Here is a 72,089-nt window from a genome sequence, read left to right as displayed (position 1 = left end):
TAAAACGATAGTTATTCCCAAACAATCTAAAGTTATCTAGGCCTTTATTTAACTCTAAACCCATGTTAGGGTCATAGAAGAAAGAACTTAGAAATTCGAGGATTAGCCTACGATAGGTGTTATATCTTCTTCTCACAGCAAAATTTTCGCAATGAATCTAGTTAAGCATATACATGACACCGTCTCTAATCCCTAAAGTGGTCATGGTAGGTCCATCAGGGTATATGGATAATGCCATCTCTCTCTGAGCAAGAACCTCAAAATGCCGCCTCTGGGCTTCGTTTTTGAAAGTAATCTCCAAGTTATCTACTGGTTGCATCTCTAAAGTTAGTATGAAATGTTAGTCTATATGAAGTAGCCTGATAGTAGACATGAATCAAGTTAGTAGTGATAAAAATAATTGAATATACCACAAATAATATTTGGTGGAAAAAAATAAAAACTAAAACCTAAAAAACTGTGGGTTGCCTCCCACGTGGCGCTTCGTTTAATGTCGGTAGCTCGACACTTTGCAATAAAATTATGCTTGTGAAAGAGCAGGAAACTCTTCTAATTTGTAATAGGTGTAGTGATCTCTGTTTTCTACATAGTGATAATGCTTAAGTCGCTGCCTGTTCACAACGAATGTCTTTTTTATTTACCTTTTATTTCAACAGCTCCACTTTGGAATACTTTTGTAAATTCAAAAGGTCCAGACCATCTAGAACAAAGTTTTCCTGCAAATAGTTTTAGTCGAGACTTGAAGAGAAGTACTACATCACCTTCATTAAACTTTCTTCTTGCTATACGTTTATCATGCCACTGTTTAGTTCTTTCCTGATCAATACAGGCATTTTCATAGGCATCTAACCTAAGTTCTTCTAATTTATGGATGTCAAGAATTCATTTTTATCTTGCGGCCATATAATTCATATTTAGGGTCTTAATGGCCTAATGGACTTTATGTTCTAATTCAACAAGCAGGTGACAGGATTTACCATAAACTAGTTTAAATGGAGTGATTCCTATTGGTGTTTTATAGGCTGTTTTGTAGTCCCACAAAGCCTCATGAAGTTTGGAAGATCAATCCTTCCTAGATATTGCTACAACTTTCTCTAATATTTTCTTAACTTCCCTATTGGAAATTTCAACCTGCCCACTCGTTTGAGGGTTGTAGGTTGTTGCTACTCGGTGTCGGACTCCGTACTTGAGCAATAGTCTTTCAATGATATTTGAAATAAAGTGAGATCCACCGTAAATAATGGTGAGTCTCAGCACACCGAATCTAGGAAAAATAGTATTCTTAAAGAGTTTAACCACGACTCGTGCATCATTTATAGAAGAGGCTACAACCTCGATCCATTTTGATACATAATCAACCGCAACGAGTATGTATTTGTTACCAAAGGAAGATGGAAAAGGGCCCATAAATTCAATACCCCATACGTCAAAAACTTCTACTTCTAAGATTCCTTTCAGTGGAACCTCGTCGCGTCTAGAGATATTTCCAGTGCGTTGGCACCGGTCGCAATTTATAACCGCGGTGTGGACATCTTTCCATAAGTTAGGCCAAAAGATGCCTGATTGTAAGATCTTTGCACAAGTTCTTTATGTGCTTGCATACCCTCCATAGGGGACACAATGACTAAAATTACCATCGGCGTCTCTCTTGAAAAGATGGGGCTCATCCCAGTTTTAATGTTTCAAATCATGGAAAAACTTCTTTTTTTGTTGGTAAGTTAATTTTGGTGGAAGCACTCCGACGACTAGGTAGTTAACAAAGTCAACATACCATGGAACGGTAGGTTTAGCAAAGACTTCTTCCACGACTTTATTTTTAATTTCAGGATTATTTTGAGAGCATTAAGTTATTTAATTTGGTTTACTTCCTAACTGGGCCACAAGTCGGTCATACGGGAAATCATCGTTGATGGGCACTTGTTCGTTTTTTATATTCTCAAGTCTAGATAGATGATCGGCTATGACATTTTCAATTCCCTTTTTATCTTTGACCTCTAGATTGAATTCTTGAAATAGTAATATCCATCTCAAGAGTCTTGGCTTGGCATCATTTTTACTTAAAATGTACCTAATAGTGGTGTGGTCAGTGTAGACAACTATCTTTGCTCCTACCAAGTAAGAATGGAATTTATCTAGCGCGAACACGACATCTATGAGTTCCTTTTCTGTCGTGGCGTAGTTCATTTGTGCTTCATCTAAGGTTCTGCTTCCATATTAAATCACATGAAGCTTCTTATCTTTTCGTTGTCCTAGAACTGCTCCTATGGCATAGTCGCTAGCGTCACACATTATTTCAAAGGGTCTAGCCCAATCAGGCGGTTACATAATAGGTGTCGTAATTAGGGCTTCTTTTAGTAACTCGAACGCCTCTAAGCATTTTTTGTCAAAGATGAATTCAACATCTTTCATCGACAGGCCATTTAGTGGTTTGGTTATCTTAGATAAATCTTTAATGAATCATCGGTAAAAACCAGCGTGTCCTAAGAAACTACGTATTTCTCTAACGATCTTCGGAGGTTGAAAGTTTTCTATAACTTATATCTTAGGTTTATCGACTTCAATCCCTTTTATCAGACACTATGTGTCCAAGCATGACTCCTTGTCTGACCATGAGATGAACTTTTTTCCAATTTAGTACAAGATTGACCTTTACACATCTCTCAAGTACCAGTTTTAGGTTCGATATACATCCTTTAAAACTCTGCCCACAAACGGAAAAGTCGTATGTAAATACTTCCATGATGTTGTCCAGAAAGTCTGCAAAGATTGCCATCATGGATATTTGAAATGTTGCCCGAGCGTTATATAATCCAAATGACATTCGTCGGTAGGCGTATGTACCATAAGGACATGTGAAAATGGTCTTTTCTTGGTCATCATGATGAATTAGAATTTGGAAGAATCCTGAATATCCATCTAAGTAACAAAAATGAGAGTGTTTATCCAATCGTTCGAGCACGTGATCAATAAAAGGTAGAGGAAAGTGATCTTTACGAGTGGCTTTATTTAATTTTCTGTAGTCAATGCATATTCTCCATCCATTTTCAACATGTTTTGTTACAACTTCCCCTTTCTCATTTTTGACAACTATAACCCCTCCTTTCTTGGCTACGACATGTACTGGGTTGACCAATTTACTGTCGGATATCAGGTATATAATTCCTGCTTATAACAACTATTATATCTCTCTCTTGACTACATAACTCAGAATTGGGTTAACTTTCCTCTGGTGTTCTCTAGAGGTTCGACAGTCCTCCTCTAGCATAATGCGATGTTGCATACAAAGTGGCTAATTCCTTTTAGGTCTGAGATGTTATAGCCTAAAGTTGCAGGGTACTTCCTTAAGACACATAATAATTTCTCAGTTTCTATCTATCCTAAGTCTACGTTGACTATTACTGGGCGTTCAAGTTCTGTGTCTAGGAATTCATACCTTAGATTTTTGGGTAATATCTTAAGTTCTATAGAGGGTTTCTTTGGTCAAGGCATATGATCTAGAGTAAGTGTAAGCCATTCACTTAGACTCTCATCTACATGTGGCTTTCGCCATTCATCATCTTCAAATATAGGAGGCGCTAGAATCTTTAGTATTTCAATATACTTAGGTGGTTTCATATACATTTCTCTTACGCATTCATCGATGATGTCTAAGAAACAACAAGAGTCATCTATAACTGGTGCCTTCAGGAATTATGAAAGAATAAATCCAATTTTCTCTTCACCAACCTCAAAGGTTAGCTTTCCTTTCTTCACGTCTATTATGGCACCAGTTGTGACTAAAAAGGGTCTTCCTAAAATGATTGGAATGTTTGAATCCTCCTTTATGTCCATAATTATAAAGTCGGTAGGGATGTAGAATTGACATATTCGAACGGGAATGTTTTCTAACATACATACGAGAACTTAACAGAACGGTCAACTAGTTGGCGAGGCATTCTCGTGAGTCTTACTTCTCCTAATTTGAGTTTTTCACATATGGAAAGGGGCATTAAACTAACACTGGCTCCTAAATTGCAAAGTGCTTTATCTATGACAAATTTTCCTATTACGCAAAGTATGGAAAAGCTACCTGGATCTTTTAACTTTGAAGGCATGTTGTTTTGAATTATAGCGCTACACTCAGCGGTGAGCGTCACAGTTTCATTATCTTTGAGCTTTTTCTTGTTAGAAAGAATTTCTTTAAGGAACTTAGCATACGAAGGCATTTTTGTGGTGGCTTCTGTGAAAGGGATTGTGATATTCAACCATTTTAGAAGATCTACAAATTTCTTAAATTGCCCTTCATTTTTAAACTTAACAAGTCTTCGAGGATAAGGGATAGGTAGTTTATATGGTGGTGGAGGCACATATGGTTTTTCTTCATCTATGACCTCTTTGTTTTTGTCTCTCTTCCCATTGTAAGTTGATTCATCTTGTTGATCATTGTTTGTTACTTTTTCCATTTCTTTTCCAGAATCATGATACATGGGTGGATTTTGAAGTCTTGGATCTACTGGTCCATCTAATTCTGTCCCACTTCATAGTGTGATAGCATTAGCATGACCTTTCAGGTTAGGTTGTGGTTGGCCAGGAAATACTCTAACTAGGGCTGCTGTTGCTGCTTGTTGTTGGGCTGCTTGAGAAATTTGGGTTTCTAACATTTTATTATGGGTAGCCATAACATCAAGCTTACTCGATATTTGTTTCATCAACTCATTCGTGTGAACATGTTGGTTAGCAAACTCTTTATTCTGTTGGGTTTGGGCTGTAATAAAGTTCTCCAACAGTAGTTCGACACTTAACTTTCTAGGTGCTTGGGGAGCAGCGGGGGCTCCTTTTTGATAACCCGGAGGAACTGCAGGTGTTAGGTTTGGAGCAAACTAAGCATTGTTTCTTTTGTAGGAAAAATTAGGATGGTTTCTCCAGCCAGGGTTATAGGTGTTTGAGTATGGGTTCCCTTGGGCATAGTTTACTTGGTTGGTTGGAATACCAGCCAATAAATGACATTCGGTGGTGTTGTGCACAGGTGTTCCACATATTCGCAGTTGGGTGTCACAGCTGCTACGGTAGCTATTGGAGTTACAGTCAAACTTTCAATCTTTTGGGGAAGTGCATTCATTTTAGCATTGACACGGTCTATGGCATTAACTTCGTACATTCCGCTCTTTATTGGTGGTTTCTCTGTAGGTGTTTGCTCACCTCCCCATTGGAAGTGATTTTGTGCCATGTTTTCAATGAATTGATAGGCTTCTTCGTAAGGTTTATCCATTAGAGCACCGCCGGCGGAAACGTCTAAACTTAGCTTAGTGTTGTACAAGAGACCATTGTAGAAAGTATGGATAATCATCCACTGCTCAAGTTCATGATGGTGATAAAGCCTCAGCATATCCTTGTATCTCTCCCACGCTTCAAAAAGAGATTCATTTTCTTTCTGCCTAAATCCATTAATTTGGGCTTTTAGCATAGCAGTTTTGCTAGGTGGGAAATATCGTGCTAAGAAGACTTTCTTCAACTCGTCCTACATAGTGATAGAGTTGGATGGTAGAGACTGGACCCAAGCTCTCGCTCTATCTCTTAAAGAAAAAGGAAAGAAACATAGTCTTATGGCTTCGGGATTAACACCAGTTGCTTTCACTGTGTCTCTATATTGTACAAACACTAATAAATGAAGGTTTAGATCGTCCGTAGGGCTACTGAAAAATTGGTTTTGTTCTACGGCTTGTAACAACGAAGGTTTCAACTAGAAATCGTTTCGGACGATGGTAGGGGCAGTGGCGGAACTGAGGGGGGACGTGGGAAGGCCACGGCCACCCCTCAATTTTTTTTTAAATTCATATATATTAAATTACTAAAATATCCTTATTTTAAATTAAAATTAATTTTTATTTTTTCTTTTTCATTCAAAGTTAGGTTAAAATACAGATAAGGTAAAAAGCTCATACCTTTTCTTTCTTTCTCATATGGGTTTGCTACCGGCACCGGAATCGGAACCGATTAAAGTGATCGGCATCTAACTGGTAAAATTTTTTATTCATTCTTCTTTTATAAAAAGTAACAAATTAAAGTGATTGCTTGATTTGTGTTTTTGAGATTTTTAGGGTTCTTCTTTCTTGATGTGTTAAAATAATCTATATGTGGTTTATTAAGCCAATTCATAACACTGTAATTTACAAATATAGTTATACACTGTAATAAGGTTTATTTAATCATTATTGCTGCTAATTTCTAATAGTGAAGTTACCGGTATTTGAAAACGGATTAAAGTTGATTAATTAAGTTTATTAATTTTTTTCTCGTTTAATTTTTATGTTCTCTAAATTGATTTTTGGATCTGATATGATATTATAGGAAGAGTAAAGATGAATAATAGGAAAATTGATTCTTTTTTCAAAAGGAAAGCATGTGAAATTGAAAGAGAAGAGAGAGATGAAGAAATTATAATCCCGACATCCGAATCTGAAACAGTTCTTGAGAATCCAACAATTGAAGAGCATCATGGTTTTGAAAATTCTTTGGAACGCGATCCTGGAAAGCGTCCTCCGATTTGGCAATATCCACCAAATCAAGTGGATGCAATACGAAAAGCTTATCTAAAATGGGGTCCATATCAAATTCATTTAGAAAACTATCATTTGTCCGGTAACGAGGATCATCCGAGAAGGTTTCAACATACTTGGTTTAGCATATTTCGATCATGGTTAGAATATTCACCATCTGAAGATGCCGCATATTGCTTACCATGTTACCTTTTTAGCAAAAAACTAAGTGGACGTCCCGAATCACTTGTCTTTATTTCTATGGGTTTTAGAAATTGGAAGAAAGTTAGGAATGGAAAACATTGTCCCTTTCTTAAACACATAGGGAAGGATCCTTGCTCACCACACAACAATGCAATGAAAGCTTGTCAAGACTTGTTGAATCAAGATGGTCATATTAGAAATGTTATTCAAGTGCAAAGTTCAAGTCAAAGAATGAATAATCGGTTACGACTCAAGACTTCAATTGACACTGTTCGTTGGTTAACACTACAAGCTTGTGTTTTTAGGGGTCACGACGAAAGTAGCAAATCAAGAAATCAAGGTAACTTTCTTGAGTTATTGAAACTTTTAGCATCCTACAATGATGAAATTGCAAAAGTTGTGTTGGAAAATGCTCCACAAAATTGCAAGTATACTTCACATCAAATTCAAAAAGAGCTCTTGCAAATTCTTTCTAGTAGGGTGAAAAAGAGAATTCGTGAGGAAATTGGTGATTCCAAATTTTGTATCGTTGTTGATGAAGCTCCGCCAAATTTTACGTTAGCGGCCATCCCAAATTTTTTTATCTGACTCCGCCACTGGGTAGGGGCAGCAATTTTGTTGTGTGGCTCTTCTTGCGATGGAGCAGCATAGTCCCGAAATGGACATTTCGGGTTTTCGGCCATAACCGATTCTGGAATATCCGAGTCAGGGATGTTGTATTTCAAACGAAACTCTTTGATTCAACGTCTTAGATTATATAATGTTATACTTTGTCAGTCGGTTGTTCCAAATCTTCGCCTTGTGAGCGAGTGTTTGGCATACAACTGATGAATAAACGGTTGCCTTAGTCTATACGGTGCAACAACAAAGTCACACTATTTGCTAAATTAGTCCCCGACAACGGTGCAAAATACTCATCGCGACTTTATGAGTCTATCAGATTATCTAACTACATGTATATAGTTTATCGCGTAGTTTTAAAAGATATCGAACCCACATGGCCTAATAATTAATCTAGTGTTATCAATTGATGCAATGTAAAGTTAAAGCTATTGATTACTTAATTCAAACGTAATTAAAAACTAGAATTAGAATAGGATTTAAGAAAATATTAAGAAAGGGAGGCCAGAATATGGATTCTGTGCACCTCAAAGACTATATAATTCATTGGCGTTTGTTTTATGTTAAGCTGCTTCCAGTAGGAAATATAGTTTAAAAACCCTATCTGACACTCTCGCGCTATTGATTAAAGCTACACCCCATAACCATGAGATTTTTCCCTCGCTCGCTCATTTCAATTAAGAGGCATTTTTTGAAAACTAAATAAGTCATAATTGAATCCTAAAGCGCTCTTGTTGTATTTAGGATCAATGTCCAATTTCCACTATCCGAATCAACTTTCACACTCTCGCGCTATCGACTCAAACCTTAATTGTTTTTCACTCTCATGCAAAAACTTTTGAATTAGACTCGAAAACTAAAGCCAGAAAAATAGTTTAAGAAAAGTTTATGCCAAATTCATTACCGAGTCCTGTCGGAAGGACAGTCCTCACATACCGGACTCAAAGACGTTTAGCTAGACATGTAATTAAACTTAAACAAACTAAACATGGTAATTGAAATTAAAGATAGCATGGTAATCGAATTAAAGTGCGATAAACGGAAATATAAAGCAATAACGTAAAAACCTGAAAACTTGAATTAAATTGCGAGAAACTTCAAATAACATGAATGGAAATAAATGACTTCGACTATGCTGGCAGGCTTGTGATCCAAGAGTATAGAAAATTAAACTAAAGTTGTGATAACCTCTTGATGTGAGCGGTTATCACTTTGAATGTAATATCTACCTAAAACTAAAAACAACATAGCTTTCACGCAATCCTTGGATGTCTAAAACTCCTGAAATCGATGTCTTATATAGAGTCCCAATGTTGCAGAACCCTTTCCAAACGTGTAGTATTTCGTTGAGAGAATGTAGCAAGGTGGGAAAGAATGAGTCAAGTTGGTTTTTCCATTTTCTGTTACTGCGCACGTATGGCGACTGCCATTAGGCTCGTGGCGAACGCCATGAGCTTAAGTTGGATGATGATGTGGCTGGGTGCATGGCGAACACCATTAAGTGATTACAAACGCCATGCACCAGAAACTTTCTTTTTCTGTATTTTTCTCCCTTTTCTTGCTCCTTTTCCGGTTTTTACGCGTGGACACTCTATAATTGACAAGTACTTGAAATGAACACAAAACATGACATAAAAGTAACAAAACATGATAAAACGACACTAAATAACATGTGAATCGGGTCAAAATATACGATACATTTTTGCATTAATAAGAGGTATGGCTTTAATACCATTTGTAACGCCCAAACTACTTTCAGGATTACCGACTGACCCCTCAAGCCAACACACCTCTTTTCAACATGTTTTGTCTTCACTCACACACTTTCTGTGAAACTTCCCATAAGGTCACCATCTAAATACTACTCTAAGTTAAGCACACTAAACTATGGAGTTCTTATTTGTCAGGCTACCGAAAAGAAGATGCATCTTGTTGGTATAGGTAGTACCGATAAATCCTTATAAGCCTTCCTTCAACCATGCAGTCTCAACCCTACACAACCTCAGGATCCCTCTCATTCTAATTTAAATTCAGAGACCACTCTCTAACCTCGAGTGTTAAATCCACTCTTCAGCCTCGGGTGTTACAACTTCCACCAGCGAAACCTCTTACTATGGTGTTTGTATTGGAGCATAAAGTTTTGTTGGCCATTTTCGGATGGAAGACGGGAGGAGTGAGAATGAAAGAGGTGTGTACCATGTTAGATTTACCGGATCCCCATGGTAGGCGCCACTATACTAGTAAAAAGTATAGGTGTACAGGTGTTTGCTGTTGATTTTGGCGAACAACCTCTGGTTTTCCAAAACTTATTGAATTGGGTTACTTGCAGGATCAACCATACAAATCCTGGGACATGTGCAAATTTAAATAACTTTGTAACTCTTTATAACAACCTTTGTATCCTTTATTTGGTTTACTAAGTCTTTCATGTACGAAAGATATTGACTAAAAGTGCTTAAGTAAAAGTAAACTTAACAAGACTAAGATAAATGGTGAAAAATAAATGGCGAAGAATAAATTGCATAAAGTAAATGCAAAGGATAAATGATTGGTAAATGTAAAGGAAAATTGGTAAAGAACTTTGAAATTTATAAGATAAAACTTTAAAGAAATGGTGTTTGTTCACACATACATTTTCCAAATAAGACTCTTTTCTCTCACACGGGTACTTTGAGTATTTTGCAGGAATTTTGTACAAGTTTTCACACACCCATTCTGATAACAACTATCCTATTTATATACAAACAAAATAACTGTCACTAACGAATAAATCTTAAAACTATGACACTTGGCTCTCTGCATGACTTCCTTTCTCCAGGTGCTTCCACGCGTCTTCTGCCAAACGTTATAACTTTTTGAATTTGAATTTCCGCTTTACGTCGAAACGACACGTCTCCTCAGACTTGTCGAATTTTCGAAATATCATAACATCATCCATACTTGTCAAAGACATCTTTTCATCTGCAGACATCTTCTTCTGTCGAAATATCGAACCACCAATCTGTCGAAGTGTCGAAAACACTTATCAACTAAAATGTTGAAAATGCTCTTCAAGTATATATTTCCAGTTTTTTTTTCTTTTTTGCAAGCATCTCCATTTGTCGAAAACACTATTCTGCTTATTAATTTCATGGCGTCAAAAATACATGTATACAAATTGCCCCCCAGCAAAGATGTTTCGACTACTCTGGAGAAACAATCATTTGTTGTCAACCAATATTTCGATGCCATGTCATTTAATTCCACTATTTCCAAGCTTTTATAATCTCAAGTTCCCAAACAGATTCATCATTACACTTTTTTCAAAAAACGTCATGTCTAGCCCACGTTTAGACCTTACCCCCATCATTTCCTAAACCTAACATCATGGCCTTTTTCAATTTCCACATCTTCATCATGACCGTTGTGTACCACAAAACCTTAGAAATCACCCGCCTGCACACCAAAAGCACATTTAAGGGGATTCATTTTTAAACCAAACTTCCTCATCCTTTCAAAGGATTGTCGAAGATGGTCTATATGACTTTCCCCTGAAACAGACTTGATCATAATATCATCAATGTACACTTGCATGAAAGTTTCAATAAAGTCATGAAAAATGGAATTCATAGCCCGTTGGTAAGTTGCTCCAGCATTTTTTAAACCAAATTGCATTACTACCCATTCGTACGTTCCTATTGCTCCAGGACAACGGAAAGCTGTTTTAGGAACATCTTCTTCAGCAATAAAAATTTGATTATAGCCAGAGCATCCATCTAGCATACTTAAATACTCGTGGCCTGCTGCAGAATCTATAAGCATTTCTGCCACTGGCATAGGATATTCATCCTTTGGGGTAGCTGAATTTAAGTCTCGAAAATCAATGCATACCCAAAGTTTGCCATTTTTCTTAATTACAGGAACTATATTTGCAATCCATTTGACATACCTGGTTGTGCGGATGAACTTGCATTTTAGAAGTCTTTCGACCTCTTCTTTTATTTTCGACAGAATCTCTGGTGCGAAGCGCCTTGGAGTCTGATTTACTGGCTTCTTTCCTTCCATTATTGGCAGCTGCAATTCGACCAAACTTCTATCTAAACCAGGCATCTCTTCGTAATCCCATGCGAAGCAGTCTTTGAACTCTTTCAGCAACTGAACTATTTCGACTTTGAACTGGGGGTCCATCTTTGCGCTTATGTAGGTTGGTCTACTTTCTGCCCCCAGACCTAAATTTATTTCTTCTAATGGATCCTGCGCCACCATCTTCACGTTAGTTGACACTGGATCTTTTTCGAACCCCAGAGGTTCGTCATCATAAATGGCGTCAAGCTTTTGGTGTTGCCATTCGCCCATCTGGTTGTTATCATAATCTTCTGCAACGTCTCTTTGGGGACATTGTTCGTTGGAATTTTCTTTGTTGGCTTCGACAGCCATATATTTTACTTCGGCCTCAAGGGCCTCTTTGAGTTTGTTTTCGGTTATGTAAGCCGTAATTCTTTCGAGCGCTGATTCTTTACTCATCATCATCAAATTCGCTTCCCCATCCTGTTGGCGCTATATGAGTAGTTCCCCACATGTAGTTTGATTCGCCAATTACTTCTTTGTCCCACTAAAAACCATGTGTAGGATGAAGGTACATGGAGCAGTAGGCGTTGTCTGTTGCTTTTAGGTCGAACTCGGCTGGGCTGCACGGAGGTATGTGAGCCAGGTTCTTGTCGAAACTTCGACTGTTGACATTGTTCACTTCTGTCATGAAATAACTTTGATCAGCTTCAATGTTTTCGACAATCCCGTCTGGTCTCCAGATGGCTATTCGCTGATGCATTGAAGAAGGTATGACTCCTACACCATGAATCCACTCCCTTCCAAGTAGTAAGTTGTAATTCGCCCTTGAAGCAATGACCACGAACATTCTTGGCCTTGTTATGGTTCCAACAGTCAAATCCACCTGGATAACGCCCATAGTGGTTCCTACTTTTCCTTCATAGTTCGACAACACCATGTTGTGAGGTTTTGCGTCTGAATCATCCTTCCCAATCTTCTTTAGCATGAAATGAGGCATCAAATTTACTGCTGCTCCGCCATCCACCAGTATCTTGTTTACACCAACATTCTCAACCTTTCCTTTTATGAACAAAGGCTTTAAATGTGCCTTCATGGAATCATCTGGCCTTTCGAAGAAAGCATTCTGTTCTTCGACGCAACCATTGTTCATGACGTAGTAGCAAACAGGCCTATGTACCATTGCTTCCTCTTCCATCTCATCTTCCTCGTCTTCGACCTCCATGATTCTATCATAATCTTTAGGGAGGACAGAAACCACATTGCAGATCATATTAAAGGACGCTTCTGAGTCAGATTCGAAGTTGTCAGTTATTTCATCGTCTTCTTGCATCTTCTCTTTGGACACCACTGGTGCGACCACGCTGTCAGGATTGATCTGGTGGGAGGGCTCCTCTCTGTTTACTATCTGAGCATTGTCACTGGATTCTGCTTTATCTTTGCTGTCAGCATCTTTTCCAATCACGCTTTTTTCTGCAGCTTCTTTTTCTGCCCTCTTCTGCCTCTGGAATCTTTTCCATTGGGATCTTGACATAGAGTTTTTTCCTTTGTAGTTTTCTGAAGGATATGGTCTCGGCTTGTGCTTCTCTACCTCCTTCTTACCTTCCATCGAAGTGCCTCTCTGAACTTCAAAATTTCTCCATTTTTCTGTCCTTGAGCGTCTCTAATGGGTTGAACCCATTTGTCATCCGTTGCTTTGTTGGATGGTTTGTAAGTGCTATGGTGTCTTTCTCCACGCCTCCATTGGTGATGATAACTTTTTCTTGGGTCATATCCTGTTGTCCCCCAATTTCCTTTTCTCCTGGCTTTATCCACTGCTTCCAGATCGGTTGCTGCCTTCCTGTCGAAGATTTCACTGCAACGTGGACATAACATCACTTCAGTCCTCATCTTTTGGCACCTCTTGATGAATTCCACTAGATTTTCCTCTTCTTTAGGATATGCCAGCCTTTGGTACTCCTCTCGACGGCGATCTTCATCCACTTCTGCCTGTTTTCTCTGAGACACTTCCACCATATTCACCCCAACATTCCGTCCGTCAGCAATGCTTAATTTGTTCATTTTTTTAATAAGTCTTTCTTCTTCGACTTCACCATTTCTTTTTATCTGGTCAAACTCCTTTTCTGGGCAGCAACACCAAGATATGTTCCTGGGACCATGTTTGCAGCAACATTTGTTCGAATTTCTTTTGGGGTTCTCCATTACCCTACGTAGGATTCCACCGGTCACAGGCTTCATAGGACCATCCATAGCTTCTGCTTTGATTCCTGTGACCTCTTTATTGAAAGGTCCCATAATGTTGATGCAGTTTGCGACATCACCTATCCTCATTTGGTCAGGATCAAGGCCTTCAGTAGCCTTGTTTTCAATAGTGAGGTCTTCAGTAACCTTCTTTTTGATGATAGGGAGATTGTCAGTTGTCTCAGTTGTTTTTTCGCTGTTGCTCAAAGGTAAATCCCCCCACCCGGTTGGCTGGATTGCATTGATGTCGATACGAGAACTTGCAGGCGTAGTGTATTTCGCGAGATAATCGTACTTCCCACTTGGCTGTCCCAAGCAATCCCAATTTGCTCCTTGTCGATCTACAAAATCTTCAGCAATATTGTCATTGTCCTTTTTGTTGAAACCTTAAGTAGTTTCCATCTTTTTCTGGTCGTCAAAGCCTTCAGTAACTTCAACTTTGTTCTGGTTTGTAAGATCATCAGCAATCTCAACCATGTTGATATTAGTGTCGAAACCTCCAGTAGCTTCCACCATTTCAAAACTGCCGTCAAAAGCAACTTCGACCTCCACCATATTCACAATGGATGGTTCAGCATAATGGGTTTCGACCGGCTGCATGGGATTCGAATCAATCCTTATTTGTTGTTTTGGCTTATAACCAAACTTCAGCCTTCCGTCACGGATAGCATTTTGAACGAGATCCCTGAAAAGGAAACACCGAGACGTTTTATGGCCCAGAAAGTTATGGTATTTACAAAAACCTCTCTTTTTCTGTTGTTCCACAGGCGGTTCTTTAGCGCCTGGTGGTTTTATTAGTTGACCATCTTTAACCAATAAGTCAAAAATCTCGTCACATTTGGTGATGTCGAACGTATAAGTTCTTTTAGGAAACTTATCATTGGTTTCGACTGGATTTCCGTTCGACGGAGTTAGTACTTTACACGAATATGGTGGGCCTTGCTTCAGTTCTGCTAAGTCAATCTCTTGTTCGTTGAAGTTACTTGGTTCGTTTTCGTCGTATTCATCATCTTGACATACCCCTACATAGGCCACCCTTTTTTTTTTATTTGCTCTAAATTTTTCATCCCTTAACCTTTCGACTTGTCTCACCCTATCTGCTAATTGCGCCATATCCCTTAAATACTGAGTGTCTAGTTTCTTTCTTATAGAATAATCTAGACCCCCTGCGGCCATTTCGACTAACTCATGTTCTGGCACCCGAGTGAAACACCTAGCCTTTAGCAACCTGAACCTATTTAAATAATCATCTATTGGTTCTGAGTATTTTCTCTTAACACTAGCTAATTCCTTCAGACTTATTTTAGTTTGTCCCATGTAAAATTGTTCATGGAATAACCTCTCTAATTGGGTCCACGTATACACTGAGTTTGCAGGCAAGGATGTAAACCAAGTGAACGCGCTTTTCGTCAAGGAACTAGGAAAGTATTTTATTTTCAAATTTTCATTACGGGCTATCTCTCCTGCTTCAATCAGATAACGTGCTACATGTTCTATGGTGGATTCACTAGTATCCCCTGAGAATTTGGTGAACTTAGGAACTTTCCATCTTGGGGGCAATTCTTCTTGCAGAATATATTCCGACAGTGGGGAAGCGTAACTGGGCCTTTGTAATCCTACGTTTACCCCATTTTGTGCCATTATCATTTCGACCATGGCCGCTAAATTTTTTTCGGCAGACAAGTTATTATACCGGATTCGCTGTTGCAACATAACATCAGCATCTTGGCCTCTTTGGACTACTATCCTTCTAGGCTTTTGTGGAACAGGAATTTCGACACGAGGCTGTTCGACTACTTCCTCTTGGTTTCTGACGTTTGCCTGGGGATTATCTAAAGGTATTTGATTTATTGTAGGCTCTTCTTGGACCGCTGTTGAGTGTAGTTTTAAGTGTCGGGTTTTTGTTATCGTCTCCACAGGGATTGTGAGATATCGCCGCCGTTCGACAGTTGTTTCAATTCTTAACTCGTAGTAACAAGGGGGTTTTGGTTTTAGTCACAGTATCTTGCATAAAAGTGTAATAAAATGCGGTAAAAGTTTTGGTTTTTCTATTTGAGAAATATTGTCAAAGTTAGGGTTCGACGATCACTTTGCATGTATATGTTCAATCAACAAAACTTATAAACTCCTTTAGATGACAAACTAATTCACAAAGTCCTCCCAATGTGTTTATCTCTAACACACATTGTGGGTTTTCCCATTTTGATCCATTGTTTATCTCTAACACAATCTATCAAAATGACAACTTTTTGGTTCAACCTTATGGTGAACAAAATCATTCATTACTATCTCTAGCTAACAAACAAGATTGGATGAAAACCTAGGTAAAGAGTTGGTAAACATCTCTCGATCATAAACCAACACAAAGAGTTTTCAATAAAACAAAGTTTTCACCATATATTCATCATTAAAGAGTTTACAAATGAAGATCATCCCATTTACACACAAAGCTAATGATCATCTACATCTAACCTTGACAAAATGAAGAACTTAGCCACTCATTTTCATGGTGGCTTGCACAACAAGTCTCGGTTGAAGGTTGATCAACATCCAAGTCGAAGAATCGAGATTGGATGGGAATCCACCTTCTTTTTGTAGAATAATGTTAAGAGATGAAGAAAAATGGGTTTCTAGGTTACAAAATATCTCTAGAGCAATGCTGAAAATATCTAAAAAAAGTACAAAGTATGGAAGTGTAAAAGTATGGCTCCAAAAAGTAGCCCCTGCTACTTATAGTGCTGCTACTGAGCTATCATGCTCGCTAGGCGAGCAGAATGGTTCGCCTAGCGAGCCCCTAAAATAGGCACCAGAGGCACCTGCGCCCAGAGAAATATCCTTTGCCAGATTTGCATGTTCGCTAGGCGAACAAAACCTTCGCTAGGCGAAGCCCACGCTTCAACCTTCGCTCCAGCGAGCTTAGGAGGTTTTGCTACTGTAATTTCTCGATGGGAGCTCACTAATGGCTCGCCTAGCGAGTGAGTGCTGGCTGCGCTTTTGACCAAGTCTGGGCGTGTTCGCTACCACCTTCGCTGGCTGCTCGCCTAGCGAGTTTGTTGATGTTTGCTACTGTAATATACTGGAGATGTTCGCTGGAAGCTCGCTGGGTGCTCGCCTAGCGAGCACTTCGCCACAGTACTCGCCTAGCGAGTAAGCTGATGAATGCATTCTTTTTCTTGGTCCCTTACCATTTTCTTGTGCCTTCATTTTCTATTATTTCATGCCTAATTCCTGCACAATAACGCACAAATCAAAGGTACCAAGATCGTTTAACATTGTATTGCGATTCATCTAAAACAAAGGCGGTTTCAAACGCTTTAGCAACAAAAAGGAGTGAAAGATGCCCACATTTGATAGCTCAAATAAGCACTTTTGGGCATCTAACAACTCTCCCCAACTAGATTCTTGCTTGTCCTCAAGCAAAGTATGCCTCTTGAAGGACAAGAGGATTTTCTTTAAGAAAAAGGTTTCTCCGAAGTCGGATAAAACGGCTCAAACACAAGAAAATCAACCAGGCATAAGTTCCCAATGGTTAGAATAACATAATGCACAAGAACTAAAACTTAATAGCAATGCGAAATATGTATCTATCCACAACAATATTATCTTGAATGAATCACCCTATCTCTCCTCTTCGAATAAGGATTGAAGAAATTACGCGTTTGCAACCACGGGGACAATCTCTCTCTCCAACAAACAATGAAGAAATCAATTCAATTCATACAATGTCTAACAATTATAAATGGAAATGCGGAAGCGAGAAGATCACTAAGGACTTTTCTGATTGTAGCTTGGTTAGGTTTACAAACAAGGGTCATTTCTAAAGCCATTGAAAACGAAATTGCCGATGCAAAAGAGACATTCACTGTACATTATTCACACATCTCAACTTCGTTCCATTTGTTTCTCATTTGAAACCTTCACAACTCAATTTTTGTTTTTCACTATTTTTCTTCTAAACAAGCATTCATTTTCATTTTTTCTATTTTTTCTTTTCTTTCACATCATATTTACAAAACAGATGTTTCTCTTTTCTATATTTTTATATTTTTATTTTTATTTTCAATGCTTGCTCGGTTTTTCAAGAGTTGTGGCACTTACGGATTCTCTTTTTCGTTCTCCCCAACTTATTTCTTACTCACCCTAAGTGAATGCTCTTGACTTTTTACGGCAAAAGAACAATTATCAAAATTTTCCGGGTTTCAAGAAAAAAGATTTTTGACATCTCGCTTTATTTCAAGCTGAGATTCAACTGTTTAAGCTCAAAGGGGTTAACAAATACTCTCTCTGCTCACGGGTAAGTTGTATTTGGAACTGGTTGTGCTCATAAGAAAACAAGCGCCTTGATCATTTCTAATTGCTTCCACAAATTCACAATAATAAAAGACCAAGCATGAATCAAATGAATCAACAAAGTTTATTAGAATCCAGCATTTAAGTGTACAATGGAGGTTTCCTCACAATTTGTGGTTCTAATTCCTAGATGAAACATTCATTCAATTATGTTGCAAAAAGAACAATATTCAATTACAAAAAAGAGTAAAGTTCTTAATGCATTCTAAAATTCTAACTGGAGGTAACCATGTACCTTAGCATTATTCACTTGTTTATTTTTATCATTGTCATCTAAGCTCGGATGCACCTTCATTGGATACTTCTTTGAGGAGCAACCAATCTAGAAGGTTTGACACTCAACAACCAAAAATTTATTAAACAAAAAGAAATTTAAACAAAACACACAAATTAAAAACATAAACAATACTCATTACTTAAAAATTTTAAAAATGTGCATGGGGGACAATACACCCCAAAAGTACATAACCAAAATCAAAATACAACAAATCTGAAAAATACAATAAAATAAAACAAACTTAGCCCTCAAAGGACTCAAAACCCTCATCACTACCGGCTTCAGAACCGGTAGCATCATCATCATCATCATCGTCATCATCACCATCATCCTCAGCACCAGATGCACCGGCACCCGCCCCCTCTCCAAACATAGGCCTGTCCACAGGCCAGCTAGCGTTCTGCAGAAACTGCTCACGCGTCATCATCGAGTGATCACCGGAGGGGTCACGTGCCTGCAACTGCAACAGCTGCATAGAGTCGTGCATGTCAACCATGGTGCGCTGAGTTGCCATCATCCAATCCCAATTGTAGTTGCAGACAGCCTACTGGAAAGGATCGGATCCATGAGCAAAAGTACCAGGACCATCAGAAGTCCCAGTATTACCAGCAGCTGCACCACTTCTTAAGTTCTTAGGCTTGCAAAACTTGGCCACATATCTATCATTGATGGCCGGCGGGATCCTTACTTGACTCCGGGAGGGTAGCTTCACCTTCGCATGTTGGCACAAAGCCATGATTAGACACGGGAAAGCAAGGGGACAGTTAACTCGTGCCCCCGACTTTAGCCCGCTCTCGACCACGGACTTCATCTCCAAAGCAATTACCCTCGCCACATCAATTTGAATATTCGTGAAGATGCAGTGAACCAGATGTGCCACTGGGATCGGCACGGTAGAGGTGTGAGACTTGGGTTTTATATTTGTGAGAACCAACATGAGTATCAGCTGAGCCATGGGAATCATGTCTTCCATATGGTATCTCATCGGAACCCCAGATGGGTTCAGCTCGACTGATTTCCCTTCAAAAAGCAGGGCAGCAGAAATTGAATCGGTATCCCGGTGAAGCCTCAAATCCCTATGGTAAGTGTCTCTCTCATTCGCTCCTAGATAGAGCGGTTCACCCAAGACACGGTTAATTGTGTCCCAATTTAATGCAACCTGACGGCCAGACACTCGTGTTGTCCATGTGAATGGCTCGTCATCGTTAGGCAGTGCGTTCGCGTAGAACTCACGCACTGTTTCGATGTCATAGTGTTCAAGCGGAGATATCAACCGGTCCCACCGCTTACTGTGAATCAACCCGGCAAATGTACGGTATTCGCCCTCGGGGTTGATTATGAATCTTTTCTCCGGCAGAATCTTTCTCTTCTCTAAAGCGATATATCTAGCCGCTTGCTTTGGCCCGACAAATTTGTCGGTGTCGAATTGTAAGGGCACGGTACGGGAAGTGCTCCCGACCTTTCTCTTTTTAGGCGCGCTTGATCTGGATGCCATCTGCAAAGACATAGAGAGGAAACAACACAAACACAAAACAGATTAGAAAGCAAAACAGAATATCCAATTACTGTCATGTTCGCCACTGATTCGCCTAGCGAGGTGCTAGCGAATCTTGCGGGTTTTGGGTTCTGCCTTGTTAACACTTAAATTTCAGAAAAACCCAAGGTCTCATGGTATCTATTTCAGAACAAAATGATTTATCATGAAAAGCATCGTTCTAAGGTACATGCAAATCTACATCCACATGCAAAACCTAATTTACCCATTCCCTCAAATTCACCCTAAATGTCTCATATTCAGAAATTTAATCTTGACAACAAAATGTAAATGAGATAGGACAAACCTGGTGAAAGAGATCGATAGAAGTAGAAATGCACAATGAGGTTTGCAATGTAACAGTAGGGTTTTGTGTGAGATGAAAAATGAGAGTGTGATTGTGAGTTCTGGAGTGAGTTTGATCCTTTATCAGACTAAAAAAAACGAAATAACAAGTGTTTGGGCCCAAATGAGTGGCCCTGTGAAACAGAAATAAAGTGCTGCCACGCAGCGCTCGCTGCTGCTTCGCCTAGCGAGCAGATAGCGAATCATCTCGCTACTGCCTTCGCCTAGCGAGCTGCTAGCGAGCATGACAGCAATTTGTTTTTTCATAACAACAGGTAAAGCACATTCAGCAAGGTTTTTCAAAATGGACACCAATACAACATAACAGAAAACTGTAAATACTTACAATGTTGGGGTGCCTCCCAACAAGCGCTTGTTTAACGTCGGATAAGCTCGACGGTTCGATGCTCACAGAGGAGCATCCAAGGAAATAGCACAGGTCCCGCGATCCACATGACCGCCGAGATAAACCTTCAAACGTTGGCCATTTACCGTCCAACTCTCCTTCTTTTCCATGTCCTCAATGACAATAGCTCCATATTCCTTGACTTCTTTGACCCGAAATGGCCCGGACCGTTTTGATTTCAATTTTCCGGGGAATAGCTTCAACCTGGAATTGAACAATAGGACCAACTGTCCGGGCACAAAATCCTTCTTTCGAAGCTTTTTGTCATGATATTTTTTTACCTTTTCTTTATACAACCAACTCGAGTGATATGCGGCATTGCGCATCTCTTCCAACTCAAGCAGTTGCACTTTCCTTTTCTCACCGGCCAAATCCTTATCAAAATTTAATAATTTCAGGGCCCACAATGCTTTGTGCTCCAATTCAACCGGCAAATGGCAAGTTTTACCAAACACCAATTGAAAAGGAGTTAGCCCAATTGGAGCTTTGAAAGCGGTACGGTATGCCCATAACGCTTCATCCAATTTTTGTGACCACTCTTTTTTCGAATTTGACACAGTTTTCTCAAGAATTCTCTTAATCTCACGATTAGAGACTTCGGCTTGACCATTAGCCTGTGGGTGATACGGAGTTGTCACTCTATGCGATACACCGTAATGTTTTAAGACGTTTTCTAACGGTGCATTACAAAAGTGTGACCCTCCGTCACTAATCAACACTCGGGGGGTTCCGAAACGGGAAAATATGTTTTTCTTCAAAAAATTTATTACCGTTTTCGCATCTGCCCGAGGTGAGGCAATCACCTCAACCCACTTTGAAACGTAATCAATAACCACAAGCATATACTCGTTACCATAAGAGGGTGGGAATGGTCCTACAAAATCGATACCCCAACAATCAAATACTTCAACCTCTTGGATGTTTTGGAGAGGCATCTCGTCTCTCTTACCAATCCCACCGCTTCTTTGGCAACTATCACAACCTTGCGCATGGGCATGTGCGTCTTTGAAAATAATGGGCCAATAAAATCCCGACTGAAGGACTTTAGTGGCCGTTCTTACCCCATTATAGTGTCCGCCGTAAGGCGAGTTATGACAATGCCAAAGGATGCTCTGCGCCTCATCGCCGGTAACACACCTTCTCAAAAGGTTGTCACCACCCAACTTAAACAAATATGGGTCATCCCATACGTAGTACTTGGCATCCGAGAGAAATTTCCTTTTTTGGTTCGAAGTTAGGTTGGGAGGCACCAAACCACTAGCCTTGTGGTTCGCAAAGTCCGCAAACCACGGCCTAACTTGAACTTTAAAAAGTTTTTCATCAGGAAACTCTTCTCGGATTTCTTTCTCTGAAGCTGTAACCTCCACATTAACTAAGCAAGATAAATGATCCGCCACCAAATTTTCCGATCCTTTCTTGTCTTTGATTTCAACATCAAATTCTTGCAACAAGAGGATCCAACGGATGAGCCTTTGCTTCGAATCCGGTTTGGTGAGCAAATATTTAATCGCCGAGTGGTCGGTATACACTACGACTTTGGACCCTATAAGATAAGACCTAAACTTTTCAAGCGCATACACTATCGCAAGTAATTCTTTTTCAGTGGTGGCATAGTTAATTTGAGCCTCATTAAGAACTTTACTTGCGTAATATATCACATGAAAACTTTTCTCTTTTCTTTGGCCTAATACCGCTCCGATTGCATAGTCGCTCGCATCACACATGAGCTCAAAATTTAAATTCCAATTTGGAGCGACTATAATTGGAGCGGTAACCAATTTTTCCTTTAAAATCTCAAAAGCTTGCAAACATTCATCAGTTAAAAGAAATACCTGGTCCTTGGCTAGCAAATTACTCAAAGGCTTAGCTACCTTTGAGAAGTCTTTGATAAAGCACCGATAGAAACCGGCATGCCCCAAAAAGCTTCGGATTCCCTTCACATTCACCGGAGGAGGTAACTTTTCAATCACTTCAACTTTAGCACGATCAACTTCAAGCCCTCTTGAAGAGTCTTTATGGCCAAGCACTATCCCCTCGGTCACTATGAAGTGGCACTTCTCCCAATTAAGCACAAGATTGGTCTTCACACATCTTTCAAGAACCATTTCCAAGTTTGCCAAGCATAGACTAAAGGAACCACCAAATACTGAGAAGTCATCCATAAAGACTTCCATTGTTTTCTCGATAAGGTCGGCAAAAATAGCTTGCACACATCTTTGGAAAGTCGCCGGTGCATTGCATAACCCAAAGGGCATTTTACGGTATGCGAAAATTCCAAAGGGACATGTGAAAGCCGTCTTTTCATGATCGGCCGGGTCAACCGCAATTTGGTTATACCCGGAATAGCCATCTAAGAAACAATAGTATTGTTGCCCCGAGAGTCTTTCTAACATTTGATCCATGAACGGGAGTGGAAAATGGTCTTTTCGAGTTGCGGTATTCAACCGCCTATAATCAATGCACATACGCCACCCCGTTGCAACTTTGGTCGGGATCAACTCATCCTTATCATTTTGAATCACGGTAATGCCACCTTTCTTCGGAACCACATGCACAGGACTAACCCATGGGCTATCCGAAATCGGGTAGATCATTCCCACATCCAACAACTTAACAACTTCCTTCCTAACAACTTCCTTCATAGTAGGATTTAAGCGGCGTTGTGGTTGAGCTACCGACTTAAAATCCTCTTCCATTAAGATCTTGTGCATGCAATAGGAAAGACTAATTCCCTTAAGATCGGAAAGAGTCCAACCCATGGCTTCTTGATTCTTTTTCAACACTTTGATCAAACGGGCTTCTTCATCTTTTGTCAAAAGATTGCTTATGATAACCGGCTTTGCCTCGGTCTCGTCGAGGAATGCATACTTCAAAGCAGAAGGTAACATTTTCAATTCAATAGGCGATTTTTCCTCATTAACCTCCTTCTTCAAGTCTTCCTCCTCAACTTCCCACGGTTGTAGTTCGTTTAAACTATCAAGTTCCCTTAAGCATTCATCAAGAGCTTGCTCTTCTTCAACTGTGAAAACTTCAAAGGAGTCATCAAGAGCTAACTCCATAGGAGATATCTCATGAATATGCTTAGAAACTTCAAAGGTTGCCTCTTCAATCGCATCAATGCGAAAACTATCACGTCTATCATTTGAATGCTTCATTGCTTCGAACAGGTCAAATGTAACTTCTTCATTTTGGACCCTTACCTTCATCAAACCGTCGTCAACGTCTATCATCATGCGCGCGGTTTTCATGAACGGTCGGCCAAGAATGAGCGGAGCATCATCATCTTCTTCCATATCAATCACAATGAAATCGACCGGGAAAAAGAATTTGTCGACTTTAACCAAAACATCTTGGGCTACGCCATGAGGATGGGTAGTCGACTTATCGGCCAATTGCAACGTCATCCGGATGGACTTAATTTCAATGTTGCCAAGCCTCTTCACAATAGACAATGGTATAAGATTAATGCTTGACCCCAAATCAATTAGTCCCTTTCCGACATAGACATCACCAATTTTAACCGGCAAAGTAACTCGTTCCAGATCAACCTCTTTTTTCGGAAACGTCCGTTGGATGATCGCACTACAACTAGCATCGAGGACAATCGTCTCCGGTTCCGTATACCTCCGCTTTTTTGTAAGTATGTCTTTCATGAATTTGGCATACTTGGGCATTTGCTCCAGTGCTTCGGCAAACGGAATGTTGACTTGCAGTTGTTTGAAAATATCCATGAACCGGGCGTAATGCCGTTCATTCTCCCTTTTAGATGGAGCATGTGGATAAGGAAGGTTTTGGATTGGAGTAGCGCTCACTACCTCCTTTCCTTTAGCAACTCTAGAACTTCTCGCTCTTTTCTTTTTCACTTCCTCCACCATTACTTCATCACTCTTATTTTTCTCAATTTCCACACTTTCTTTCTTTTCAACTTCACCATTCTTTTCGTTCTTTTCAACTTCTTCCTCACTCCACTCCCCCACTTCACCATCAATTTTATCCTCTATTATTTTCTCCTCATCATTTTTTTCTTCCTCTCTTTTTTTATTCTCACTAATCAACTCCCTTCCACTTCTCGTCGTTATCGCTTTACAATGCTCTTTAGGATTTGTTTGCGTGTTCGCCGAAAAGATGGATCGGGTTGTTGTTCCACTAGTTGCTTAGCAAGTTATCCGACTTGAGTCTCGAGGTTTTTGATTGCCGCATCGTTACTTTTTTGATTAGCCATTGTCATTTGCATAAATTGTGTCAATGTCTCTTCTAGCTTTGAAGTCACGACCGGCGGTTGTTGAGGTTGGTAAGGATTTTGGGGAGGGTTTTGACGGCTAGAAGAACCACCCCCATAACCTTGGTTATGGTAATAGTTACTCCTAGGTTGGAACCCTTGATTCCCTTGGAAGTGTTGTTGTTGATTTTGAGGATGTGGTTGATGTTGTTGTTGTTGTTGTCTCGGTTGGTAGTCTCGTTGGTTCGCCATGTAGTTTACTTCTTCGAACCCGGAAGGTGGACAAAATTCGGTGTCATGCTCACCTTTGCAAAGCTCACAACAAGCTATTTGTTTAGCTTTTGAAGGTTCTCTCAACTCTTTTATTTGTTGAGTTAAGAGTTCCACTTGTTGTGAAATGAGTTTGTTTTGGGCAAGAATAGCATCGTTCGTCCCAAGTTCAAGCACTCCCGACTTCTTCAAAGAGTTGCCTCTACTTTGACTTTGGAGGTCATTTAGAGCCATTCGGTTAATAATATCTGTAGCTTCTTCGACGCTTTTAGACAATAAAGAACCACCCGATGTAGCATCCAACAAAGTCTTGCAATTCGGTTGAAGGCCATTTTTAAAAATATGGATTTGAGTCAATTTGTCGAAACCGTGCCCTTTGCACTTCCGAAGCATGGATTTGAATCTTTCCCATGCCTCATTCAACAATTCGTTGGTCCCTTATGAAAACACGGAGATGGCCATCTTGGATTCCATGAACCGGTTGTGGGAGAAAAATCTTTCGATGAACTTCTCTTCCAACACGTTCCAATCTGTCATGACGGCAGGTGTTTGATCTAAGTACCAATCTTTCGCTTTGCCGAGCAAAGCGTGGGGAAATAATCTTTTGAACAACGGTAGCTCTTGAGCTTGATCAACTCCGGCCGCCAATGCTATCTCGTAAAATTTGGTGAGAAAAGCAAAGGGATCTTCATGGTCCATTCCGGTGAATGGACTTTCATATAGTAAATTAAGAGTTCCCGTCTTCATCTCGGCTTGCCTTCCCGTGTGGTTGGCAAATTGAGCAGTATTCCTTGGACTGTTTACACATGGAGTGGAAATGGGCGGTGGTTGTGGTGGTTGATCCATGATAGGTATGAACGGTGGTGGATGTGTGGTAGAAGAACTTTCTCCTTGTTCTTGTCATTGTCTAGCTTGTTGCCTCCTTCGTCTCGTTTTGCTATTCAGTCTCCTGGTGGTTCTTTCGATCTCGGGATCAAAAAGAAGTTCGTCCATAGGAATCTGCCCTCGCATAAAACGAAAGCTGCACACTAAACCAAACAAATTACAAGCACAAGTCAAAAATTCGAAAGCTAAAAATTAAGCAACTATTGCAATGCTCGCAATATCAATTCACAATCCCCGGCAACGGCGCCATTTTGTTGAGTGTAGTTTTAAGTGTCGGGTTTTTGTTATCGTCTCCACAGGGATTGTGAGATATCGCCGCCGTTCGACAGTTGTTTCAATTCTTAACTCGTAGTAACAAGGGGGTTTTGGTTTTAGTCACAGTATCTTGCATAAAAGTGTAATAAAATGCGGTAAAAGTTTTGGTTTTTCTATTTGAGAAATATTGTCAAAGTTAGGGTTCGACGATCACTTTGCATGTATATGTTCGATCAACAAAACTTATAACTCCTTTAGATGACAAACTATTTCACAAAGTCCTCCCAATGTGTTTATCTCTAACACACATTGTGGGTTTTCCCATTTTGATCCATTGTTTATCTCTAACACAATCTATCAAAATGAAAACTTTTTGGTTCAACCTTATGGTGAACAAAATCATTCATTACTATATCTAGCTAACAAACAAGATTGGATGAAAACCTAGGTAAAGAGTTGGTAAACATCTCTCGATCATAAACCAACACAAAGAGTTTTCAATAAAACAAAGTTTTCACCATATATTCATCATTAAAGAGTTTACAAATGAAGATCATCCCATTTACACACAAAGCTAATGATCATCTACATCTAACCTTGACAAAATGAAGAACTTAGCCACTCATTTTCATGGTGGCTTGCACAACAAGTCTCGGTTGAAGGTTGATCAACATCCAAGTCGAAGAATCGAGATTGGATGGGAATCCACCTTCTTTTTGTAGAATAATGTTAAGAGATGAAGAAAAATGGGTTTCTAGGTTACAAAATATCTCTAGAGCAATGCTGAAAATATCTAAAAAAAGTACAAAGTATGGAAGTGTAAAAGTATGGCTCCAAAAAGTAGCCCCTGCTACTTATAGTGCTGCTACTGAGTTGTCATGCTCGCTAGGCGAGCAGAATGGTTCGCCTAGCGAGCCCCTAAAATAGGCACCAGAGGCACCTGCGCCCAGAGAAATATCCTTTGCCAGATTTGCATGTTCGCTAGGCGAACAAAACCTTCTCTAGGCGAAGCCCACGCTTCAACCTTCGCTCCAGCAAGCTTAGGAGGTTTTGCTACTGGAATTGCTCGCTGGGAGCTCGCTAATGGCTCGCCTAGCGAGTGAGTGCTGGCTGCGCTTTTGACCAAGTCTGGGCCTGTTCGCTACCACCTTCGCTGGCTGCTCGCCTAGCGAGTTTGTTGATGTTTGCTACTGTAATATACTGGAGATGTTCGCTGGAAGCTCGCTGGGTGCTCGCCTAGCGAGCACTTCGCCACAGCACTCGCCTAGCGAGTAAGCTGATGAATGCATTCTTTTTCTTGGTCCCTTGCCATTTTCTTGTGCCTTCATTTTCTATTATTTCATGCCTAATTCCTGCACAATAACGCACAAATCAAAGGTACCAAGATCGTTTAACATTGTATTGCGATTCATCTAAAACAAAGGCGGTTTCGAACGCTTTAGCAACAAAAAGGAGTGAAAGATGCCCACATTTGATAGCTCAAATAAGCACTTTTGGGCATCTAACAACCGCCACCACTGGGTCCTGAACCACTTGTTCCCTGTGTCGAGTTTGAGGGACCCCAAAAAAGTCAGCAATGCGCGTCATTTGCGCTGCCAACAATTGGTTTGTTTGGGTGGTGTTTTGTATTAGAGGATTAAACACCGCCCCCATTTGTTGTGTCAACATTTGGACCATATCATGATTACTCTCGTCCATTTGTTGTCTAATTACTTGCGCAGAATTATTTGTTATTGCCGGCATGTAAAGTGGTTGTTGGTTTAGTCTACTCATGTTTCCGCCATATCCTGACCCTTGTAATGGTGAAGACATATTGGCCATAGAATCAGAATATAATACCGGCGAATTGTGTAAATTTGCCATTACCGAAGTTGGCATTCCAAATTGTTGTTCCCTACCAGACAGAGGCATGGTGAAATTTGTCACAAAAGGCCTAGAAGCATTCCCTATAGGAGGAGGTGTCCCAACAGGCATTTGTTGCGCCCTAATGGACGGACTAGGCGCATTTTGCGATATTGAAACCGCTGGTATTGACCCTGTTAACAAAGGCACAGCCTCTGACACAGGGACTGATCCCACATTTCCTCCTGTCGAAGGGATAGGGTTGGATACTGGGATGGCTTCATTTGGATTAGGATTATTTGGATTATTTGGCTGACTCGCCATTTTCCTTACTCTCGTTCTTTTAGGTCTTTCTACGTCAGATACGGCTAATTTACCGCTTCTTAGTCTCATACAACGGAGAAGAAACCTTGACTAAAGATTATTTAAGTTTTAGATTTTGCACTGGTCCCACTGGGCGTGCCAATTTGTTCGCCGTTGATTTTGGCGAACAACCTCTGGTTTTCCAAAACTTATTGAATTGGGTTACTTGCAGGATCAACCATACAAATCCTGGGACATGTGTAAATTTAAATAACTTTGTAACTCTTTATAACAACCTTTGTATCCTTTATTTGGTTTACTAAGTCTTTCATGTACGAAAGATATTGACTAAAAGTGCTTAAGTAAAAGTAAACTTAACAAGACTAAGATAAATGGCGAAAAATAAATGGCGAAGAATAAATTGCATAAAGTAAATGCAAAGGATAAATGACTGGTAAATGTAAAGGAATATTGGTAAAGAACTTTGAAATTTATAAGATAAAACTTTAAAGAAATGGTGTTTGTTCACACGTACATTTTCCAGATAAGACTCTTTTCTCTCACACGGGTACTTTGAGTATTTTGCAGGAATTTTGTACAAGTTTTCACACACCCATTCTGATAACAACTATCCTATTTATATACAAACAAAATAACTGTCACTAACGAATAAATCCTAAAACTATGACACTTGGCTCTCTGCATGACTTCCTTTCGCCAGGTGCTTCCACGCGTCTTCTGCCAAACGTTATAACTTTTTGAATTTGAATTTCCGCTTTACGTCGAAACGACACGTCTCCTCAGACTTGTCGAATTGTCGAAATATCATAACATCATCCATACTTGTCAAACGCCATGCAAACGCCATGCACCAGAAACTTTCTTTTTCTGTATTTTTCTCCCTTTTCTTGCTCCTTTTCCGGTTTTTACGCGTGGACACTCTATAATTGACAAGTACTTGAAATGAACACAAAACATGACATAAAAGTAACAAAACATGATAAAACGACACTAAATAACATGTGAATCGGGTCAAAATATACGATACATTTTCGCATTAATAAGAGGTATGGCTTTAATACCATTTGTAACACCCAAACTACTTTCAGGATTACCGACTGACCCCTCAAGCCAACACACCTCTTTTCAACATGTTTTGTCTTCACTCACACACTTTCTGTGAAACTTCCCTTAAGGTCACCCATCTAAATACTACTCTAAGTCAAGCACACTAAACTATGGAGTTCTTATTTGTCAGGCTACCGAAAAGAAGATGCATCTTGTTGGTATAGGTAGTACCGATAAATCCTTATAAGCCTTCCTTCAACCATGCGGTCTCAACCCTACACAACCTCAGGATCCCTCTCATTCTAATTTAAATTCAGAGACCACTCTCTGACCTCGAGTGTTAAATCCACTCTTTGGCCTCGGGTGTTACAACTTCCACCAGCGAAACCTCTTACTATGGTGTTTGTATTGGAGCATAAAGTTTTGTTGGCCATTTTCGGATGGAAGACGGGAGGAGTGAGAATGAAAGAGGTGTGTACCATGTTAGATTTACCGGATCCCCATGGTAGGCGCCACTATACTAGTAAAAAAGTATAGGTGTACAGGTTACCTCTACAAGGGAAACGATACTTATAGGCTTTAGTGGGTATATTACAATATATGGTGATTAGGACTTGCCCACGATAACGAGAAGCTCTGTATGGTGGTGTTTAGGATGGTTTAAAGGACTTGCTCACGTGAGGTGATTGGCTTGGTGTATGTGTTTGGGCTTTCATATAAGCGTATAGATTATGATATATGCCATTTCTTCCATTTGAGAAGAGGTATTTATAGAAGCTTTGGTCCTAGTTATTCTTTGGGAAATGTCACCTCCCACTCAGTCAATGGTATATCATTGAATCCCTATTTTCAAGGAGGGTGTGGGTCAGTTATTGACTCTGACTTCTCTCTTCCCAAGAAACATCTTATCCCACATTTCCCATGATTGGACGAGAGAAAAACATTGGGGTAAGGCGGTACCTCGCTGATGGAGACATATAATCGTCGCCCTCACCAAGTATTTTACAAATATAACACTACAAAAAGATAGTGTTTGTTGAAAAGCTAGTTGGTAAGAAAAATATACCCGAAAAAGAAAGAAGGCTCTTGTTGTAGAAGATGTAGAGGAAGATAAGGCAACAACTTAAATGACATAGTGGTGCCCTTTAACAAGAAAAGTAAGAATATTGTAAGAGAAAACAAGATGTCAGATAATGTACTGATAATACCCCTTAATAATGTCTCATTTCACTCAGAAGAAAGGGTGCTAAAGTGGAAGTTGTTGTATCATATGAGAATTTCCCCTGAGAGGGATCTATCAACAGAAGACTTAAAATTCCAGGAGTAGGGGTATTCGTAGTGCGGTTTGGGTAATTTTTACGTTAAAAGTCATCTGAACCGCAAGAGAAAAAAACCTGTGGTTTGGTTTGGTTCGGTTGGATTTTAAAAATGAAACCAAAACGAAACAAAGAAAACCAATATGGTTTGAGTTGGTTTGGTTGGTTTGGTTTTTTACAAGATTTTTTTAGATTTACATACACATATAGAGAAAAACATAGCTTTGTGATTACTCATTCATACATTACCAAATAACAACAAAACTCTTCATATTTTGACGACAACTTCTCATTTAATATACAAAAATCATATTAGACAATAGTGGAATAAAAACATAAATATTAGTATAAAATAATATCAAAAACATTATAATGAAATAGAAAAAATAAGGGAGATGAGAGATTAGAGAAAATGAAAAAGAAAGAACATAAGAGATGCGATACTAGAGAAAAAAGGTCTGATAAAAACGTAATTGTAAGAGAGGACAATAGCATAAAATAAGAAGATGAAAAAGAAAGAGTATAAGAGAAGATAGATTAAAGTATAAGAAGAGATATATACATGGCAAAGAAAATGAGAAGAAGGCACGATAAACCTTAAGTGTAAGTAGGAGAAAATCGTTTGTAATTGTAAGGCTAAGACATAATAGGTTTGGGATTTGAGTTGAATGTTGGATAAGTAAATTTTGGGATGTCACGTAATGTGGTTTGGTTTGGTTTCTCTAGCGGTAAATTCATGATCATCAAGCTATGGATAAGCTAGACATCAAATAACAAGAGTCGCAACCGCGCTTTTATTATTTCCAAGGGAAAAGGGAAAAGTACGAACAAAATCCAAAAATAAGAAGTTTTCAAATCAAAACTAATAAAATGCCATATATTACAGGTAAGGGGGGTGGACACAGAGGGAAGGTGTTAGCACCCAAAGTGTCCTAGGTACTCCTAGGGAGTCCTTTTTTTTGTGCATATGTATTTTTGTACAAAATGATGTTTACAAACAAATAGAATGGGGGGATGAGAAAAGAATTCATTAATTATATTTTTGTATTTGACAAGACTTTCAGACTTGTGCCTATGTACCAACATAAAAATGAGGGATCAAAACCTCGTAGTTCGTGGTATAAATTTCAAAGTGGATACCTTGCTTTTAACAAAATTTAAGTTTGAAAGGAACAAAGGATAAAAAAAGGTTTGAATGAGTTAGTTATTTTTGCCTTTTTGAAAATTTTAAGTCAAGTATAATTAAGTATATTTACAAGTATGATTAGGAAAATGAGTTTAAAAATGCAATGGCATAAGGTCAAAGTTTCTAACTTGCAAAATGGTCCAAGTTTAGAAAACAAGCACAAGCAAAGAAGTTTTTTTTTAAAAGGAGGGAGAGATTTTGAAATTTAAGAAATGGGGAAGAGATGAAGATACTAATCCTAAGCATAAATTTAAAAGTTGAGAGTTAAAAAGATCTGACCAATGGGCTGCAATCCAATAGACAAGAATGTCATATAGAAACCCAAATTCCCTTGGACATTAGAATCAAGCAACAAACAATGCACAAAATATCAACTTGAAGAGCAAGACATCAAATAAAGATAGCCACATCAAAGCTTAGCAACTCCATGATCTTTCTTCAAATTTGCCTATGTAGCAGACGAATTTCAAGATGCCATAAGTCATAGGTTCAAAATAACAGCTTCACAATGATCATGTTGCAAATGAACTCAAAATGGATCTCCAATGATATATTAGATGAAGTTTCAGATCATAAGCACTTGGTTACATGAAAGTTGGCATTGGCCAAGTCCTTTGCATAGGGAGTGTTGCCTAAATTCTAAGTCCAAAAGTCTCAGATCAAACCAACAGTGCACACAAGATCTTTTTTAGGGTTTTTGTTCTTATTATGTACATTAATGGTCAAAGACCACACAAGCAATCACAATATACACAAGCAACATATATCACAAAGTATGGACCAAGTGGACAAAGTGAAAATGACATTAACATAAACAATTAGAATGGTATGAATAATGGCAGATGAATAAGGCTAAAAAAATAAAGTACATTGAAGTAAATGACTTGAAATTAAATGTTAGTTGTTAATAAGTTAGAAGTTAGTATTGCTTTTGCTTTTTTTTTGTTTAAGTCATTCTTTGGAGAACACTCAACCCACTTATCACAAGCATGGATCCTTGAACTAAGACATCTTCCAAAGGAAGGAAAAAAGGCCAAGTTTCCACACAATACCATGAAAGAGGGGAGACTTACAATCTCACTAACTAGAATGATATGCCTTTTGTGTCAAAATTTAGTGCTATGTTAAACAATCGTAATTGGACTTATGTAGAAGTCACAACTATTTGAGGTCGGACATCATAATTTTGGTGTTAATGCATGTTAGAGATATAGTATAATGGACTATGCTCATGAAACATACCACACACAAATAGAATATGCAAAAGTGGTGGCCTAATCTCATCCATACTCATGTTGATTTTGCAATCAACTAGCCTTAGGATATAGAGATATCATAGGACCATGACATGAATGCATAAAGAAGGCGAATGAGATGAAGAGGTAGGGGAAGTGGATCAAACTCAAATTGGACAAAGGAGGACTTTTACCAAATTAAGATCATTCATTCATTTTGGGAGATGGAATGTACATTCCATCAATCCCCTAAATCCAATGATCTTAACCTATCAAAGTCCAATCAACCTTGATCAAGGCCCAACAACACAAGTCATACTTACAAAAATCAATCAAAAAGGCTCAACATAATTATTTGGCATTTATTCAATTTAAAAATACTAAAAATAATGCATTAATTTAAATATGGTTGGTCACATTCCTAAAACCTCATCAAAACACCAAAGAAATGGACATGAGATTTATCATAGGTCAAACAAGGTCAAAGGACCTTGGAGAAATTTTTTCAGAGTTTTTGGAAACTTAAAAGTATTTTTAAACAATTAAAATAATCATAAAATCAATTAAATCATGAAAAACATTAATAATGCTCCAAAAATAATTTTAATTCAGAATATGAAAGAGGATTTTATTTAAATTTTTTTGGTGAAACTTTCATATTTTTTGGATCAATATTAAAATTAATATGAATTAATGAAAATCAAAGGAATAAAATGAAAATCAGAAATTACAAAAAAAACGTGGACCACTTGATCTCCCTCATTAATTAAGGTGTCAGATCAAGTGGACACAAACGCGCGTTCCATGATTGCACTCAGTCAGCGCGCCACACAAGTGGTAATCCAAACCAACACTTGTGATTAAAACAATTTGAAACGGATCAATGGTTTTGAACCGTGCCACCTCACTGCCGGAGCCAAAGGTCGGTCACCTTCTCAGGCGAACCTCGCCTGGCTGGTTCAATCATCACCATGATAAAAAAAAGGACATGATCTGAAAGAGAAAATGGCGTAGAGAACGAATCTGACCTCAATTTTAACTAACTCCAAATATATAGAAAGATATGAGGAGTTGAATTTTGAGGTGTGTCAACTGAGTTGCTTCGATTTAACCTCAACGCAACTCAATCTTCTTGCCTATATTAGTAGGACTTCAGACAACCAAAGATCCAAGAGAATTGATGAGAATTGAGTGGGAATCGAAGAGAAGAAAAAATATGGAAAATACCTTCAATGATATGCAGAACTTAGTCTCTCTTGCTTCAATTCACGTTTGATCTTGCTCCAATAGCTTGCATAAGTGGTTTAGGATTGGTACAAAGCTTTGGATCCCGGAGTTTTTGAATCTCCAAACAATGAGATTCAAACTCAATTTTCAAGTGAAAATTATGAGGTTTTCCTTTGAATTGTGAGGGTTTATAGAGTGGAGGCAAAACTGACGCGCAAGGATCCTCTCAAATGAGCTCAGAGGGTCTCTATTTATAGCAAATTGAAGTGTTATTTGCACACTTGAAATTTCTTCCAAAATTGGTAATGTCATGCTCATACTTGCATGGGCGTGTACAGGCCCATGAAGCAATGCACTAAGGTCCAAATTCAACTGTGTTGAAGTCTGAATGAAGCTTGAATGGCAAGGCAAAGTGAAATGGTCATTTGAAGTTTGATTTTGCCAATTGATATAGGCCTGTTAACACCATGCGCAACCCTAGTAAACCTCATCCAAAATGAATGAATTAGGACTCTTTAGAAAGATTAGATCAAGAGGAACAACTCTTATGTTGAACATGTTTCCATTTGGAACTTGGATCATGATGAATTTTGAGGTGGAAGTTTGGAAATTTCAACATGTTGAAAAAATTTCTAAGTGTCAAGTCATATACTTCAATATTCCACCTTGCTTAATTTTTTATGTGAGCTCCAAATGAGAAAATGGTCTTCATCAAAGTTGTAGATCTTTCAAACACCTTCAAAATGGTCACCAATTAGACATTATTTGGATTTAGAATAAGAGAGTTATTCATTTTTGAAGTTGAGGAAAATCACTTATTCAATGGTATTGGTCCAAAATGACCTATAATGTATCCTCATATCACATGCTCATAAAAGTTGATTTAGCTTTCACTCTAAACATCAAAGTTGAAGTAGACATCTTGAATTTTATTTTTCAACCTTGAAATCTTTCATCTCATAAAAATTGAGCAAGTTATGGTCTTGGGAAGTTGACTTTCAAGTTAGGGTTTAAACAAAATGACCTATAATGTTTAGACATAGAAAATGACTTTCCAAGCAAAACTAGTTCTAGACCTCAACATGAAAGTTGTTTGGAATGTCATTTAGATTGACTTTTCTCTTGGAATAATTTTAGTAGGATGAAAATTGTAGGAGATAGGGTCTAGGGAGACCCAACTTTGATCAGATGAATTCATCTGGCCAACCACCATCAACCAACTCGCTAACTTGCAATTCTCTTGAATTTTTAGGCTTATGGTATATCATATATGCATAATATGATGAATTTTTAAGTGCCCCTTGAGGAATTTGATCAATTAATGAGGAAGCTTGTTGAAGAAGTTACTCAAGATACCTAGATAAACTAGGGTTTCCAATGCAAACCAACTCCAAACTCTTGAAGAAATCTTGATCAAAATAACATGCAAAGATCATTGGGACTCATATATGATTCTTAGAGACATTGTGGATCATTCCTTGGTTGTGCTCTTAGCCATGAGGGTCTTAAACCCTAGATGTGAACTTGATAGATCAATGGGCATCATGCCCTACCTACAAAAGAGTTAGACAAATGCAAAGACATATTTTTGGTATTTTGGTTAGAAAAATGATAATATACAAGTATGATACAATCACATGGTGCTTGGTGATCTCTCCCAAAACAAACCCAATGAAAGAGGGGTAAGGAGGATGCCAATGTGTGATCTCAATGCTAGTGCATATGATGAAATTGCATGAGGGATCTTAGGGTTAAAATTGGGGTCTTACAGTTTGGTTCAGTTTGCAAAATACAAACCGCAAACCAAACCGAACCGCACGATTTTGTTAAAAAATGGCTCAAACACATCCGAACCAAATGCGAGTTTTGCGATTTTGATTTGGTTTGATTTGGTTTGTGATTTTCTATTGGGCCCATTTGGTTTTGAACACCCCTAGCCAGGAGGTCATGGAGCTGCTGGAAGATGCTTAGATCATGAAATTTGTATCCAATATTGGACCATTTTATCCAAAATTTGTCAAAGAATTCATAGTGAATCTACCTAAAGGATTTAATGATGCTGGAAGTGGAGATTTCAGAAAAGTTTATGTGAGAGGAGACCGCTTTGGATTCTCCCCTATAATCATCAATGATTATCTAGGACAAGGAAAGTTGATAATTGATTATTGTGTTCTGCCTCTGAAGATCATAGCTCGGGAGATAACTGGAAATGTCAATGAGAAATGGTCGACTAATGGTATACGATCTGCTGCAAGTGTAAGTGTCAAATATGCGATACTAAACAAAATAAGAGTAGATAACTGGGCTCAAACAAATCAAAGTTCAAGTAACACTCCTTGACTTGATAGACTTTACTATAATGAAGGCACAAGAGCTGCATTCAATTTTGGTGAATATATATTTGATCAGATTTCCAAACAAGCTGAATCTTTTACTATTAAGTTTCCCATAGCCTTTCCCTCTTTTTTATTACTAGTGTGTTATTGAAACAAAAATATGATATCTTGACTTTTGAAGATGTTGTTGAAGTTCCCTCTATCCTATTAAATTTCAATTATAGTTTGTTTGCTGGGAACCATGTTCTGAACATAGTGCTCCCCAACTTTCCAGATTTTGGTATTGCTTATTTGACAATAGGTGCCAAACTGCCTGAGGTCCCTTATATGTCAGGTGCTCCAAGAGGACATTTACTGAATGAAGTGATGCATGTCTCTAAGACTCCTCATGATCTTATTATCTCATCCATAAATAGGAAAAGTAAGATTGATGACCTTATTAGGCTAATGAATCCGAAAGTATTTGAATCTTTCACTTCTCAAAGGATGCTAGGAAGGATACTGATAAGGATGCAAGTGAAGATAATATACAAGTCAGTAATGAAAGTAATGAAGAAGAGAAGTATGAATAAGTCTCATTTGGGGACTCTGAGTAATTTTTTTTATAGGTTATTGAAGTTTTTTTATTAATGGTTGTGTTCATAAAATATTTTGCAAGATTCTTTGTTCTATTCACAGAATGGTTCCATTTATCCTTTATTTGGTTGGTTCCTATTTTTGTTTTTCTAGTGCTTGTGCCCATTTTGAGTTGGATTTTCTGGTTCTTGACTACCTCTTCTCAATTTTAAAATAATAAAGGGGAGATTATGATATGATGTTATGTTGACAATATACAACTCCTATTGCTTTTTAATTTATGGTGTTCTAAATTAGATGTGTTTAGTTGTGTTTGTGCTTGTGTTAACAAGTTTTTATTAGTCTTGTTTTTTTCATTGCACTTTGAAATTTTAACGAGCATGTTAAGAAGAATGTATGTAAGATTGTGGATAACATCTTGCATGTTATATTTGCCTAAAAATTGGCCAAATTGGGAGTGCTTTTTTATTACATATGATTTACGTCATTTTATAGGCAACATGTGAAGCAAAATGTTATGACAAGTTATGAGATAGCTTATCTCTTTGAGATCAATTAAAGAAGTAACATGTTTAAGCATAATGTTCATCAGTCTATGAGGCATCCTGTCTCGCCCAGAGTAGTTTCACGTTGAGTGAGTCTCGCGTTGTTTAAGGATTTGTTTCCTTATTTAGCTAATCAATTTTTAATCATTTATACGATTTTTTGGAATAAGGAAGGTTTTCCAAAAGATCATTATGAGAAAGATTAAAATTGAGAAATTTTGATATGATAAAGAATTAATCAAATAGAATATTTTAAATCAACATAATAGGAGTGGTTGCTTGCGCTTTAAGGATGTTCGACCACGTTAAAAGACAAAAACCCTAATAGGCTTTTAAATTGGACCTTGTAACTATTTAAGAAGGAATTGTCCATTGTGAAGACTCAGACCTTGCACAATAAAGCTAGACGTGTTTCTTTATTTTGAGTCTATTTGTTGTAGTTTGTAAAACTATATTCTTGAGTGTTAATCATATGTTAAGGAGTAGAGTATTTGAGTTGTAATTTCGTTTCATCATTCTTAAACTCTTGTAACTGTACAAACACAAGGAAGAGTGTTTGAGAGAAAGTGAGTGATGTCTCATATTCTGGAGGAGTCCTGAATAGAAATTTACTGATAGTATTAGGAAAACATGCATTGAACTAGGAGAGTTCAAATTAGATCAATTTGTACTTCTGACTATTAAGAGTGAATTTCATTTTTTGGGTTAACGTCCTTAAAACATAGGTGACTTTGCATTGAACTAAATTATTAATTCTTGTGTTATTTTATTTACTGTCTTTATTTTACCGTTCACTCATTTCACTTGTCATATACATTATTACGATATTTTGTCTGACATTTTGTTAAAATTTAAAAAATAATATATAAAAAAAGTATTACCCTTTATTTAGTAGTTAACTAATTGTATAACATCTGATGGTATTATTATCTATTAAATTTTTATAATTTATCATTCATATTCATAGTATGAAATATATTCAAATAATTCTAAATTATATAGCCGATTTCTGGTTTACCCCGGTAAAAAAAAGTTGTAAATATATCCTTATTACGTGAAGATTATGTCGTTTTAGACATTGTAGACAAATGACTCAACAGAAACGTTTATATGGCGTGCTTGCCTGAATGTTTTTATTAATAATATTATGATGAAGTGGATTATTATTATTATTTTAAATGTATATATTACAAAATTATAATATAAATACGTACATTGTTTTGTAATATTATATTTAATAATATTATATTATTTTATAAATATTATTTAATATTTAATGAATTATTTATTTCTGAATTTAAATGCAAAATGTATGAATTTTTTCTAATGTTATTAAAATTAATATTGATTTGTTATTAATTTTGTTTAAACATGAATATATGTTATTTAAAAAAAAACAAAAGAAAGTTATTAAATGTGTTTAAATATGAATATAAATTTAAACGTGTTCTAAAATTATTTCTAATTTAAATGTGTTTAAAGGAAAGTTATTTTTAAAGGAAAGTTATTAAATGTGTTTTATCTCAACTAGTTTGAGATATATGAGTTTGTCACTGATGGCCAGTTGGACTTGATCAAAGGCACAAGATCATGTGAGGTTCCCTCACACTGCTTATATGATGATTATGTGTTGTAGTGGAGGTTTTTCGACTGCTATTTACCACATATGTTCACTGCTTTGGCTAACTTATAAATGCAGCAAAATCAATAATCTATGTTGTTGGTATATCTTAGACAAGGCTTAGGCACATTGTTAGTCCGCTTAATTTAATGATTGGTGGTATATCTCAAAATTTCATATTTATCTTGATGTGAACAATTATGTATTAAATCAATCCCATGACTTTAAATTGGTCTTTTATGGATAGTAAAATTGTTCTCTTTAAAATAATCGGTAGCAATGTCGAATATGAAACTTTAAAGATAATTATTTGCAACCGTAAGAATCCGGTAATCATCTAGTTTGAAATGTATTAAACCAATAAGGAAGTTTCCGATGCCATGTGATAAGGATAATCATAATTTTGTGGCACATGAATATCGAGATCAGATCGTAAAAATTGACTTATATAATAATATACTATAATTTAGTATTTTCTTGAAAGGTGATCGACATGTTTGTTCGTGGAGGAAAAGTTCGAAAAGTTATAATGCAAGCGACAGTGCACAAAATATGTAAAGCTTGTAATAATAATAACTATAATTTTATTTAATCTTAAATTTCCCTGGCTATGGCTGTGCCATGTCGAAAATAATATCACTTCGTAAAAAACACGTAATAATATGATTTGTGAGAAAAATCAAAATGGGAGAGTGATTTTAAATTTTCTCCATAGTTAGAATGGTGGTTAATAACTAACTCTTAACTTGTGTAACTAACTAGTAAGCTTCGCATAAACTTGTATATTGTATATATAACTTGCTATCTCTTATGTACAAATGAATCAACTCATTACTCACTAATAGCATGATAAATAGACTTATCCATGAATCTCATTTTGTATAAACTCAACTCTAATCTATAGCTATTATATTTATTGTTATTTAGATCAAACTATCTAAACCAGCACTCTATACTACCTAGTAGCAGATCTTGAGAATATTTTTCTGAGGTGTCAAAAATTTGTTATAAATTGATAGTCGATGTTATGGTTAATTTTATGTTTAAATAATGTTATCAATTTTATTTCCAAAATATAAACAATAAAAAAAGCATTAATGGATCTAGCCGTGAAAAGCGTGAGAAGTGTATTCAATAATGGCAAAATGCATGAGCCTCATCAGAACTTGTCGGCAACACAACACCCATGCAACAACCATTAATGTCTACGCACATATCAAATTCAACAATCTCCACCGCAATATATTATATTTTTATAAACTCGTATAAATAAATAAAAAATGCTTAAAAATTTGTACAAATCAAAGTCAAAAGCCTCTATATTAGGCTTTTTTTTTTCTACAATTTGAAACACCGACTCAACACCTTACTATTAATATTATGAAACTTAATCAATATTATCAGCCTATACTATAGTATATATACATTATACCAAAGATAAAGAAACCCACTTTTTTATACATTTTTCTCCTTCCAAAGTCTTGGAAAAGGTACTCATTAATTCACACACCATCACCATTTCTCTATTTCCGTGTGTTGACTTTCTCATTCATAACAACTTTCTATAAACTTTTACACTTTCATCAATCACATTCATCATTTTTTTTTCTGGATTTTTCTCATTAATCACATTCAAAATTTCACAATCTTTTTATGGATGAAATTGAAATCGATGTTCCTTCTCATTTTCTATGTCCAATTTCCCTCCAACTTATGAAAGATCCTGTCACTGTTTCAACAGGAATAACCTACGACAGAGACAACATAGAAAAATGGTTATTTTCATTCCAAAACAAAACATGTCCTGTCACAAAACAAACCTTATTAGAAACCGATCTTAATAACCTTACTCCAAACCACACTCTTCGCCGTTTGATTCAATCTTGGTGCACTCTTAATGCTTCTTTTGGTGTTGAGCGTATTCCAACACCAAAGTCACCCATAGATAGAACACAGATTCTTAAACTCCTCAATGAAGCAAAGAAATTTCCAGAAACAGATCTCAGTTGTCTCGTAAAGCTTCGTTCTATCGTCGTCGAAAGCGAAAGGAACAAAAAATGCTTGGAATCTGCAGGTGCAGTAGAGTTCTTAGCTTCAACCATGAAGAAGAACTCAAGTTCTCTGAGTGAAGCTGCTATTGAAGTTTTGTTTCATATAAATCCTTCTGAAGTTCGCATTAAGAATCTGATAAACAACGAAAGTATTCAATTTATTGAGTCATTGTTTCATGTGTTGAAGCTTGGGAGCTGCCAATCTAGAGGCTATGCAACAATGCTATTGAAATCGGCTTTCGAAGTATGCGACCCGATTCAATTAATCGGCGTAAAAAAGGCGATATTCGAAGAGGTAACGAGAGTGCTAGTTGATAAGATTTCACAACAAGCTACAAAAGCTGCATTGAAGTTACTTGTGGAGCTTTTACCATGGGGAAGAAACCGAATAAAAGCGGTCGAAGGCGGCGCGGTTTTAGTCCTCGTCGAGCTTCTTTTCGATGTTTCCGAAAGAAAGGTCTGTGAATTGATTTTGATAGGTTTAGATCAACTTTGTGGCTGTGCTGAAGGTCGTGCGGAGATGTTGAATCATGGAGCAGGAATTGCTATTGTGTCAAAGAAAATTTTGAGGGTTTCTCATGTTGCAAGTGATAGAGGTGTTAGAATTTTGAGTTCTATTTGTAGGTATTCTGCAAATTCTAGAGTTTTACATGAAATGTTGCAAGTTGGAGGTGTTTCAAAGTTGTGTTTGGTGCTTCAAGTTGATAGTAATTTTAAGACAAAAGAGAAGGCTAAGGAGATTCTCAAATTGCATTCTGTTGTTTGGAAGAATTCTACTTGTATTCCTGTTCCTTTGTTGTCTTCTTATCCATGATGGCAATGTGTATGATCTAATTGGGTCACAATTAATTCATTAAGTTTTTTTTTTTTGTATACATGGACATGGTGAAATTGAGTTATTTGGTTTTAGAGATTTTTGGAATTGTGATATTGTTAATCTCATGGTTTTAGGAAGAGAGAAAACCAATTCTTACTACATAAATCATCATAGATATGATGACATGCTTATTTCTGCCCATTTGACTCATGATTTATATGACCCCATATGTCAGAGTGAATCAAATTTAGCTTCAAGTTGGCTCTCCAATTACTATTCTTGGAAATTGCATCTCATCGTTGCTTGCCAACCATGCAATCTAAATACACTTATGTTGAACCTTGCAGTTTGGTAATCCTCCCTTCATGTCCTTAAACAATTAAGTATCTAGGTCTTTGAAGTTTAAATATACATAATTGCAATGCTATAATTGAGTAAGCTATTCTTTTGTGACATTTATGCAAGTGGAAATGATAGAGTGTAGAAAATATCACAAATGTTGTATTTAAAGACATTTGAGTACACATTATGAGCCCTTTTATGGATCTATGTGCTTGTAGGTATCAAACTAATGATCTTGTTGAGAAGATTTCTAATGTTTTGATAACGAGAACGCATATAATTGTAGAAAGTTAGTTGTAATAGTTTTCCAACTCTTTGGTAACAGTGACCAAACTTGAAGACATCTCAAGCCTCATCAAGTAGGAGAATCAAGATTCTATTTAAGTGCTTATATGATTGATGTATCTGGAAAAGAATCTTGAAAGCCTCATAGTTGTGAAAGAGAGAAAATGTGAAAGTTTGCATGACTGTGTATGTCTAAGTGACCAAAGTCTTGTGAAAGTAAGAGAGTAACTCCTAAGATACTGATGCAAACAGCAAGTGCACGACAATGGGAAATAGTAAAAGATATTGAACCACAAGGAGAAATATTTGAGTATCGAATTTTACTCTAACGATGTGTATCTGAAGAGATAGAAACATTAGGGATATAATGCAAACGAATAAAATTAACATAATAACAAAGCAGGACATGGGGTACATGTTAATCTATCTCGACATACCCAGTTGACTTTTCAGAATCAAATATGAGAAAACTGAGTGAGTTATAGAAAAGTAGATTAAATTGTACAACACCTACTTTCATAGCATGTGAACTCTCTTGGATGAATGATTCACCTGCTTTCTCTAGCCCGTATCATTCATTTGAGAACACGTACATTAGCATTGTTATGCGGCTTTTTCAATCAAGAGTAAGACGCCTTGTCAGTGGCACCACAACTTGGTTGTTTATCAACTGAGATCAAGTCACCTTGTTAGTGGCTCCTCGAACTCATTTATTTAGTAATTCGCTCTCGGATACCGAATCATTAACTTTTAGTATATGATCGGTATCTGAGTTACCTTTACTTTTGCAATCGACACAAATCTGTTTAAGCGCTCAAATTATAAAATAATGTTTCACTCATTTTTTTCTTTATTTATATATGGAAGATTCAATTGGTGTTTGCCATGAGATAGGTCTCACGACCCTTTGTCCTTGATAGACTACTCACTCATGCTGATATTTACCGCAATTAAAAAAATGTAGAGGACATAGCAAGCATATAATATCAAAGCAATACAATGGAAAGAGTAAACCTTAATAAAGACAATGCTTGTAATTATAAGGAAAATCTCCAATAGTGCTTGAGTGCTCTTACAGAGAAGTGGGAATTACAGCAAAATCACACACAAAGACTTAGAATAAAAGCTTTAAAGCTGAAAAATAATTTTAGAGTAATATGAAGTTAACACAAGATGATTGCTAACGGTTATTAAAGGCCTATTTATAGTGACTAAACACATTTAAAGCCCTAAATTCGTGTAAATGTCACTTAAGGTCATTAAGTATCCGAATTGGAATAGTTTTGAGGCACCAAAGATCACAAAACGTCCAAAACTTCAAGAAATTGTAACTGCTGCTGGCTGAACACGGGGTAGTGTGAGGAAACACTATATGTCTGTGTTGCTCACTCAAAATATATGGGAGATCTATGAAAAATGCTTCCCATGTAAGGGAATAAGACTAACTTGTGTTGTTCTCGAATCTGATGTACGGGTGAGGTACTTCTAGCCAAAACGGACTGTATCAACTGACACGATCAAACTGTGTTTGCCTCATGCTTTGTGTATGAGAGGATATCCTTTTTGCATGCTTCTTGATTTTTTTTGCTTTAATTTAGTCTGATATTCCTTTATTACCTGGAAACATTAAGAATAGACCAAAAGTTCATAGAAGCAGAATAAAATAAGAAAATAAAGCATAATAAAAGCACATAAAGACATACAATAAGTAGTATAAATACCACTTATCAAACTCTCCCAAACTAGAATCGTTTGTTTGTCCTCAAGCAACTCATCTCACAAATATAAAAAGATGACAAGGTAATATAGCATGCAAAGTTTATGGGAACGAAATGAATAATACTCGCACGTGAAATTAATTCCGATTGGATTTTGATCAAATCCACTTTACTAGATCAACATTATAGGCATTGTAAGGACACATACCATGTAAACATGGACCAAAATTTTCCCTCATTAGATATCGTTCCGACTATGGTTTTGTACCTAAGTCTCACTTATCGATTTTCTTCTTTTTTCCTTCTTTTAGCAACCAAATTAAGGCAATGCTATATGGATAATTGATGACTTCTCGGTAAGTGTATTGGTCGTGTCACAATAATAAAAGATCAAATTCACAAGTATTGTGTTCGAACAAGCCAACAATTGTGCAATATAAAGAATAAACAGTAAATGAGGGGTTTTCAGGTTTTAGAACGGGAAAAAAATTACGAGTTTAAAACATAAGTATTGAGACTGTTAGGTTGTGTATTAGAATCCCTTATTCCTCTCTTTTTGATGTATGATGCCTTATGTTATAATCTCACGGTGAACTAACAAAACCGTTTTAGCCGACCCCTCACGATATAACTCATTAACCACTACTCAAAGCTTTCTATCCTTAGTTTTCCAACATAAGCAAGGTTAGGCAATGCACATAATATTAATTCCACAGGCCACTACTCGGGGTCTCCTATTCCTATTTAAACAACGTAAATAGAACAGTTGCCCTAGGTCTAACACATACGCTAAGGGTCAATAATCCATATGTGTCTAATATCAGATTAACAAAGTAACTCAAATAAAAAGCATTAAGATTAAGAAACAACTTAATAAGATTATAATTCAAATGATTCATACAAAGCCAACCAACATATAATGCCGACAAGATTGAATAAGGTTAATCATCACACAACCTAACCTAAAGAAGCTTAGCTACTCATAGTCAAAATTACAATACCAATTGAATAACAATGGATAACATATAAGTTCTCTTGAAGGATTGGCCTCCAATGGCTTCCAATGCTCTTAAAATCATCGTTTGATGCTTTAAAATCGTGCTCCCAGTGCCAAATTTCGTAACCCTTATGAAAGTGCATATTTTCCCCTTTTAAAGGCGTCAGAATAGACCAGAACGCGTCAGTAAAAGGCCCAGAAATATTACCATCGCGCGTGATACCCATGCATCGCGCGCGCAATGCAGCTTTTAATGCCCTATCACGTGCGCGATGGTGGATGTGATTATTTCTGAAGCTTCACTCTTTTTTGCTCATTTTTCATTCAAAATTTTCACTAAGTCCACAATTTGCACACTTAGCTATTTTTTCCTCATTCTTTGGCCATCCCTTCTCATATTTGCTCGACTTTCACTTGTTTTACTCTAATTCTTCAACTAAATATATGCAATTACAGACTTTCAGCAATAATCATCACAAACCATATAAAGCTAATTCAATATTTTTCTTTTTATTTACAACACATGATCAAACTAGTTACTTTATTGCATATGATTCTACACAAATGTGTTTTTGTTTTATTTTTTTTTGCACTTTTTGGGTCTTACGTAAGGGTTCAACCATTGTTTGGTTGAGTAACTGGGTGAGGGTTACCCAACTTAATAGGCGTAGTTGCCTTTTACCATCATTTTTTCATCAGCTAACTAAGTATAACTTGAAAATTTAAAGTATTTCAGACTGTTTTTATAGAACTAATGAGAAAATACTTCTCAGAAATCGGAGACTATGGCACAAAACAAGTCAAATTGATATCCTTTTTTGGGAACATCTAGGTGTTCAAACAATACCTATTTTATTGTTTTTTCCTAGAGTCATAAATATAACCATTTCATCCATAAATCTCTATATACTTTCTTGCTTAATCAAATCAAAACTTTACAAAAAAACTTAAAACAACTCAAATTTTGGGAATTTTTTAAGTAGTGTATATACAGCTAGAAACACAAACAAACACACATAAAGCAGTAAAAGAAGAAGGTAACCCCAATGTTCCAAAATGAGAGAGGATAAGGTGAAGAGAAAACTTACAAAGCACCTCCCGGAGGAGGCGGAAAATGTATCATATAAGAGAATGATAAACATTATGGTCTTTTTGCCTTATTCTCTTGAGTTTTCCTTCCTTATTAAAACAAACCAAACATGCAAAATAGAACAACATAAAATCAATTAAAAGATAAGGTTTCCTCACGCATAGCTCTTTGTTTAACATCATTTGACTTGGCGGTCCGTGAGTGCAAACACTCATGGTTGTTCCTTCAAAGTTGGTCCTTAAAACTTAGTCTTAATGGTCTTAGGGATCCATGCCCACCTATCTAGCCAACTCCCATATTTACTACTCCCTTTTGTCTTTCTTTTATAGGGTGGTTCATACTTTTTGATTGGTGGAGGTGGTTTTTGTTCAATCAAGGGATTTTATTCATCATAATTTTTCTTCCTTCTATGGGGTAGTTCATACTTCATAACCGGGTGTTTTTTATTTTTCCTCAAGAGTCGGGTTTTCAGACTTGGTTTCCTCACAAGTTTCAACTTCATCAACTATGTAATAAGAAACCTCTGTATAAGGATCTTGCAGAATACTTATCATTATAAATTCAATTCTCTCATTTCTTACCTCAAGGACAACTTTCCCTTCTTAACATCAATAATTGTGCCAGTAATGCATAAGAAGGTCCTGTTAGAACAAGATTTTGGTTATGCAATTTATCTCTACGTTTTGATGATAATAAAGAATGAAACAATTTGGTACCCTAATAAATTTTCTAAGTGTGCAGGACTCTAAGGAAAACTGAATCTGATAAAACAATATCTGACATCAAACAAAGTCTAGAATAGTTGATCAAGAAATGAATGAATCATATATGACGCTGAACACAAGCATGTCCAAGAGGATTACATACAGAATCTGAAGACTATGAAGACTGTAAAATCCAAAGACTCTGATGAATGTACATTTGTAGACTCTGAAGATGCTATATCTGAAGATCAGTCAAAGAACTATTTGAAGAAGACTCAACTAACAACTATCTGAAGAATAAAAGATCTCCGAAAAGAATCTGATTTCCGCTCACTCTGATTCACGCCCAACAAATCACCAATCAAAATCAGAAACTTAACAAAGAAGTATTATGAGTATGGTATGATTTTATATATGGACAGTATTGACTATGTTCCAAAAATTCTATGGAAAGGGATAAGAAAATTAATATCATTAAGCCACATTATTGACAAGATATCACCATCAACATTCTCTCCAACGGTATCATCTCCAAGCACTATAAAAAGGCCTCACTATCATCATACCAAAATACAAAGATATCACACAAGAATTCTACTATACACTTTGAATCATATACTAAATTCTTGTCATTAAATAATTCAGTTATCACACACGAGTTGTTGCTCATAGTGTGATCATTGATCATCTGTTGTAATTCTCAATATTTGTTGTAATTCCTCAAGTGACTTGTGAAGTCTGTAGACTTGAGAGGGCTAAGAGATTGTTAAACTCTTAGACGATTATTGTAATCTTTCTAGATTATTGGATTAAGTCCTTATTGAAGGCGAAATCACCTTTGTTGGGTGGACTGGAGTAACTTTGATTTTCAAGCGAACCAGGATAAACTTACGTGTTGTTTGTTATTAAATTTGTGGTGTGTAGTGTTGCTAAAAATTTTTATTTTCACTGAAATAAATTCAAACCCCCATTTCTTGTTTTTAACTTAACATTATAGAGAGATCCAGTGTGAGAAAAAGAGCATGGCTAACACCAACGAAAGAGATAGATACAACGTTAAACCTTCAGTGTTTGATGGAGAGGAATTTGAGTATTGGAAGGAGAAAATTGAAATCTTCTTCCTAGGCTACGACGCTGACCTATGGGACATTGTTACAAATGGTTATGAACCATCCATATTTTCTCTTGATATCATCATTGCAAGAAACAAAATGAATGATGATCAGAAGCGTGACTTCAAGAATCACCACAAAGCAATAACTATTCTGTTGAATGCAATATCCTACAATAAGTACGAAAAGATCACCAACATGGAAACAACTAAAGAAATCTTTGATTCCTTAAAGATGACTCATGAAGGCAATAATCAAGTCAAAAAGACTAAGGCTCTGGCCTTAATCCAAAAATATGAAGCCTTTAGAGTGGAAGATGATGAAGTTGTTGAGGTAATGTTCTCTCGATTCCAAACTTTAGTTGCAGGACTCAAGGTTCTGGACAAAGGATACACAACAACAGATCATGTCAAAAAGATAATCAGAAGTCTTCCAAAGAAGTGGAAACTTATGGTTACTGCTTTAAAGTTATCCAATAATCTGAACAACATAAGCCTTGAAGAAATCATCATCTCCCTCAGGAGTCATGAGATAGAGCTAGAGGAAGATGAACCTCAAAAGTAAAGCAAATCAATGGCTTTGAAGTCTAGGTCAGAAAGAAGAAAGCCAAAAAGGAACAAAGTCTTTCAAGCTGAAGAAATAGACGATAATGACTCAGAGAAGGAAGATTCTGATGATGAAGAAGAATTATCTCTTCTATCCAGAAGAATCAAACAACTTTAGAGAAAAAGAAATAACAACTTCAGAAGACCTAGACAGAAGGGAGATCGTCCAGAGTCAACCTCCAGAGGCAGACCCAACAAAGAGGTAACCTACTATGAATGCAAAGAACCTGGACACTACAAAAATGAATGTCCAAAGCTCAAGAAAGACAGTTCCAGAAAAGAAGGATTCAATAAAGACTCCTTCAAATCTAAGAAGAAGGGACTCATGGCAATCTAGGATGACTCTGAATCTGACGCTTCAGAATTTGATTCTAAAGAGAAACAGGCAAATGTTGCATTCATGGCTACCACATCTGGAAATTCATCTGAACAAGAATCTGACTCTAAAGAGGTATTTTCTGACTTTTCTCGTTCTGATCTAGAATCCTGTTTATCAGAATCTCTAAGCTCTTATCAGAACCTTCGACAGAAATTCAAGATCCTAAAAAGGGTTCATGAAAAAACTGTTGAAGAGTGTGATAAGCTTGAGAAAGAAGTTTCTGAACTAAAAGAAAACAACTTTATTCTTGAAAAAGAAAATGAATTTTCAACCAAAAAATGTTTAAAACTTGAAGAAACTCTTTCTAAAGCACCATCCACTTCTGACACCATCATATACAAATATGAAAAAGCTTTTCAGAAATTTCTGAACAATGGACTTAAAAGAAGTAAAATGGTTTCTACGATTTATAGTGTTAGTCACAATAAGAAAATAGGAATTGGACATGACTCTGATGAATATGATTTGATACCTTCTATAGAAGACAAACCTAAATCTCCTTTTTCTTATCATTACACACATGCACAAACATAAAAATTTAATAATGCTAGAAAACCCAAAGTTTTCAGAAACTCTGAGAGAACTAATCATAAAGGACCCAAAAGATTATGGATACCAAAAGATATAATAGTATATGTTACAAATATATTGTGCATCATAGTTAAAACACCAATCATGGTACATGGACTCTAGATGCTCACGACACATGACGGGAAGAAAACATATGTTCCAAAGCCTGGAACTTAAAGATGTTGGCTTTGTAGGCTTTGGAGGAAATCAGAAAGGAAGAACCAGAGGATCTGGAACAGTTGGTAATGGATCTCTTCCTTCTATTTCTGATGTCTATTATGTTGAAGGATTAATGCATAACTTGTTATGCATAATTCAATTAAGTAATAACGATTATGATATAATCTTTAATAAAAAATGTGCAAAGCTATTAATCGGAAAAATGGCACAATCCTTTTCACTGGTAAGAGGAAGAACAACATTTACAAAATTAAGCTTTCAGATCTAAAAGATTAAAATGTAAAATATTTAATGTCTATAAATGAAGAGTAATGGGTGTGGCATAGACGATTGGGTCACATTAGCATGAGGAGGATTTCTCAGGTAAATAAACTTGAGTTAGTCAGAGGCCTATCTAAGTTAAAGTTTTCTTCAGATGCTCTTTGTGAGGCATGTCAGAAAGGAAAATTTTCTAAAATAACTTTCAAAAATAAAATTTTGTTTCTACCTCTAAGCCTCTGCAACTTCTATATATTAACTTGTTTGGACCTATTAAGATAGCGTCAGTCAATGGTAAGAAGTAAGGACTTGTCATTGTTGATGATTATAGTCGTTGAACATGGGTAAAATTCTTAAGACACGAGAATGAGTCAGATTTTGTGTTCATTAGTTTCTATTTTAAAGTGCAAAATGAATTTGACTCTAAAATCATCAGAGTCGGAAGTGATCATGGTTACAAATTTGAAAACAAACTTTTTGAAGAGCTTTTTGAATCTAATGGAATATCCCATGATTTATCATATCCTAGAACTCCACAACAAAATGGAGTTATAGAAAGGAAGAATATGACTCTCCAAGAAATAGCCAGAACCATGATCAATGAAACAAATGTACCTAAGCATTTCTGGGCTGAAGCTGTGTATACAGCATGTTACATTCAGAATAGAATCTCCATCAGGCATATTCTGGAGAAGACTCCTTATGAACTGTGTAAGGGAAGAAAACCTAACATTTCTTATTTTCATCCCTTTGGATGTTCCTGCTTTATTCTGAATACTAAAGATGATTTGAACAAGTTTGACTCTAAAGCACAAAAGTGTATTATGTTGGGATACTCAAAACTCTCTAAAGGCTATAGAGTACACAATACAGAAACACAAATTGTGGAAGAATCAATACATGTCAGATTTGATGCTAAGCTTGACTCTGAAAAGTCAAAGCTAGTTGAGAATTTTGCAGATTTGGAGATAACACTTGCAGGTTCTGACAAAAAGACTAAAGAATCTGAAGAAGCAGAAAATGAAACGTCAGAAGCACATGAAGTCACAATCAATCAAAAAAGGTCAAGAAATAGACAAAATGTTTCTGAAGAATTGATTCTGGGAAATAAAAACGAACCTATCAGAATAAGATCAACATTCAAAGTTTATGAAGAAACACTTCTGGGACTAGTATCTCTGATAGAGCCAACATCCTATGAAGAAGCTCTTCAAGACAAAGAATAGGTTATGGCAATGAAATAAAAACTTGATCAATTTGCAAAGAACGTTGTCTGGGATCTTGTACCAAGACCCAAGGGAACCCAAGTGATTGGAACCAAATGGGTTTACATAAACAAACTCAATGAAAAGGGTGAAATGGTCAGAAACAAAGAACGACTGGTGGCACAAGGTTACAGTTAACAAGAAGGTATTGACTACAATGAAACCTTTGCTCCGGTCGCCAGGTTAGAATCTATTCGTCTACTTGTATCTTTTTCCGTAAATTACTCCATCAAACTATATTAGATGGACGTCAAAAGTGCATTTCTGAATGGATATATTTCTGAAGAGGTGTATGTTCATCAGCCTCCTGGTTTTGAAAACTCAAAATGTCCAGGACATGTTTTTAAACTGAAAAAAATCCTTTTATGGTCTGAAAGAAGCTCCCAGAGCTTGGTATGAAAGACTAAGTTCTTTTCTTCTGGAAAATGACATTATTAGAGGCAAAGTGAATTTCACTCTCTTCTGTAAAAATATCATAAACGACCTTATGATATGTCAGATATACGTTGATGACATAGTATTTGATTCTGCTAACCCCTCTATTTGTCAAGAGTTTTATGAACTAATGCAGGCTGAATTCGAAATGAGTCTGATGCAAGAACTCAAGTTCTTTCTAGGGATTCAAATCAATCAAACATCGGATGCTACTTATGTATATCGAAGAAAATATATAAAAGACATTCTGAAGAAGTTTGAAATGTCAGAAAGTAAACCAGCAAAGACTCTTATGCACCCCACTTGCATTCTGAAGAAAGAAGAGGTAAGTCAAAAGGTTTGTCAAAAACTCTATCGTGGTATGATAGGTTATCTTCTCTATCTGACTTCTACGGGTCCTGATATATTATTCAGCGTGTGTCTCTGTGCCAGATTTTAGTCAGATCCAAGGGAATCTCACTTAACTGATGTTAAGAGAATCCTAGGGTATCTAAAAGGAACACCTAACTTGGGCCTGATGTACAAAAAAACATCATAGTATAGGCTTTATGGTTATTGTGATGCAGAATACGCTGGAGACAGATTGGAATGCAAAAGCATATCTGGGAACTGTCGGTTTCTAGGAGGAAACCTCATTTCATGGGCTAGAAAAAGATAATCAACCATTGCACTCTTAATTGCAGAAGCAGAATACATTTCAGTTTCATTATGCAACACTCAGATGCTCTGGATGAAGAATCAACTTGAGGACTTTCATATATATGAGAGTAACATCCCTATCTATTGTGACAATACTACTGCCATATGCTTAAGTAAGAATCCTATTTTGCATTCCAAAGCGAAGCACATAGAAATTAAACATCATTTCAGAGACTATGTTCAGAAAGGGGTAATAAGTTTAAAACTCATAGATACAGACCATCAATGGGTTGATATCTTCACAAAACCCTTAGCTGAAGATAGATTTGTTTTCATTCTGAAACATTTAAACATGGCAGATTGCCCAAGATGAATCTGAATTCGTGCTTCTCTTCTGATTTGTTAAAATAAGCTCTAACTTAATCATTTGTTGGTCATCTGGTCCTGATTCTGATACTTCTACAAGTTAGATGTTATCTGGATTAGAAACCTTATGAATCAGAAACCTTTTGGTATTCTTGATGTTAGAAACATCAACACGTGGTCTCTCAAACGTGTGACCTTGGATCTTCTAGACAACTGCCTAGCCCAGAACTCAAGAGACAAACTGTTGAGATCTCCTCGAGCAGTGTGCATATTCTTGAGATTAGACAACCATCATTAGCTGCATTAAATACTCCCCAAGCGTGTCAAATCAGATTTATGGGAAAATAATATTGTTGTTTCCCATTCTTTTAATATGATGTTGTTTTGCGTGTTAATTGGTTATGTATATATATTTTTCACATTTCTCACTTTCACACTTTTCACTCACAAACCTACACAAACCCTCTTGTGTTCGTTGTTCTCTACAACTTCTTCAACCTTCATCCTTACCATCAATCTTCATATTCTCCAAACTCCAAATGGATTCTCAACAACAACAGGTTAATGATTTATTCTCAACAAATGGATGCTATTGATCAACATGTTAAAGCTCCACAACAAGATGTTACTCAAACTACTACAACCTCAATAACTTCCTACAAATAACCCCACGTTCTTGGCCGTCCCCCTCAGATAAATCTTGTCACACCATTTGAGAAGTTGGAAGTTTCATGTGAGCTGCTAGTGGATTTTGACAACTTGAAGCAAAATGGCGTTGATCTCACTGAAGAACTAGAGAAACAAGGCTAGGGAAATTACTTCAAGAGACTCTATGGTTTGGTTTACACCTTCCTTGTAAAGGAATTCTGGAGATTTGCAGACTGCGACGACCACTGCATTGTCTCCTATGTCCTGGGGGTAAAAATGGTCATCACAGAGAAGTCCATAGCCAAGCTTCTGGACATTGAAAAGACAAGGGGCAGAAGGATCTATAACATCTACCCTAGGGCAACATACATGTTCCAGGAGCTAGTCCCCACTATATTCAATCAGAACCCAGAAGGGAAAACCTCCAAGAACAAGGAACTTCACCAGAATCTAAGGGCATGGTTGAAGATTATTTTGGGAACCATCCACCATCGTCCAACATCAAATTCATCTGACTACATAAATACATATCAAAAGTGCATCTTGTACTGCCTTCACAAAAGATTGAAGTTGAATCTTCCCTCCTTACTCTTCAAATATCTGAGGGACTCAATCAGAGATATAAGAAACAACATGAAGCCCAGAAACTACATCCCTTTGGGGAGGCTCATCTCTGACGTCCTAATAGAAAGTGGGATGGTGGACCACCGCATCTCCATCAACATGATGGAAGATGTAACGGTGGATGTTGACAAGCCTCTAAATGCCAGAAATCTGAAGAGCATGGGGGTTATTGACAAAGTCTTAGTCAAACCAACGTTGGACACCTCTTGGGAAGATATGAAGGATCAAAGGAAGACACCTCATGCGATGTATCTTTTCTCTATTATAGATTCCTCAGAGGTTATTTCTTATTACCTTCAAGATTTGGCGTCTCAAGTTATTGACATTTCAGAGTTCCCTGTGGAATGACTACCAGAACATCCGCCTAACTTCATGAAGAGGATGAGAGAGCCCTCTGAGAGGAAGTCAAAGAAGAAGACTCTGAAGATTGGAGCATCTTCATCAACTCAAAAGCTACTTGCGCCTCTGGATTCCTCCGCTCCAAGTAAGTCGTCTCTTTCTGAAGCTTTTTTACCTTCTAGGTCTAAGAAAATATATTCTTCCCTACCTCAACCACCTCATACATATTCTCCCTCTGAACCCACTATCTCCATTCCAAATCCCTCTAAACCCCACAACTCTAAAACAAACACATCCTCACCCATTCTACAAAAATTTGACCTCACAACCACAACACTTCCCGTATCTAAGGCCCTACTTTTTAATGAACCGTTTTCACCTCCCTCATCCACTCCCTCATTTCCTCCATAATATGACCTTTCTTCTGACTCTAATCAGCCAGAAATTCCTGACCCTTCCTCTCCCACCTTGGCACAACTCTAAGACATAGCAAACTCTGAACATACTTCGTATGTCCCAAAAACCTCTGAACCTACACCATCTCTCTCTGTGCCTCCTTAAGCACCCTCAGTAACTCTGTCATCCTCTGAACCTCCCACTGAACCCTCTGAAACCACTCAAATTCCCTCTGAACCCATTAATCCAACCTATGAACCTGAACCAACCTTTCTAACCCTGGAAGAGGTATTTGCTTTATTCTCAGAAAGCTCAACTGCGAGGCTCAAACAGCTATCTGAATAATCCAGTCTAAGTGACAATCCTTCTGAAGTAAGGACTCACTGGAATGGATTTCTCAGATGGATGACATCTAAGGTCTTTAAGCTGAAAGGACTCTCTAAATAGGTCAGAAATGACTACATCAGAGGAACTGAGGAGAGACTAGAGACACGTCTAGCACAAGAAGCTGAGGAGAAAGCAGAAAAGGAAACTGAGGAAAAGGATTGACATAAAGCTGAAGAGAGGGCCAGAAAGGAAGTTGAGGAAAAAGTTGTCGCTGAAGTTGCTGTCACTGAAGTTGCTGTTGCAAAAGCTGAAGCTAAAACCAAAGTTGATGCTAAAGAAGCAGCACACATAGCTGTAGAGGAAGCTACAAAGTTTAATGAAGTTGCTCTGACTCGAGGTGAGTCATTGACATATGACATTGCTCCGTTGATGCTCCAGATTCTGGAAGAACTTCAGAAGGAGTAACAACTTGTGAGAGCCAGACTCGACAAGCAAGATTCAGTCAACTCCAGCATCCAAAACCTTCTTATCCAGCTACTTTAGAGGATACCTCCTCCTCCGAACCCTTAGGCACCCTAGGCTTTCTGTTTTTTTTGTTCTCTAAGTGATTTTTCCTCTAAGGCTTTCTTCTTTGTATTTTTCTCAACTTATCTAATGAAACTTTATTTTGCTCTACATGTTTTTATCTTACTATGTTCTTTTTTAGTCTGACAAAAAGGGGGAGAAATAAATAAACAGTCTTTTGATGAAATAAATATCTAACTCTCATAATGCACTGCTTACATTCTAATACTTTAAATAAATTACGCAATCTAACTTTTCTTATAGGATGTATCTAAATTAATATCTGAGAAACAAGTTAAGCAACATAAGAGGCTCTGGTAAGAAACTCTAAACTCTCTAAGTATCAGATTTAGGGGGAGCCTGCTAATCTCAGGGGGAGTCATATTGTATCTAACTCTAAATTCTTTTTCCTCTCCATCTTGTAAAGTATCATTGTTTCATCAATAGTATGAAGTTTTTGTCATCATCAAAAAGGGGGAGATTGTTAGAACAGGATTTTTGTTCTGCAATTTATCTCTAAGTTTTGATCATAACAAAGAATGAAACAATTTGGTACCCTAATAAATTTTCTAAGTGTGCGGGACTCTAAGGAAAACTGAATGTGATAAAACAATATCTGACATCAAACAAAGTCCAGAACAACTGATTAAGAAATGAATGAATCATATCTGACGCTGAACACAAGCATGTCCAAAAGGATCACATACAAAATCTGAAGACTACGAAGACTATAAAATCCAAAGACTCTGATGAATGTACATTTGTAGACTCTGAAGACGCTCTATCTGAAGATCAATCAAAGAACTATCTGAAAGAGACTCAACTAACAACTATTTGAAAAATACAAGATCTGCAAAAAGACTCTAATTTACGCCCACTCTGATTCACGCCCAACAGATCATCTAACCAATCAAAATCAGAAAATTAACAAAGAAGTATTATAGGTACGTTATGATTTTATATATGGACGGTATTGACTATGTTCCAAAACTACTATGGGAAGGGACAAGAAAATTAATATCATTAAGACAAATTATTGGCAAGATATCACCATTAACATTCTCTCCAACAGTATCATCTCCAAGCACTATAAAAAGGCCTCACTATCATCATACCAAAATACGAAGATATCACACAAGAATTATACTATACACTTTGAATCATATACTAAATTCTTGTCATTGTATAATTCAATTATCACACACGAGTTGTTGCTCATAGTGTGATCATTGATCATCTGTTTTTAATTGTGTTTATCTTGCTTACCTAGAAGCACCAAACACATTCTTGTAATTTTCAATAGTTGTTGTAATTCCTCAAGTGACTTGTGAAGTCTGTAGACTTGAGAGGGCTAAGACATTGTTGAATTCTTAGACGATTGCTATAATCTTTCTAGATTATTAGATTAAGTCCTTATTGAAGGCGAAATCACCTTGGTCGGGTGGACTGGAGTAGCTTTGATTTTCAAGTGAACCAGGATAAACTTCTGTGTTGTTTGTTATTACCTTTGTATGTGTAGCGTTGCTAAAAAAAATATTTTCAGTGAAAATAATTCAAATCCCCATTTCCTATTTTTCTCTACCTTCAGGTACCACCAACAATGATAGGATTTTACTCGGTTGACCCGGAAAAGATCCCGGAGGGACGGAAGATGAAGATTGTTATTGTGTAACTTATGACATCTACATCTCCAACATTTTATTACGCGTTAAAATATATTCAAGCTCAGTGGTCATTTTCCTAATGACCTAATTAGTTTGGAGGTTTTGGTTTATGAACTCTTCATTATGGCGAGTTTGATTCACCATAAAACCATATATCATGGTTTCTAAGTTAGACTTCTTAAGGGTTGCGCCTTGTTGGTAACCCGAAGGTCCCATGGCGTTCTGGGGCTGATTATTCTTATAAGAGAAGTTTGGGTGATTGTTAACAAGGATCCTCTAACAAGGGTCATCTGACAATCATTAGGGGAATGTCCATTTAACCTGCATACCTTGTAGTAGAGGACCACTGAGGTGGTATGAGCTACAGAAGCTACAGATATGAGCACAAATGGAGTTACACTCATGCTTTCAATCTTTTGGTAGAGTGCGTCTGCATTGGTGTTCATGTGATCTAACCGACTTACTTCATAAATCCCACGCTTTTGAGGGGCCTTAGAAATTTTTTCTCCGGTGCTTCCACAAGAATGGTGGTTTTTCGCCATGTCCTCGATCAAGTTATAAGTCACATCTTATGGGTTATTCATGAAAGCTCCTCTAGAAGCTGCATCTAAAATCATCGTCAGTGAGTAGAGGAGACCATTGTAAATAGTGTGAACTATCAACCATTTTTCCATCCCATGAAATAGGCATAATCTCAACAAATCTTTGAACGCTCTCAGGTGTCAAAAATGGACTCTTATTCCTCTTGTCTAAAGTTATTAAATTCACTTCTCACATGGTCTGTTTTGCTTGGCGGAAAGTATCACGTAAGGATAGCAACCTTCAGTTGTAGCCACATAGTTATGGAATTTTGGGGCAAAGATTGCAGCCACGCTCGAGCTCGGTCTCTTAGTGAGAAGGGGAGCAATCTGAGTCAGTAGCAAAGAAATTATCGCTACAAAAACAGAAAATAAAAGGTGCTTTAGTCTATAGAATAAAATTTCAATATCAAAATTATCTCCTTGGCGACGACGCCAAAAACGTGACGCAAACTGCAAGTGCACAACAATACAAAGTAATAAAAGATAACGAACCAAAAGAAGATATATTTGAATACCTATTTGTAATATAACAATGTGCAACTAAAGAGATCCAAATATTAGAGATTCAATGCAATGGGATAAAATTAACAAAATAACGAAGCAGGACATGTGGTACATGTTAATCTATCTCGACATACCCAATTGACTTTCTAAAATAAAATATGAGAAAATGAAGTGACTTATAGAAAAGAATATAAAATTTTACAACGTCAACTTTCGTAGCATGTGTTCTCTCTCAGATGAATGATTCGTCTGTTTTTACTATATCACGTATCATTCATCTAAGAACTTGTACATTAACATAATTATGAGGCTTTCTCAACCAAGAGCGAGACGCCTTGTCAATGGAACCACAACTTGATTATTTCTCAACCAAGATTAAGTCACCTTGTTAGTGGCTCCTATAACTCATATCTTTAGTAATCCTCTTTTAGACACCATCATTATCTCTTAGTACATGATCGGTATCTGAGTTACATTTGTTTTTGCAACCAACATAAATATGTTTAAGCGCTCGGATTCTAAAATAACTTGTTGCTCATGTTTTCTCGTTATTCATATATGGATGATTCAACTGGGATTTTCCATGAGATAGGTCTCACGAAACCTTGTACCTAATGGACTACTCACTCATGGTGATTTTACCGCAATTAAACAATATAGAGGCAAAGGAAGCATATAATGTCAAAACAATAAAAATGGAAAGAGTAAACCTTAATGAACAAAATGATTTTAATTATAAGGAATAACTCCAATAGTTCTTGAGTGCTTTTACAGGGAAGTGGAAATTGCAGCAAAATCACACACAAAGACTTAGAACAAAAGTTTCAAAGTTGGAAAACAATTTTAGATTAATATGAAGCTAACACAAGATGATTGCTAACGATGTTTCAAGTTCTACTTATAGCCATTAAACTTGTTCAAGGACTAAATTTCGTGTAAATGTTAGTTAAGTTCATCAAGTATTCGAACTGGAATAGTGTGGAGGCACCAAAGGTCATAAAATGTCCAAAATTTCAAGAATTTGTAACTGTCACTGGGCTGAACATAGAAAGTGTCAGGAAACAAAGTTTGTTTGTGGTGCTCTCGAAAAATATAGGGGAATTCTGGGAACAACAAAGCCCGTGTCAGGGAACACGACCAACCCTTATTGTCCCTAGATCTGAAGTATGAGTGAGGTGCTTCCAGCCACACGGTATGTGTCATCTGACACGAACCAACCATATTGGCCTCGAGCTTTGTGTATGGGAAGATTTCCTTTTTGCATGCTTCTTTAGTTTATTCACTTTAGTTTAGTCCTACGTTCCTTTATTACCTGGAAATAGTAAGAGCAAACCTGAAACACATAAAACCAGAATAAAACAAGGAAACAAAAGATAATAAAATCGCATAAAGACACACGATAAATGGTATAAAATACCACTTATCAGATACTAAGGAAACTCTCTCTCATACACACACACACACACAATTACAAACTTTTTTGAACCTCTTTTTTAACTAAAAAATACTTAAAAAATTTCAAGCCTTAGCCATTTGATTAAGAAACTGTCAGGTTCATTTAAAGCACTTTTTGAACCATCCAATTAATTAGGGCCTAAAGCCAATATATTGGAAGAAGAAAATGAACTACCCAATCGATTAGGGCCTAAATCCAATCTATTTGAAGAAGAAAAATTGATTATATAATCGATTATAACAATTTCTTAATGATTAGTAACAACTTTATATCCACACTTTCCAAAATGGATACAAATAGTTGATTATTTAGGCCATCCAATCGATTGAAATAAGGACCCAATCGATTGGACATGGATTATTTCCTTTTTTATCTTTCTCTTTTCCTACATAAAGGAGACGCTCCTCCTCTTCATTTACAATCTTGCACTAGTCAAAAAGTACAGATGTACATGTTCCTCTTGTAACACTATATTTCCCCAACACATGATTATAATTAAATCAAAGATTTTTCATAACATTCACACATAGGATGTTATGCATCTCGAAACACACACCTACTAATCATGTAACACTTAATTTAAATAAACATACAACACCTGTCATCACATGCTTACCTTAACTTAGAGTATCATCGTAGCGAAAATACTCAATTAAAATACACCAATTTAAATCTCATATCATAATTTAAATTACAGCGGACCCATTTTTCATTTATCCTGGTCTTTGGATCCGTGACTTACTGAAAGGGTGGTTCCACGTGCCCTTTCTCCGCTCGAACGAGAAGTGATTCAGGTTTTGGGGGTATTTCTTCTCTATGGAGTCTAGCATCCTTATTAACAGGGATCATTAAGACGACAATGGAATGGAGGTATGAAAGAACACTTATGACCTAACTTTGTTTGTTGATGTGTTTTAATGATGTTTGTTACCTACAAGGAAGATCGTGGGGGCCCTCTTGACAAAAAGAGTGAGCTTATGGTAAATATGTAGGTGATCTAGCAGCGAGCGATGCTTTCCCTTACCCAAGACATGGCTGGCGCTAGGGAGATGGCAAAATGTGATACTTTGCGAGCGGCCGAGGTTTGCCCTAACAAGATTCCTAGGAGGAAAGAGAATCCTTCTGAGCCTTCAAGTAGTCGTGAGGCGACGCCAAGTGTGGAGAGGGTAGTGGATGATTCGGTTCCTTCTAAGCCTTCCTAATGGAGTAACCAAGCTTTTTAATGCTGGGGAATTTTCTAATCTTTTTTTTATCTTCTCCGTGAACTTTCTTAGTGACTATTAGTTGCTTTCTAATATGTACCCCTCCCAACTGTCTACTCTGATGGAGACCCAACAATAATAGTCCTCCCTGCTCGAACTATTATTCATCAATCACACCAACAACATCAATATTATACGATAACCTCAACATAACAACACAATTATAACAATATCATCAACATCAACATCCTTAACAAAACAACATCACATATTCCACAATTCAATATATAATTAATTCAACACATAAATATATATAACATCACTTAATTCATAAACATACCTCATGATCATACCACATCACATCAATATCACAATCTACAACATTCATCACAACATATTCGTTATGGAATTTACTCCCGACATAAAATCAACAATAATATTCAACTAATCTCCATTTATCCTCAATTAATTCATGTTAGTACATCACACTCAGCCTCTGAAAACATTACTATTTAATAGCAATTCGTGTTAGCTTTCCAACGCTTCGAATATCACTCGATTTAGACTTTCGAAGCCAAAGTTATGACTAAAACAATTTTGAATGAAAAACACGAACATCGGCTCCCGCGCTGAGCGCGCCCCACCTGGGCTGAGCACAATCGCGATAGACAGAATGCAGAATTTTCTGCATTTTTCATCGTTGGAGGCCTTTCGGATCTCCGATTTCGATTCCGTAAAAAGCTCTGATCTCAGAATTCGAAACCCAGCAATCATCCAATGACTAAAATATAAAATTTATGATTTATCACATATTGGAATCAATTAAATCATATATTTCATAACTTTATCAATTCCATAAACCTTCAAAACTCTCAACATTGGTAAAATTATACCAACACTCAAATTAGAAAATACAGCCACACGTAGTGCATGAAAATCATCAATAATCACAGTATACAACATCAAGATATCATAAAATTCAGAATTAAGCAAAATCCCAAATATCTTATTAAAGGTTAAGGACTCCTCTACCCTACCCCTCATGCATAAGCCCTTATCGAAGGTTATTATCCCCCTTACCCTGTGACTTCAGCAAAAGCAAGCGATCTATATGGTCTCCTCTTCCAAAGTTCTAGCTATACTCTTGTTTTTCTCTTTGCCCTAGCTCCTTCTCTCTTCTTGTCTCTTTGCCTCTTTTCACTTTTTGTACATACTGATAAAACTCTTCCTCTTAACTCTCTTTTTAAAATAAAAACCTAATTCCTTCATTAGGATATTCCTACCTTACCCTCACATTTTTCCTTAATTTCCACCTTGTCATCAATATCTCTTCAAACTCCTATTTTCTCTGTATCTCATTATATTTTTAAATGATAAAACTAGATTATTATTATGTAAAATAATTCTAAATAAAATCTACCGAATTCTAATTACTCTCAATACTCTCCCCTCGAGGTCACCCCCCCCCCCCCCCCCCCCCCATCATCCAATTCAATTCAACTATCACACATAATAATTAAATTAAAATACAAATAAATAAAATAAAATAAAAATTCAAAAACTAGGGTGTTATAGTGGTGATTATATGGTGGTTTTAGGGGTCTGCTCATGTGAGATGAGAGGCATTATTACGAAATGGTGCGCTTAGGTATAAACGTATACGAGGGTGTAGTGATTTGTATTGCTTAAGATCTTTTGGGGTGTATATAATGATCTCCCCTTTTTACCTTTGGGGGAAGGAGTTTTATAGAGGCCCTTTGAACCTAGGGTTTGAGTCCCCTTATGGAATCAACCACTCCCTTCTTATTAGGGGGAGTTATTGACCATCTATCTTTCAGAAGTTAGTGAAGACTCTTTCTTTCTTGACTCACACATTAGGGTTACCTCTGGGTAGATCTCCGAGTTATCTCCTGGGAGACACAATTTTTGGGCGAGTCCCTTAGCTGAAGGCATCTATATATAACTATAAAGGGTGGATCCCTAAGGTAGGGGATAGTCCCTCAACTAAAGGCATTTATATTTAAAGGGTGAATCCCTCATCTAGGCGTGAGTCCCTCAATTGGAGGCATTTATTAAAATGGTGAGTGGACTATGGAAGAATATGCCTACTTTTAGGTGAGGTTCTGAGACGTCAAAACGTTAGTCACTTATGATAGCTTGAGTGTTTGAGTGGGAAAAATGCATGAGTGGCATTTATATCACCTCATGATGGAGCTTCTTAGGAAAACCAATTTTTTTTACTTCTTACACGTGTCTTCCAAGTGTGGAGACTTTCCCACTTTTTGTGGAAGTTCCCATATTTGACGAACGTGTGGTCGTGTGTGTCTCGACGTCCCTATATTATTTCGTAAAAACCCTTTTATTTTCTTTTTCCATTTCTAATTTCACATAAGCGTTTATGGGTTAGTTATCTTTTATTCTAAGTCTTTGTTTCTATTGATCTTGGGAAAGTAAACTAAACTCATTCATGTCCAGTTTATTATGTCCTTATATTCCACTAAGGAAATGATTGATAAATTTATTCATGGAATCATATTTTCTAGCACGGGTCAAGAGAGGGATGTGATCATTGAATCTTATTCTAAGGATGAGAGGACGAACATGGATACTTTTTATGAGTCGTCTGCTCTTTATTTTTACATTCATCTCCCTATTATCTATGAGCTAAGGGTTTGATTCCGCTTACCTCTTTAGAAATCGAGGTTTTGACTACTGCTAATGTTGCCTCTTCTGAGGTTACCCCGAATGTATAAGGTATACTTAGAGTTTACTATATACTTTATTGTAGTTTGGGTGTATCCCTCTTTGTCGGAGTGTTTCTCTATTTCTTTAGGACATAACTTCTTCCCACCAATGGTTGGGTAACATTGCACCCTTTTCCTATTGAATGACTACTGAAACCCCTCGCCAACCCTTATGAGGATTGGAAAGTCATGCTTGTACGGATAAAAGGGTATGATAGTGTTTCTCCCGTTATCACAGGGGCGATGGGCAAACACATTTTTCATTTATCCTGGTCTTTGGATCCGCGTCTTACTAAAAGGGTGGATCCACGTGCCCTTTCTCCGCTCAAATGAGAAGTCATTAAGGTTTTGGGGTGTTTCCGCTCTATGGATTCTAGCATCCTTATTAACAGGGATCATTAACACGATGATGGAGTAGAGGAATATTTAGGTATGAAAGAACACTTATGACCTAACTTTGTTTGTTGATGTGTTTTAATGATGTTTGCTACCTGCGGGGAAGATTGTGTGGGTCCCTCTTGATGAAAAGAAGGAGTGTCTGGTAAATATGTAGGTGATCCAATAGAGAGCGGTGATTTCCCTTTCCCAAGACATGGATGGCACTAGAGAGTCGGCGCAATGTGAAACTTCACGGGCGATCAAGGTTTTCCCTTACAAGGATCCTAAGAGGAAGGAGAATCCTTTTGAGCCTTCAAGAAGCCGTAAGGCAAGGCCAAGTGTGGAGAGGGCAGTGGGTGATTCGGTTCCTTCTGATCCTTCCTAATGGAGTAACTAAGCTTTTAATACAGGGGAATTTGCTAATTGCTTTTTTTATATTCTCTAAGAACTTTCTTAGTGATTATTAGTTACTTTCTAATATGTCCCCCGCCAAATTGTCTACTTTGTTGGAGACCTAACTTATGAGGTGCTTTTTAGTGGAGAAAGCACTAATGGATAAGTATTCTCGCACCCTTGGAGGGCTCTAGTGTAAGGTGATTAATGTAAACAAGGACACTCATGAAGGCGGGGTTGGGATGAAGCAGCTGAGGAAAAGACGAGATGCTTTGGAGGTGATTTCCCAGGGGGCGGCCACTCAGGTCCTCGCTCAACTTGAAGAAGTGGAGGGTCACACACACACAATTTTCATCACGACCAACTTACTCTATCTACCTAGATCCAAACGCTTTCAACTAACAACAACCAACACAACCATATTATAACCAACAATTTACACAACTATCAACATACACCAACATCCCACATCTATACCACTAAAACCAACCCACACATCAACAACCTATATATACCCATCATTTCAACAACATAGACAACACATCCCAACTCAACAAATAAACTACAACTATCAAATACCACCACAACAAACCTCATTTTGTTTATCCTATAATACACTCCAATCTCTCAATCAAACTTTGATTACTCAAATCCACACAACATATCATGACAAATCACACCTTCAAAATCCTACAACCTTCATAGAACAAACAATCGATTGTTATTTTGCTTATATAGAACAGACGAGCCTAACACCAAAACACAATTCTTTAGTGATTTGGATATGAATTTTAATTTTGAGGGTTAAGAACCATTTGAACTTGATTCAAATGGGTTCCAATAATTTGTACACTCTCCGTTCCACCTTCTGGTTTGTCTCTTTCTCTGCCTCGTCAAGCACAACAACAATGTGATTGGTTTTTTTCTATGCCAATAAAATGTCAGCGTGAAACCGACGCCACTTACATCCACTTGATGATTAGTTTAGTTTTTTAAATGTTATTGTAACTACTTAGTATTATTAATAAAAATAATTTTCTCTAATGCCTTTAAATATTATATTTCATTTTTTATTTTAAAATTTTTTATTTAACTAAAATCATTTAATTTAATAGTTCAACTAAATTTAAAAAAATATTAGTTTTTTTTTCACCCTTTAATTTTCAGAGAAATTGGACCCTAATAATCCAGAGTTAAGTCATAAGTTTGATCAAATATTATTTCCATTAAGAATCAAACTTAATATTTCCCGGAACTCGTTTACCACTAGAGTTCAAATGTTTGATTAAAATATTAATATTTAGTTAATAATGATATATTATACTTTTAATATAAAACAAAATTAAAAAAATAATTAAATTGAATGGGCAGAAGCCAAAGAGACAAACATCATCCAACCATTCAATAACTGTGTCATATTATTTAAACTAAAAGATGTGATACTTTGAACGTTTTATTTAAAGTATAACATTTAAAAAAATAAAATTTAAAAAGTGCGGCATGTAAGTCAAATACTCCAAATTCTAAAATAGGAGAGAGACAATCATGAATGATCCTTTGTATCAAAGTGTTACGTGCGGCAGACAAATAAAAGTATTTGTCAATTGTTAGCTGTTGAGACTAGCTCAAATACACATCGTGGGTGGTTTCAATAAAACTCAAATCCTAACTAGTAGATCCATTAGTAGGACCCAAGCTAAAGGTTGCTTGATTTGGCATTCATAACACTCCAACCATGATTTCAACAAAAGTTGCCAAGAGACAAAGTTTTGTTTGGTAGTTGACTTAATTCTTAGGAGCTTCTTTTGCACTTACCATGATTCTTAAAAATTGTCTATGTCCATATATATATTATATTATATTGAGAAGTGTATTTTCTAAAGCAAAATTTTGCACTCCCTCATTTTAAATATAAGCAAAGTTTGTTTATAAAATTAATGTGCTTGGTCTAAAATTTGAACCAAATACATTAAATTAAAAAAATGATTAATTTTTATATATATTTAGGATCAAATTAGTATTTATTTAAGATGTGTATAGATTAAATCACTTTGAAAGAAAATCCCAGAGTGGCTATTGGCTCTAAGGCCCACAGACGATAAAGCTTATCTATACTTTTCTGTTGACAATCAAAATATTAATTTTATTCATAAAACAGAATAGTACATCACACTTTTAATTTGATTAATCTAAGTTAGTGATTTATTTTAAATTATAAAATTGGATAATCATAATCTTTTTTACTTAACTCGACTCATATATTTGCATTTAGGCCTTATAATTATATTTTTAAATTTATTATCTGGGATTTAGATTATAAATCTCAAACTATTATATTGATATTATCTTTATTTTGATGTTCTTTTTTTAATTTTTGTTATCTATAATTTGATTAATTTGTGTGTAATTCATATTAGTCTTTTATTTGATTAGAATGATATCTTGAGTTACCCTCTCATTCAATAATTTAGATTTTAATTCATGTCAATGTGTTTTTTTAACTTGAGTAAGTTGGTCAAAGTCAACATCTTGTATGTTTCTTGAATCACAAGTTAGAAAATCTAATACAAAGTTTTTTGAAGTTTGATTTGAATCCAGCATAATGACAATACGATATTTGTAACATCCCGACTTAATTAGTCTTTTACTTAATTATATATTAGATTTAAATTGATTAATTTATTAAATAATTATTTTATGTGCTTTGTGACATGTTTGGCCGATGTCGGCATTTGTAATAAGTTGTGTTGATTTAATTAGTTTTTGTGAGATTTTAATTAATTAAATAATTAGAAATTGATAGAATGTGTAGAGTTTGACATATTTTAGAAATTAAGAGATTTAGGTGGTTAGTAGAGGAAACACGTGCTTTAGTTGGGCCAAAAGTTGAATGATGAGAAGTTAATTAGATTATTATATAATTAGAAAAATAAGGAAATATATTATGAGTTTTTGGTCTGTCAACGTGAAAAAGAAGAAAATAAAGAACTAGAGTTTTGGAGAGCTAGGGTTTGAAGGAGAAGACATTAGAGATTTCTTGAGAGCTTGCTTTTGCTGGATTTACAAGGTAAGGGGAGGAGATCATTCATCTAAAGGTACCTTAATCATGAAAGGATAGAGAAGTTTCCCTTAATCTCCAATAGAGTTTTTTTTTATGGATTGATGATGATCTATTAAATGATGATGAAATTCTATTTTTATATATCATGAATTGATGTGAATTGTATTTTGATGCTATGGTGTTCTTGTGTTCATGAACTAATTGATTCAATCATGAATTTGTGTTGAAATACGGTGTTTTAGGGTAGAACATAATTGAGTAATCCATGATGAAAATGATATATTAGTGTTAATCAGTAAGTAATTGGTGTGTTTGATCATGATAGAATATGATATATTATATGCATGATAAATTATGTGTAATTTGGTGTTTTGGGGATCGAAATTGGAGCCTTGGAAGTGCTCCAATGGTGAAAATTGCATTTTTGTGTTTCAGTACAGTGGTAACTGGTTAACACATTGGTTTAACCGGTTACAACTGAAACTAGTAAACTTTTTTTTGAAATTTTCTTGACTGTAACTGGTTACGGGTTTTGGTTAACCGGTTACAACAGTTATGCTTTTCAGAAATGTTGATTTTCGTTTCCAACGGTTTTTATCATGATTTTAGTTCTGTAAGTCCAAATGAGGCGATATTTGAAGCGTTCAAAAGCTAACACACCGAGCTAAATTATAGTAGTACTTATGAGATGATTTGATATGTTTGATTTATGTGTTGATGCAGGTTAAATGTATGGATAAATGTTGTGAATTGTATGCATAATTATGCGAATTATTGTACATGTTTAATGATGAATCAATGTTAAGATGATTTAACATGATTGAGTGTTGTGTGTGGATATGTATTTGATGTGGAGTTACTGTTGTGAAATGCAAGTTTAATGACGTGATTTATTGTACATACTTGCTGACGATCGATAAGATGTGTAGTTCGGGTGAGAACTACTGCTGATATATTGGACGCATGCTCATTTACAATTAGAGTGAGGTTGTAATCGTTGCTATGTTGTTGTTGCATGATTGATTACTGTTAGAGTGGGGTTGTAGTTATTGCTTTATTATTGTTGTATGATTATTTACAATCAGAGTGGGATTGCATTCATTGTTGTCTTGTTGTCATTTTATTGTTATATGCCATGCATCATATGTCATCATTATTATGAAAGAGACATGTTCGCTAGTTCATATTGGGGACTAGTGACTTCTCTCAAGCTCAGAGTGAGGGCTTAGAGCTCATAGTGGGGGCTCAGGATTCACAAATGATTAGAGCTCGGTTCGTATGAAGAACCAAATGTTGAGTCGGTACCGCATGCATATAAAATTGAGTTGTGATTCTGGTTCAGATTGGGGACCGTGACGAGCATGAGTTAAGTCGATGTTTCATTTCATTACATAATGGTTGTACATATGAGATGTTTAAGTGTTGTTGAATAGTCTTGTATGGATTTGTGTGATTTAGAATATAATGAATAACATTATGATTGATGATTGATCGTGGTGTGGGTGAAATAGGAATACATGTTATCGTGGTGCATGTTTAATAAGTGTATGAATTATGATGTGTGAATCTACCCTTATTATTTCGTGCACCTATTAATATTTGAATGTATTATCACCCTTTTTGTATTGTCGCGTTTGTGCTCCTCTAAAGTACAAATAATCAGGTATCTGAGTAGGAGCTTAAGGTTGAGGACGATGTTGTGCCTCTTTAGTTGCTTGTCGATCGAGTATTATAGTTGAAGTTGCCTTGATATGTAACATGAAGGGAATCAGTTGTTCTGTTATTTATTTTTATGTTTCATATCTTTCCTTTGATTTTTGATGCTGAACTATTTTTCAAACTAATAATGTTGTTGAGCCTTTTAATGCCAAGTATTTTCTAGTTTCCGTTGCTTATAAAAAAATTTCACTTTTAATTATGTGGTTCAAATATGAGTTCGGTTGTTGTTGAGTAGCATCCTACTTGGAGGATATATGTGTTTTACATGGTTTATTTAATTATTTGTCGAGTCGAAAAGTAGGGTGTTACACTATTTTTCAAAAACAACCATGATTGGAATCATACTTTTTGTTTGGCTTGAATCACAGGTACAGGCTATGATTCAAGAAAAATGGAAACTTCCTCATTTTACCACCTTAGTTCAAGTGATTCTTTTTGTTGATTCAAATCATAACTTCGTGATTTTATCCAAATCATTTTGTTATATTCCTCACCTTTTGTGCCTAACCTCTAACACCTATATAAATCATTTTTGTGTCAATTTTCCAAAGTGATGTTCATGTTGATATCTCAAAAAGAGAAGAGATTCTTCTAGAGAGAGATCAAGGGATATCAAATCCATATTTTTACAAATCTTGAGAAAAACACACGACAGTTTTTCCTTTCACAAATGCTCCTTGTTTAAACCTTGTGAAGATCTTCATAGAATGTTGATCTTATGAGATATAAGTTGTGTGTTGTGTGAGATTATTTAGATAACCTTCACCATCTTCAACCTTGAACCAAGAAATCATTGTTGTGGTGCTCAACTTTAAAGATTGAGTTTATGGTAGATCCAAGGTACATTACGGAAGCTAATGTTTTTTGTAAAGTTTTGTTATGTTCATCATGATAAAGAATCATTTTGTGTATATGGTATCTAGAGATTGACATCCAGCAAGATAAGAATTTCTCTATACTCCATGGAATAATTCGGAAAAATCAAGTAAAGATTGATCCAGATCAAAGTTGGGACTTGTCAATCATTCTTGTGTAAAATAAACGCTCAGACAAAAAACCAATAGGGTTGAGTAAAGGTTATTGCAGAACAAAAGCTTGGAGCATGACTTTTATGTCTAGGAAGATTGTTGGATCAAGAACAAGTGAAGATATGGAAAAGAATTTCTAGTTTTAGTATTCTATTACTACATAAGTGAAAATCCATTTAGACATGTGTTAGCTAAAACAATTTTCCTGTAGTGTTTAGCATTGTTGATCATCTGTTGTACCAAAAATAATTGTGTATTAAATATACAAATGTGAAATACCCTATAATTTTCAATGGTGAAACCATTGAAAGAGTAGATTAAGCTTTAGCAAGGACGAATGAGTTGAACCATAATAAATTTCTTCTATTTTTTACATTTCTGCATATTATTGCATGTTTTAATTTAATTTGTCCTTTTTAGAATATCATGCTATTAGATTTTTACCTTACTTATAGTGATTCATTGTATAAGCTTATGTTTGTGATGGATCTAGTTCATTGATTATTATATCTTTCGATTATGATTGTAAAGACTTTTAATTTTATATTGAGCAACCAATTGATTGGAATTCAATTTGAACAACATGAGAAAATTGAATTATGTAAATTGATGTATTGCTTGTCAAAGAAAATCCATTTATCTCGGCTGTGTTTATATCTAACTATCTATTGTAATTGTGATAGACATTGAAACATATTTTTTTTCAAAACAACCGTTATGTTTTGCTTCCGCCTGTTATTCGCACATCATTTGGTAAAACTATGATTTTCTAAAAGAAAATTCATTTGAATGGTTTAATGGAAACAATCTATTCAATCATCTTCTAGGCCATTCAATCCTCATGTTCTCCACCAATAAAAATCAGGAGCAACACATGAGGAAAAATATCGATAAATATTAAATATTTAATGATCGTTATGGAAGGAAAGGTAGGGAGTCATATGAGTAGGATGATTCTCCACAAAGACACGGTGAAAAACATGTGGATTGTTTATACCTCAAACTATTTTTAGAATTTTTGTAACAAAACCCAAGTAAACACTTTCCCAAACACTAGACACCTTATACCTTGATCACGGTATTGTTTACTGTGGAAATTGGTAAACAACCGTTGGTCCTCCCTATGCCTTAAAACTAAGGGTTACTTGCAGGATCGACCAGTTGATCCTAAGACATGTGCTAGTGCAAGTGTGGCTTATTCAATTTGACAGAACAACTTTGTGAGGA

The 72,089-nt window shown here is 36.5% G+C and overlaps 2 protein-coding genes and 1 non-coding gene across 3 annotated transcripts; 2 read left to right on the top strand and 1 right to left on the bottom strand.

The window, feature by feature from the left end:
* Positions 1–157: 157 nt before the first annotated feature.
* Positions 158–4,466, bottom strand: LOC127082228 (uncharacterized). The gene is made up of 4 exons (XM_051022473.1): positions 3,898–4,466; positions 1,132–1,474; positions 642–816; positions 158–321 (listed from the first exon to the last, which is right to left on the bottom strand). Exons 1-4 carry the CDS (start codon positions 4,464–4,466, stop codon positions 158–160), a joined length of 1,251 nt encoding a protein of 416 aa, XP_050878430.1.
* An 870-nt stretch (positions 4,467–5,336) lies between these two features.
* LOC127089440 (small nucleolar RNA R71) lies at positions 5,337–5,443 on the top strand. The gene has a single exon (XR_007791036.1). It is a non-coding gene; the product is annotated as a small nucleolar RNA R71 (small nucleolar RNA).
* A 35,401-nt stretch (positions 5,444–40,844) lies between these two features.
* LOC127086687 (E3 ubiquitin-protein ligase PUB23) lies at positions 40,845–42,392 on the top strand. Its single transcript, XM_051027482.1, has one exon. It carries the CDS (start codon positions 41,075–41,077, stop codon positions 42,284–42,286), a length of 1,212 nt encoding a protein of 403 aa, XP_050883439.1. The 5' UTR covers positions 40,845–41,074; the 3' UTR covers positions 42,287–42,392.
* The last annotated feature ends 29,697 nt before the right edge of the window (positions 42,393–72,089 follow it).

This window comes from Lathyrus oleraceus, chromosome 5, assembly GCF_024323335.1.
Source record: "Lathyrus oleraceus cultivar Zhongwan6 chromosome 5, CAAS_Psat_ZW6_1.0, whole genome shotgun sequence".
NCBI classification, from domain to species: domain Eukaryota; kingdom Viridiplantae; phylum Streptophyta; class Magnoliopsida; order Fabales; family Fabaceae; genus Lathyrus; species Lathyrus oleraceus.
The sequence above is the reverse complement of the archived record's forward strand: the minus strand, read 5'-3'. Positions and strand labels throughout refer to the sequence as shown.

What these genes read in the sequence shown, in the direction of transcription:
- LOC127082228 (XM_051022473.1), bottom strand. Translation starts at nt 4,466, where the DNA reads ATGTATCATGATTCTGGAAAAGAAATGGAAAAAGTAACAAACAATGAT. An exon ending in ACCCTCAAACGAGTGGGCAG is followed by an intron (nt 817 to 1,131) that starts GTTGAAATTTCC and finishes TGTATTGATCAG; the next exon opens with GAAAGAACTAAACAGTGGCA. An exon ending in TGGAGCTGTTGAAATAAAAG is followed by an intron (nt 322 to 641) that starts GTAAATAAAAAA and finishes TACTAACTTTAG; the next exon opens with AGATGCAACCAGTAGATAAC.
- LOC127086687 (XM_051027482.1), top strand. Translation starts at nt 41,075, where the DNA reads ATGGATGAAATTGAAATCGATGTTCCTTCTCATTTTCTATGTCCAATT.